General features: G+C 42.8%; 4 protein-coding genes across 4 annotated transcripts; 1 reads left to right on the top strand and 3 right to left on the bottom strand.

Moving 5' to 3' along the window:
• Nucleotides 1–26,866: 26,866 nt before the first annotated feature.
• Nucleotides 26,867–27,946, bottom strand: LOC136466452 (NDR1/HIN1-like protein 26). The gene has a single exon (XM_066464863.1). The coding sequence runs from the start codon at nucleotides 27,887–27,889 to the stop codon at nucleotides 27,200–27,202; it is 690 nt and encodes a 229-aa protein (XP_066320960.1). The 5' UTR covers nucleotides 27,890–27,946; the 3' UTR covers nucleotides 26,867–27,199.
• A 1,145-nt stretch (nucleotides 27,947–29,091) lies between these two features.
• On the bottom strand, nucleotides 29,092–32,690 carry LOC136466451 (FAM10 family protein At4g22670-like). The gene is made up of 11 exons (XM_066464862.1): nucleotides 32,557–32,690; nucleotides 32,411–32,456; nucleotides 31,929–32,093; nucleotides 31,736–31,823; nucleotides 31,548–31,628; nucleotides 31,384–31,448; nucleotides 31,089–31,229; nucleotides 30,862–30,978; nucleotides 30,538–30,765; nucleotides 30,373–30,430; nucleotides 29,092–29,705 (listed from the first exon to the last, which is right to left on the bottom strand). Exons 1-11 carry the CDS (start codon nucleotides 32,655–32,657, stop codon nucleotides 29,608–29,610), a joined length of 1,188 nt encoding a protein of 395 aa, XP_066320959.1. The 5' UTR covers nucleotides 32,658–32,690; the 3' UTR covers nucleotides 29,092–29,607.
• Nucleotides 32,691–33,115: 425 nt separating this feature from the next.
• LOC136466449 (protein disulfide isomerase-like 1-4) lies at nucleotides 33,116–41,663 on the top strand. Its single transcript, XM_066464861.1, has 11 exons — nucleotides 33,116–33,790; nucleotides 34,218–34,383; nucleotides 34,487–34,605; nucleotides 34,709–34,789; nucleotides 35,201–35,287; nucleotides 37,478–37,552; nucleotides 38,689–38,757; nucleotides 38,848–38,928; nucleotides 39,255–39,389; nucleotides 40,658–40,714; nucleotides 41,307–41,663. Exons 1-11 carry the CDS (start codon nucleotides 33,116–33,118, stop codon nucleotides 41,463–41,465), a joined length of 1,704 nt encoding a protein of 567 aa, XP_066320958.1. The 3' UTR covers nucleotides 41,466–41,663.
• Nucleotides 41,664–41,823: 160 nt separating this feature from the next.
• On the bottom strand, nucleotides 41,824–44,291 carry LOC136466448 (uncharacterized). The gene is made up of 4 exons (XM_066464860.1): nucleotides 43,888–44,291; nucleotides 42,570–43,691; nucleotides 42,310–42,480; nucleotides 41,824–42,174 (listed from the first exon to the last, which is right to left on the bottom strand). The coding sequence occupies exons 1-4, from the start codon at nucleotides 44,056–44,058 to the stop codon at nucleotides 41,911–41,913; spliced, it is 1,728 nt and encodes a 575-aa protein (XP_066320957.1). The 5' UTR covers nucleotides 44,059–44,291; the 3' UTR covers nucleotides 41,824–41,910.
• Between the last annotated feature and the right edge of the window lie 27,798 nt (nucleotides 44,292–72,089).

Here is a 72,089-nt window from a genome sequence, read left to right as displayed (position 1 = left end):
CCGATATGCCACCCTTCCACACCTCTCCAAAATTTGAAATGGTCCAATATAACGAGGTGCCAACTTGCCTTTAACACCGAAACGGGTAACTCTCTTCATTGGTGATACCTTCAGATATACAAAATCTCCTTTATTAAATGCCAAAGGTCTGCATCATTTATCTGCATAACTCTTTTGTCAGGACTAAGCTATCTTCAAATTACTTTGTATCTGCATAACCTTCTCTTCTGTTTCTTTCATAAGGTCAACTCCAAAGAACCATCTTTCCTCGGGTTTAGACCAATTTAGTGATGTTCTGCATCTACGACCATAGAGTGCTTCAAACGGAGCCATCTTAATGCTCTCTTGATAACTATTGTTGTATGAGAACTCAGCCAAAGGTAAACATTCATCCCGCTTATTGGAATAGTTAAGGACACAACACCTTAACATATCTTCAAGTACTTGATTTACTCTTTCAGTCTGACCATCAGTTTGTGGATGATAAGCTGTACTAAACAGAAGTTTGGTACCCAACGAAGCATGCAATTATTTCCAAAAGTTGGAGACAAACTGTGTACATCTATCTGACACAATGGTCTTTGGTGTACCATGTAAGATCACGATTCTCGCTAAATACATCTTGGCATATTGGATAGTAGGATATATACTCTTGACTGGAAGAAAATATGCTGACTTAGTTAGTCGATCTACAATAACCCATATTGAGTCAAAACCTTTAGATGTCTTGGGTAGACCTATGATAAAGTCCATACTGATATCCTCCCACTTCCAAGCAGGAATAGGCAATGGCTGTAACTCTCCAGCATATCTCAAATGTATTGCTTTTACCTTTTGACAAGTATCACACTTGGCTATATATCGAGCAATCTCTATCTTCATTTTGGTCCACCAAAATCTCTGTTTCAAGTCATGGTACATTTTATTACTTCCTAGATGAATAGATAACTTGGTTGTATGTGCCTCTTCAAGAATTAACTATCACAACTCAGGAACCTTTGGTACCACTAGGAAATTCTTAAACCATAGCACACCTACATCATCTATCCTAAAGCATGCTGCTTTTCCCTTCCTGACTCTTTCTTTGATCTGGGCTATACCCTTGTTTTCTTTCTAAGTGGCAATTATCTGGTCTTGAATAGTTGATTCAACAGTTATATTGGTCAAACTACCTTGTTGAATTACCTCTATATTTAACTTTTCCATCTCTTGACATAAAGTCATATCCATTGTTTTTACTGTCAGGTAATTGCAATGACTCTTACGACTGAGTGCATCTGCCACCACATTTGCCTTACCAGGATGATAATGCACCTCCAAGTCATAATCTTTAATCAATTCCAACCATCTTCTTTGCCGCATATTCAATTCCGATTGAGTAAAGATATACTTTAAACTCTTGTGATCTGTATAAATATGGAAAGTATTACCAAGCAGGTAATGCCACCAAATCTTCAAAGCATGGACAACTGCTGCTAACTCCAGATCATGAGTTGGATAATGTTCTTCATGTTGTTTAAGTTGTCTAGAAGCATACGCAATGACTCGGCCTTCTTGCACCAATATACATCCAATACCAATACCCGAAGCATCACAATAAACGTCAAACGGCTGCTCGATATCTGGCTATTCTAACACTGGTCCAGTGGTTAATAATCTCTTCAAAGTCTAGAAAGCTTCTTCACATTCATGTGACCAGACAAACTTGGCTTGGTTCTTCAACAATCCCGTGATGGACTTGGATATTCTAGAGAAATCTAGAATAAAACGATGGTAATAATCCGCCATGCCCTGAAAACTCCGAACCAGATGAACAGTGGTTGGTGGTTTCCAATCTAGTACATCCTTAACTTTGCTTGGATCTACTGCAACTCCTTCAGCTGACAAGACATGTCCTAAAAACTATACTTCCTTTAGCAAAAAGTCACACTTAGTGAACTTGGCATATAACTGATGTTCTCTTAGGTGGGTCAGAACAATTCTGAGATGTTGCGCATGTTCTTTCTTGTTCTTGGAATATACTAAGATGTCATCAATGAACACCACTACAAACTTGTCTAGCTCAGGCATGAATACTAAATTGATCAGATACATGAAATGAGCTAGGGCATTCATCAAACCAAAAGACATTACCAGGTATTCATATAATCCATATCTAGTGGTAAATGTCATTTTGGGAATATCTTCAGGCTTAATTTTAATTTGATGATAACCTGACCTCAAATCAATCTTGGAGAAAACCTTGGCTCTAGCCAGTTGATCAAAAAGTAAATCTATCTAAGGTAAAGGATATTTATTCTTAATGGTCACTTCATTCAATGGACGATAATCAACACACAATCTCAGGGTCTCATCTTTCTTTTTCACAAAAATAGTAGGACAACCCCAAGGTGATGAACTAGGTTGGATAAACCCTTTATCAATCAACTCTTGCAACTGAGTCTTCAACTCGGCTAACTCATTGGGAGGCATCCTATAAGCTCTCCGAGAGATCGGAGCTATTCCAGGTTTTAGATCTATGTTAAACTGAACATCCCTATCAGGTGGTAGACCGGGTAAATCTTCAGGAAAAACATCTAGAAATTCACCAACTATAGGGATATCTCTAATCTCCTTAACGAAAGTTGCACAAACTTTTTCCACTGATCTCTTTAAGGTTGGAAGTTGGATAAGAAGCTGAGAATTACTATCTAGCAAACTCAACCTTATTGTCCTATTCAAAGTATCTATAACAGCTTTATGCTGATACATCCAATTCATTCCCAAGATCACATCTATATCCCGATCTTTTAGAATAATCATGGTGGTGGGAAAAATGTGACCACCCAGGTTTATGGGTACCTAGTATACTATTTCTTTAGTACACAGACATCCCTCGGGCAACTGTATATAGAAATTTTCCTTTGTTGCCCTAATTGGAATTTCATGCTTTATGACAAAGGTTCTATTGATGAATGTATGAGATGCACCAGAATCAAAAAGCATTACTGTAGGATGATCGGTGATAGAAAACATACCTAGCATCATGGGTTCTCCTTCCAGAATCTCCCCAGCTTGAGTATAGAAAACCCGCCCCATCTTCTTTTCATCTTTGCCCTTCTGAGCATTTTGGTTGTTGTTCTTGTTCTGAGCTTGACTCTATTGTTGATTTCTAGGAGCCTTCTAAGAATTTGGATTATACTACTTAGGATATGAACATTCCCTAGAGAAATGACTGGACTTCCCACAATTGAAACATGGGTAATTGTGGCCTTGGGGTGTTGGAGCACGAACACTAGGAACATTTGACTGTTGGGAGTTTGGATAAGTCATGGCTGGATGAACATTTGGTTGTTGACCGGCTTGGAACTATGGCGGGCAATAAGGAGGATGATAGTGATTCACTGGATGATAGATTATCTTCTGTCTCTTTTGATTGCCACTAAAAGACCCAGATGGCACACTTTTCTTCTTCTTTATTTCCTTATGCTGCCAATATTTCTCCTCTAAAGCAATGGCAACGTTAACTGCCTCATGATACGTGACATTGGTGCAGGTAGTCATCATGGTTTGAAGTTTGGTATTAAGGCCACGCATGAACCACTTCTTCTTCTTGGCATCTGTGTTAACATGCTCAGGTGCGTACTGTGAAAGGTGATTGAACTTGCCCACATATTGCATGACTGTTTGATCACCTTGCTTTAAAGCAAGAAACTCATATAGCTTCATGGCCATAACTCCCTCTAGAATATAATGGGCATAGAAAGCAGTATGGAACTTGGCCCAAGTTAACTAAATACCTACTGGTTGCATAGCCACAAGGTTTGCCCACCAAGCACCTGCTGCACCTCTAAGTTGTTGGGCAGCAAAACAGGCTTTTGAAACTCAGTGCATGGAATGAGGTCAAACTTCTGCTCCATGGTATGAAGCCAATCATCAGCTTCAAGCAGTTCGTTAGCCTTAGTAAATACTAGTGGTCATGTATCCGTGAAATCAACATATGTAGCTTCTTGCCAATGATGATTACGACCATGGTTCCCTTGCATCATATTCTGATTGCTTTGAGCTAACTCCCAAAGCAACCGAGCATTATCTACAGTCACATTGACTAGTGCTGCGATAGCATCCACCAAATTTGGTGGAACTGGTGGTGGATCAGGAATACCATCCTCGTCTTGCGAAGAACTAGGAATAGTCGAACCCTAAGTATGACGCATCTGTTCATGACAAACCAAACTTTACTCACAAACATTTATTGAACTGTTAAAAGAGCTTGCTACAAACACATTACATAGGGCTCCCTTATTTATACACAAGTCTGCACTTAAGCAAGACTACCCAACTAGACTAGAACTCGCTATATTCCAACTCTACTCTTCTCCTCGATCACATCAAACCTCGTGATAGGTATCCATTCTAGAAACATTTCCACCTTCCTCGTCACTTTCGTTGACCATCACTACTTCTATTGGATCTTCTTCTTCTTCCTCTTCCGGTTCATCATCATCTGCTATGATGACACCTGGGTCCATTGCATCTGCCTAAGGCTCATGATTTGGATTCAGGAGATTGTTCAGCCTATGGACTTCTTCATGTAGATTGGTATAATATTCTTCAAAGTCTTCTACATAGAACTCTAACTCATGAGCTAGGGCTCTAGCTACATCTTCTCTATGCCAAGCTTCATTTCTTCCTTCCACCATACGAACTAACATACGCTCACAGTTCTTATGAGCGGTGGTGAGATACTTCAATTGATCCTATAACTTGCCCACCTAGATGGCATCCAAGGCCCTATCTCTAGTAGCTTGTGCTAATTCTGCTGAAAGCCTCTATACCTCAGCCTAGGGATTAGGCCTAAAGCTACTACTGCTAGCACCGTCACTCCTAGGGGCAAGCTGGTGACAAGGAACTCCTTTGGGTACAACAGACTTATGGGGTGTTCTTTTTTTACGAGCCATACTATAGAAAGCAAGATTTCAAAACAGTAAGACGATTTGATAAAAGTCTCAAGAGCAGCAAGGATGGATTACACAACTCAACCCAGACTCACTACTCAACCCAGACTTAGAGGGAAAGTAAGTAACAAATGGATTAATCATGATGCATGAATCGTCCTTATGAAACTTAAACATCAAAACTCATATTGTACATAAACAATAGTTCTTATTATATAGGGCATAATAAGATTACTACTCCACCAAATAAAACCTTTTTAATCAAATAAGGAATGGCAAGAATGAATTAAGATAAGTCAGAAGCAATTTGGACCAAATTAACAGTTTAAATTTATTTGTCCCAAATTGTTTTGAAGTTTTTGTAAAACAACACTACAAAAACCTTGTAATGTTGCTCTGATACCATTCTGTGGCAGAACCTCCTAAATTATAGGGCCCACATGCACCTGTCACTGTCCAATGACCTCTGACGACTATGCATATGTTCCCAGAAACTTAAGAAGATTGTCGGGTGTCCTCAGAGAACCCCGAATCATCCACGATTTTCCGAGCAGGATCCCATTACAGAGTCATTGCAATATTACAACAGTTTATTCATTAATATACATCAGAGTGAAATAGCGGAAGTCTTACAATAACTTAGTTACAAAATAGTTGTTTCACAAACTAAGTATGATTATTATTACAAACCATAGTAGTGGAGTGGCATTAGCAACATAAAACAAAACATGCAATTTAAGTACCCTGCCCAAGGGTCACACAGTTACTTATCATCATCGATTTGAACAACAGTCATGCAACATGGTCCAAGACAGACCTACGCATGAGTCTCACCTACAACAAGGGTCAACGAACCCTGAGTACAAAAGTACTCAACAATACTTAATTGGAATAAAAACTGATAAGACTCAGGAATGCAAGCTTAGGGATTCAAGGTATGGCTTTAGCAATAAACAAGGTTCTTTTGCGTAAAAGCTTTCTAACAAGATTCTTTCTTTCAACATTTGTATCTCCATATCAATCATATATAAAGCTAACATTATCCGTACTTAGATCATGAAACCTCATATTAAACTCTTTCTCAAAACTTCCTCAAGTTTCAGTTATTAACTATGATGATGAACAGTGAGTTGAGTCTTCATAACCGAGGAGCAACGATAATCCAAACCGATTAAAACCTAGCTAGGGATTCCCAACCATACGACATATGCAGGTCCCCGACCTACATATGCCAACCCACCCTCAGATCCTCTAAAACAAGAATGGGTCTGCGCCACCCGAGAATATAGTACTCCACCAATCTAGCCCATTGCCATGTGGGTACACGCTACTCTCGCCATCTCTCCACTCCTAGTGCATGAGTAGCCATTCTCATAATAGAATAGCCAAGTTAAGGCTTACCAGAGTATGTGATTGGTACTACAAATTCTCACCTCATGCAATTCAACAACAGACGTGTCTTAATCGACACAGGCGGAAAGAACCCGCTCACAAGACCTCCATGCCTTATGGCTCCCATACACCGAGTCTGCCCGGGCTAGATTTATTACTCCACATGCTCATATCTCATGATTACATAAATAACCAGTCGTATCCAAGAAACCAGTTATATCTCACAGGTGACCGGTAATCACTCGACTTTTATCGTTCTAAGCATGGCTAAGCATAAATAAGCAATCTCGGATTGAAATGGGTAACAAGGTTGATATTGAAAAACAAGGTTGGTAATGCACCAATTAGGTTTTGACTCAACTCCTAATCACTTAATGTAGTATTGAAAAGCAAAAGCGATATAAATTTGTAAAACACAAGGTAGGTTTAAATGCATCAGGGGCTTGCCTTGGTTGTCGGAATAATCAGGTTCCGGAGACGTTCCACAGGTATCAAATCCGACCTCAACAGATGGATTAACTTCCTCAACAACTTGATTGATTTCCACGTTCTTGCTTTCATTCACTACACGTAGTAACAATGCCATGTTTAATATGATATGAGATATAAAACATGATGCTTGATGATGGATACAAAAATTAATAACTTGAATACAACTTTTCTTCGCGGTATAGTTGCAAACCAACAACTAACTAAACCTTTTCATAAACTCAAACACTTACTTTAAGTATCACGAATTATTTTATAATAATGACTCAAGGTCATCACTCAATCCAAAAATCAAACAAAACCTAAGTCATTAAGGTTCACTATTTGCTTTTATTAATTAAATATTTAATTCAAAATTATGAAATAAATCAACTTCTTCCAATTGAGCTCAAACTTTTTGAGAAGGCTCATCATATGATAACAAAGTGGCAAAACAATTTTCATAATTTTTGGATAATTATATAAGCCTAGAAAAATCATGGAAACCCATTTATTAATTAATTTGAGAAATTTTTATCCCATTCAAAATGTACTGAAAAATAATATTTAATATTTTTCCTAAATAGTTTACATCTCAGAGAGGTGACACAAAACTTTTCATAATTTTTGGAGCTCTAATTAATTCTATACAAAAATAACAAATCACATCACTATTCATTTAATTATGCAAAATAGAAAAATTCATTTTCCAAATACAGAGTCACTGACAGGGTGACCCCACCCGTCAGTCTTCGCTGACCACGGCGGTGAGCCCTCTGACCGGCGACTTATCGCCGACGGTGAGGTCTCTAGCCATGGCGAAGGTACTACCATGATCCCCTACTAACGGCGGTTCGATTAGAGGTACAAGCTACACCAATTACAGCCTCGACCGAGCTCGACGCCGGCCATGGTGGACACGGCGGTGCGGCTATGGCACGCTGGTGAAAGGAGGCTAGTAGCGGTTAACCACAAAGCTTGGGAAGTCTCAGGAGCTCACCCCGAACACGCTCAAGCTGAAAGATGGACCGGAGGAGCAACGGAGAAGCGGGTCGATGATCACAGCAGACACGGCGGCGAAGCTGACGTCGACGGCGGTGCTCCGGTGGCTATGGTGGACGAACGAATCAATCAAAGGGCCACATAGCACTAGAGCAACATGGTGAAGCTAAAGGTATGCTTAGCAAGGGCAGGGACAGACCGTAGAGCGCTGGCCACGGTGAATCGAAGTCGACGATGATGCTACTGGCCGCGAGGAAGAACGATGGCGCACAGCGTGTCCTAGCGAAATCAGGCGACTAGGACTGGTCGGCTGGGTGCGCAAGAATCAGGTGAAGCTAAGACTGGCTTTGCTGTGACTGGTAAGCGCTACGGCGACAGCACGAGCTCAACGGAGCAATGACGGCATCGTCGAGAAAAACAGGGGAGAAGAATGGCGACGGCGTAGGCCTTATAGCGCGGTCAAGGCACACAAAGACGACGCGCAGCAGCTTCTCCATGCTAGCGCGACACCAAAGAGGGCCACGGGCGCGACTGGAACGCCGAGGAAGCTCACTGACGATGAGGTGTCGCCCGTAGTTACTGTTCACCATATTTACAGAATTGCCACTCGCCTAATTTCCCAAATTACTCCCAAATTTATATGGTAACTCAAAAATCTCCAAAAATAAAAGTTGTTCCAAATTCAAAGTTCTACAACTTTTCTTTAATAACTGTACCAAAATTATGTCTACATTTTGAAATGCAAGTTTAAAATCAAAAGGGGTCACTTTAAGAACATATCGCCTTTTCAAATTACTTCAAATTTTATATAACAACTTTGAAAACTCCAAAAACCAACTTTGTACACCTTGACAAGCTCTACACTTTTGCTTTTAGGCATAACCCCAAAATGTGCTTAGATTTTGAATTAGGTTTGCAGGGTAGAATTTAAATACAGAAAATTAGGGTTTTCGGAAATTCCAAATCAATACAAAGATTTTGAACTTGATTCAAACCATACAAGTCAACACATATCATCATAAAAACAAATTTGTTTTAGTGAATGCATATCAAAGTTTTCACTACTCCAAAATGATGTGCAATGCATATGATGACATGGCATATTTTAGGGTTTGAAACACCAGAGGTGTTACAATCTTTCCCCCTAAAAGAAATCTCGTCCCGAGATTTAAAGTCCGAGGGTAAGTAATGGAAAAGGAAATGTGTCAAGCAAAAACATTCCAAACTTAACCATAAAACAACTCAGGTCTTTTTACAAAACATGGTTTGTAACAACAGAGCACAACTAACATTATTCTATATTGACGCAAGAAACTCTGGAAACTTTTCTAGCAAGTAATCTTCGGATTCCCAAGTAGCTTCTTCTTCGGAATGTTGATTCCATTGTATCTTGTAGAATTTGATTGTCCTCCTTCGAGTGACACAGTCTTTCTGATCCAGAACTCAGATAGGATATTCGGAATAGGTCAAATCAGGTTCAAGTTCAACTCCTTCGACCTCAACATTCTGATCAGGCACTCGAAGACATTTCTTTAATTGAGAAACATGGAACACATCGTGTACAGCTAAGAGATGTTCTGGTAACTTCAAGCGATATGCCACCCTTCCACACCTCTCCAAAATTTGAAATGGTCCAATATAACGAGGTGCCAACTTGCCTTTAACACCGAAACGGGTAACTCTCTTCATTGGTGATACCTTCAGATATACAAAATCTCCTTTATTAAACGCCAAAGGTCTGCGTCGTTTATCCGCATAACTCTTTTGTCAGGACTAAGCTATCTTCAAATTACTTTGTATCTGCCTAACCTTCTCTTATGTTTCTTTCACATGGTCAACTCCAAAGAACCATCTTTCCCCGGGTTCAGACCAATTTAGTGATGTTCTGCATCTACGACCATAGAGTGCTTCAAATCGAGCCATCTTAATGCTCTCTTGATAACTATAGTTGTATGAGAACTCAGCCAAAGGTAAACATTCATCCCGCTTATTGGAATAGTTAAGGACACAACACCTTATCATATCTTCAAGTACATGATTTACTCTTTTAGTCTAACCATCAGTCTGTGGATGATAAGTTGTACTAAACAGAAGTTTGGTACCCAATGAAGCATGCAATTGTTTCCAAAAGTTGGAGACAAACTGTGTACCTCTATCCGACACAATGGTCTTTGGTGTACCATGTAAGCTCACGATTCTCGCTAAATACATCTTGGCATATTGGATAGTAGGATATATACTCTTGACTGGAAGAAAATGTGCTGACTTAGTTAGTCGATCTACAATAACCCATATTGAGTCAAAACCTTTAGATGTCTTGGGTAGACCTACGATAAAGTCTATACTGATATCCTCCCACTTCCAAGCTGGAATAGGCAATGGCTGTAACTCTCCAGCAGATCTCAAATGTATAGCTTTTACTTTTTGACAAGTATCACACTTGGCTATATATCGAGCAATCTCTATCTTCATTTTGGTCCACCAAAATCTCTGTTTCAAGTCATGGTACATTTTATTACTTCCTAGATGAATAGATAACTTGGTTGTATGTGCCTCTTTAAGAATTAACTGTCGCAACTCAGGAACCTTTGGTACCACTAGGCAATTCTTAAACCATAGCACACCTGCATCATCTATCCTAAAGCATGCTGCTTTTCCCTTCCTGACTCTTTCTTTGATATGGGCTATACCCTTGTTTTCTTTCTGAGCGGCAATTATCTGGTCTTGAATAGTTGATTCAACAATTATATTGGTCAAACTACCTTGTTGAATTACCTCTATATTCAACTTTTCCATCTCTTGACATAAAGTCATATCCATTGTTTTTACTATCAGGCAATTGCAATGACTCTTACGACTGAGTGCATCTGCCACCACATTTGCCTTACTAGGATGGTAATGCACCTCCAAGTCATAATCTTTAATCAATTCCAACCATCTTCTTTGCTGCATATTCAATTCCGATTAAGTAAAGATATACTTTAAACTCTTGTGATCTGTATAAATATGGAAAGTATTACCAAGTAGGTAATGCCACCAAATCTTCAAAGCATGGATAACTGCTGCTAACTCTAGATCATGAGTTGGATAATGTTCTTCATGTTGTTTAAGTTGTCTAGAAGCATACGCAATGACTCGGCCTTCTTGCATCAATACACATCCAATACCAATACTCGAAGCATCACAATAAACATCAAATGGCTTCTCGATATCTAGCTATGCTAACACTGGTGCAGTGGTTAATAATCGCTTCAAAGTCTAGAAAGCTTCTTCACATTCATGTGACTAGACAAACTTGGCTTGGTTCTTCAACAATCCCGTGATGGACTTGGATATTCTAGAGAAATCTAGAATAAAACGACGGTAATAACCCGCCATTCCCAGAAAACTCCGAACCAGAAGAACAGTGGTTGATGGTTTCTAATCTAGTACATCCTTAACTTTGCTTGGATCTACTGCAACTCCTTCAGCTGACAAGACATGTCCTAAAAACTATACTTCCTTTAGCCAAAAGTCACACTTACTGAACTTGGCATATAACTGATGTTCTCTTAGGTGGGTCAGAACAATTCTAAGATGTTCTGCATGTTCTTTCTTGTTCTTGGAATATACTAAGATGTCATAAATGAACACCACTACAAACTTGTCTAGCTTAGGCATGAATACTATCCGAGGTAAAGGATATTTATTCTTAATGGTCATTTCATTCAATGGACAATAATCAACACACAATCTCAGGGTCTCATCTTTCTTTTTCACAAAAATAGCAGGACAACCCCAAGGTGATGAACTAGGTTGGATAAACCCTTTATCAATCAACTCTTGCAACTGAGTCTTCAACTCGGCTAACTCCTTGGGAGGCAACCTATATGCTCTCCGAGAGATCGGAGCTGTTCCAGGTTTTAGATCTATGTTAAACTGAACATCCCTATCAGGTGGTAGACCAGGTAAATCTTCAGGAAAAACATCAAGAAATTCACCAACTATAGGGATATCTCTAATCTACTTAACAAAAGTTGCACAAACTTTTTCCATTGATCTCTTTAAGGTTGGAAGTTGGATAAGAAGCTGAGAATTACTATCTAGCAAACTCAACCTTATTGTCCTATTCAAAGTATCTATAATAGCTTTATACTGATACATCCAATTCATCCCCAAGATCACATCTATATCCTGATCTTTTAGAATAATCATGGTGGTGGGAAAAAGGTGCCCACCCAGGTTTATGGGTACCTGGTATACCATTTCCTTAGTACACAGACATCCCCTAGGCAACTATATATAGAAATTTTCCCTTGTTGCCCCAATTGGAATTTCATGCTTTATGACAAAGGTTCTATTGATGAATGTATGAGATGCACCAGAATAAAAAAGCATAACTGTAGGATGTTCGGTGACAGGAAACATACCCAGCATCATGGGTTCCCCTTCCAGAATCTCCCCAGCTTGAGTATAGAAAACCCGCCCCATCTTCTTTTCATCTTTGCCCTTCTGAGCATTTTGGTTGTTGTTCTTGTTCTGAGCTTGACTCTGTTATTGATTTCTAGGAGCCTTCTAAAAATTTGGATTATACTGCTTAGGATATGGACATTCCCTGGAGAAATGATCGGACTTCCCACAATTGAAACATGGGTAATTGTGGCCTTGGGGTGTTGGAGCACAAACACCAGGAACATTTGACTATTGGGAGTTTGGATAAGTCATGGCTGGATGAACATTTGGATGTTGACCGGCTTGGAACTGCGGCGGGCGATAAGGAGGACGATAGTGATTCACTGGATGATAGATTATCTTCTGTCTCTTTTGATTGCCACTGAAAGACCCAGATGGCACACTTTTCTTCTTCTTTTTTTCCTTATGTTGCCGATATTTCTCCTCTGAAGCAATGGCAACGTTAACCGCCTCATGATATGTGACATTGGTGCAGGTAGTCATCATGGTCTAAAGTTTGGTATTAAGGCCACGCATGAACCACTTCTTCTTCTTGGCATCTGTGTTAACATGCTCAGGTGCATATTGTGAAAGGTTATTAAACTTGCCTACATACTGCATGACTGTTTGATCACCTTGCTTTAAAGCAAGAAACTCATCCAGCTTCATGGCCATAACTCCCTCTGGAATATAATGGGCACAGAAAGCAGTACGGAACTCGGCCCAAGTTAACTGAATACCTACTGGTTGCAGCCACAAGGTTTGCCCACCAAGCACCTGCTGCACCTTTAAGCTATTGGGCAGCAAAATAGGCTTTTGAAACTCAGTGCATGGAATGAGGTCAAACTTCTGATCCATGGTACGAAGCCAATCATCAGCTTCAAGTAGTTCATCAGCCTTGGTAAATACTGGTGGTCGTGTATCCGTGAAGTCAACATATGTAGCTTCTTGCCTACAATGATTACGACCACGGTTCCCTTGCATCATATTCTGATTGCTTTGAGCTAACTCCCGAAGCAACCGAGCATTATCTACAGTCACATTGACTAGTACTGCGATAGCATCAACCAAATTTGGTGGAACTGGTGGTGGATCAGGAATACTATCCTCGCCTTGCGAAGAACCAGGAATAGTCGAACCCCGAGTACGACGCATCTGTTCATGACAAACCAAACTTTACTCATAAACATTTATTGAACTGTTAAAAGAGCTTGCTACAAACACATTACATAGGGCTTCCTTATTTATACACAAGTCTGCACTTAAGCAAGACTACCCAACTAGACTAGAACTCGCTATATTACAACTCTACTCTTCTCCTCGATCACATCAAACCTCGTGATAGGTATCCATTCCAGAAACATTTCCACCTTCCTCGTCACTTTCGTTGACCATCACTACTTCTTTTGGATCTTCTTCTTCTTCCTCTTCTAGTTCATCATCATCTGCTATGATGACACCTAGGTCCATTGCATCTGCCTAAGGCTCATGATTTGGATTCAGAAGATTGTTCAGCCTATGGACTTCTTCATGTAGATTGGTATAATATTCTTCAAAGTCTTCTACATAGAACTCTAACTCATGAGCTAGGGCTCTAGCTACATCTTCTCTATGCCAAGCTTCATTTCTTCCTTCCACCATACGAACTAACATACACTCATAGTTCTTATGAGCGGTGGTGAGATACTTCAATTGATCGTATAACTTGCCCACCTAGATGGTATCCAAGGCCCTATCTCTAGTAGCTTGTGCTAATTCTGCTGAAAGCCTCTATACCTCAGCCTAGGGATTAGGCCTAAAGCTACTACTGCTAGCACCGTCACTCCTAGGGGCAAGCTGGTGACAAGGAACTCCTTTGGGTCCAACGGACTTATGGGGTGTTATTTTTTTACGAGCCATACTGTAGAAAGCAAGATTTCAAAATAGTAAGACGATCTGATAAAAGTCTCAAGAGCAGCAAGGATGGATTACACAACTCAACCCAGACTCACTACTCAACCTAGACTTAGAGGAAAAGTAAGTAACAAATGGATTAATCATGATGCATGAATCGTCCTTATGAAACTTAAACATCAAAACTCATATTGTACATAAACAATAGTTCTTATTATATAGGGCATAATAAGATTACTACTCCATCAAACAAAACCTTTTTAATCAAATAAGGAATGACAAGAATGAATTAAGATAAGTCAGAAGCAATTTGGACCAAATTAACAGTTTAAATTTATTTGTCCCAAATTGTTTTGAAGTTTTTGTAAAACAACACTACAAAAACCTTGTAATGTTGCTCTGATACCATTCTGTGGCAGAACCTCCTAAATTATAGGGCCCACATGCACCTGTCACTGTCCAATGACCTCTGACGACTATGCATATGTTCCCAGAAACTTAAGAAGATTGTTGGGTGTCCTCAGAGAACCCCGAATCATCCACAATTTTCCGAGCAGGATCCCATTACAGAGTCATTGCAGTATTACAACAGTTTATTCATTAATATACATCAGAGTGAAATAGCAGAAGTCTTACAATAACTTAGTTACAAAATAGTTGTTTCACAAACTAAGTATGATTATTATTACAAACCATAGTAGTGGAGTGGCATTAGCAACATAAAACAAAACACGCAATTTAAGTACCCTGGGTCACACAGTTACTTATCATCATCGATTTGAACAACAGTCATGCAACATGGTCCAAGACAGACCTATGCATGAGTCTCACCTATAACAAGGGTCAACGAACCCTGAGTACAAAAGTACTCAACAAGACTTAATCGGAATAAAAACTGATAAGACTCAGGAATGCAAGCTTAGGGATTCAAGGTATGGCTTTAGCAATAAACAAGGTTCTTTTGCGTAAAAGCTTTCTAACAAGCTTCTTTCTTTCAACATTTGTATCTCCATATCAATCATATATAAAGCTAACATTATCCATACTTAGATCATGAAACCTCATATTAAACTCTTTCTCAAAACTTCCTCAAGTTTCAGTTATTAACTATGATGATGAACAGTGAGTTGAGTCTCCATAACCGAGGAGCAATGATGATTCAAACCGATTAAAACCCAGCTCGGGATTCCCAACCATACGATATATGCAGGTCCCTCACCTACATATACCAACCCACCCTCAAATCCTCTTAAACAAGAATGGGTCCGCGCCACCTGAGAATACAGTACTCCACCAATCCAGCCCATTGCCACGTGGGTACATGCTACTCTCGCCATCTCTCCACTCCCAATGTGCATGTAGCCATTCTCGTAATAGAATAGCCAAGCTAAGGCTTACCAAAGTATGTGATCGGTACTACAAAGTCTCACCTCATGCAATTCAACAACAGACGTGTCTTAATCAACACAAGCAGAAAGAACCCACTCACAAGACCTCCATGCCTTGTGGCTCCCATACACCGAGTCTGCCCGGTCTAGATTTATTACTCCACATGCTCATATCTCATGATTACATAAATAACCAGTCATATCCAAGAAACCATTTATATCTCGCAGGTGACCGGTAATCACCCGACTTTTATCGCTCCAAGCATGGCTAAGCATAAATAAGCATTCTCGGATTGAAACGGGTAACAAGGTTGATATTGAAAAATAAGGTTGGTAATGCACCAATTAGGTTTTCACTCAACTCCTAATCACTTAATGCAGTATTGAAAAGCAAAAGCGATATAAATTTGTAAAACACAAGGTAGGTTTAAATGCATCAGGGGCTTGCCTTGGTTATCGGAATAATCAGGTTCTGGAGACGTTCCATAGGTATCAAATCTGACCTCAACAGATGGATTAACTTCCTCAACAACTTGATTGACTACCATGTTCTCGCATTCGTTCACTACACGTAGTAACAATGCCATGTTTAATATGATGCGAGATATAAAACATGATGCTTGACGATGGATGCAAAAATTAATAACTTGAATACAACTTTCCTTCGCGGTATAGTTGCAAACCAACAACTAACTAAATCTTTTCATAAACTCAAACACTTACTTTAAGTATCATGAATTATTTTATACTAATGACTCAAGGACATCACTCAATCCAAAAATCAAACAAAACCTAAGTCATTAAGGTTCACTATTTGCTTTTATTAATTAAATATTTAATTCAAAATTATGAAATAAATCAACTTCTTCCAATTGAGCTCAAAATTTTTGTGAAGACTCATCATATGATAACTAAGTGTCAAAACAATTTTCATAATTTTTGGATAATTATATAAGCCTAGAAAAATCATGGAAACCCATTTATTAATTAATTTGAGCAATTTTTATCATATTCAAAATGTACTGAAAAATAAAATTTAATATTTTTCCTAAATAGTTTACATCTCAGAGAGGTCACACAAAAATTTTCATAATTTTTGGAGCTCTAATTAATTCTATACAAAAATAACAAATCACATCACTATTCATTTAATTATGCAAAATAGAAAAATTCATTTTCCAAATACAGAGTCACTGACAGGGTAACCCCACCCGTCAGTCTTCGCTGACCACGGTGGTGAGCCCTCTGACCAGTGACTTCTTGCCGACGGTGAGGTCTCCGGCCACGACGAAGGTACTACCATGATCCCCTACTAACGGCGGTTCGATTAGAGGTACAAGCTACACCAATTATGGCCTAGACCGAGCTCGACGCCGGCCATGGCGGACACGGTGGTGCGGCTGCGGCATGCCGGCGAAAGGAGACCGGTAGCGGTTAAACACAAAGCTTGGGAAGTCTCACGAGCTCACCCCGAACATGCTCGAGCTGAAAGATGGACCGGAGGAGCAACGGAGAAGCGGGTCGACGATCACAGCAGACACAGCGGTGAAGCTGACGTCGACGGTGGTGCTCTAGTGGCTGCGGTGGACGAACAAATCAATCAAAGGGCCACATAGCACCAGAGAAACATGGTGAAGCTAAAGGTATGCTTAGCAAGGGCAGGGACAGACCGTAGAGTGCTGGCCACGGTGAATCGAGGTCGACGACGATGCTGCCGGTCGCGAGGAAGAATGACGGCGCGCAGCGTGTCCCGGCAAAATCAGGTGACTAGGACTAGTCGGCTAGGTGTGCAAGAATCAGGTGAAGCTATGACTGGCTTTGTTGGGACTGGTATGCGCTACGGCGACAGCACGAGCTAGATGGAGCAACGGCGACATCGTCGAGAAAAACAGGGGAGAAGAAAGGGAGAAGAACGGCGATGGCGTAGGCCTTATAGCGTGGTCAAGGCACACGGAGACGATGCGCAGCAGCTTCTCCATGCCAGCGCGACTCCGAAGAGGGCCACGGGCACGACTGGAACACCGAGGAAGCTCACCGACGGTGAGGTGTCGCCTGCAGTTACTGTTCACCATATTTATAGAATTGCCACTCGCCTAATTTCCCAAATTACTCCCAAATTTATATGGTAACTCAAAAATATCCAAAATAAAAGTTGTTCCAAATTCAAAGTTCTATAGCTTTGCTTTAATACCCATACCCAAACTATGTCTACATTTTGAAATGCAAGTTTAAAATCAAAAGGGGACACTTTAAGAACATATCGCCTTTTCAAATTACTTCAAATTTTATATAACAACTTTGAAAACTCCAAAAACCAACTTTGTACACCTTGACAAGCTCTACACTTTTGCTTTTAGGCTTAACCCCAAAATGTGCTTATATTTTGAATTAGGTTTTCAGGGTAGAATTTAAATACAGAAAATTAGGGTTTTCGGAAATTCCAAAACAATACAAAGATTTTGAACTTGATTCAAACCATACAAGTCAACACATATCATCATAAAAACAAACTTGTTTTAGTGAATGCATATCAAAGTTTTCACTACTCCAAAATGATGTGCAATGCATATGATGACATGGCATATTTTAGGGTTTAAAACACCAGAGGTGTTACAATTGGTCGGCCACGGCTGCCCTATCTTGGTCGCCTTGGCTTGACTACATGGAGCCATCGTTGCTGCCGCTCGCACGGTGGGGTGGCACTGCCCTGCTCCATGCGCTGACATGCCACCACCATCTCGTGCCATGTCTCAGTCGCTGCCGTTGCCATCCCATCCATCGAGCTCGTGTCTGTCTGTTGTGCCCGCTCCTCGCCGCTGGCCTAGTTTGATGCCATGCGCATGTGGGCATGCCACTGTCGCTATGCCATTTATGGCACTACGGCCACATGGGCCACGCCAGTCGGGCATGCATGTCCGTCGGCTAGCACCAATGTCTGGGCCTCCTGGTCCCGCCGCTCGCGTCCCACCAAGGCGTGGATGAGCCGAGCTCACTGCCGCGCCGTCTCTCTCTTTTCCTCTTTCCCCCTCTATTTCTCTCTACCACCGCCGTCGCCTTGAGCCCATGAGTGCGCCAGAGCTAGGTCACCTCTATTCAATTCGTCTCGACCACACCTCTACCCTCACATCTCCTCATCATTCGACCCCTCTATAACACCCTAGGTGTTTGTCACCTGTTAAGCAATGGGTTTGAACTCAAACATGACATGTTAAGTGGTGATGAAGGTGTTAAGATCAAATCAACAAGAGTGAGCTCCAACTTAAACTTGGGCAACACACCTTTGCTTGCTTATTGGCCCTTTTCAGATATACACCTAAGTAATGTTGAAGGTGCTTCTTTCATGTTCCTCACATCAATTTCCACCCACATGGATGATTGGAAAAGTTTTGTGAAGTTTGGAATCAAGAAGTCACATGAAATGACAAGTTATGTTCTCGCCTGAATTGCTTTATTAGGTGAATGAGAACATGTGATGACAAACAAACATTGCAACCTTGATCAAACAACTCTACTTACACTCATGAACAAAAGTTATGAAGGGTTCATGTTGAGCAAGTGGCCAGAAAATGCTCCAATAGATCAAAAAGTGTAATTTAAGCTTTATCGTGATACTACTTTGACTTAGCTTGAACTATGGCTTACATTGCTTGCATGGCAGTGGAACCTAAACAAAAGTTGAAGTTTGAGTGGAGTAGAATAAACTTTTTTAGGGGTCAAGAGCTAGTTTAGTCTCTAAATTAGTCTATCATGGCCACCAAAAGTGAATGTATTGTTGTTTCTGGAGCTAATAATTTGGCTAAGTCCTTAATGGGCTGAAATTGAGGTTTTAGTTTTCGTGTACCCCGCTTTGGAGTCTTGTATCTCTCCAACCAGGCTGAATCAGACTTTGACGCTTTAAGCAAAGTTGGAGATGTCGCGTAGGTCTACAACTTTGATTACTACAGCTTGTGCCAAAACTAACTGGTTTAGAAGATATGAAGGGACGAAGATTGAGATTTCAGGCGTAGTTTTGAGGTAGAATTAGAAATTTTGAACTGTGCTGATACGTGGCTTCATGGCGGACTTTGTGCAGGAACTGAACGCCGCGTGGCTGTCCTTGCTTGTCGCATGAGCGCCACCTCGCCTTGCTCTCCTCGTCTTGGACAGTCGAGCGCCCTCCCTCCTCCCTCCTGCTCGCTCATTTACTCCCTTCTCTCTGTTGTTTGCACGCGGGGCGCGGCCGCGTCAAGCTTCCGCCATGGCTGCCCCGTTCCTCTGCTCCAGCTTTTCATCAGGCCCAACCAGCCCCGCCGCCTCCTTCCTCCATTCGCGCTACACCTCCCCATTGAATTGTTTCGCCGGCTTCGCCACTGCAGCTCGCCGCCACCGGCGCAGCCATCGCGGCTGCCGCATCCATGCATGGCCAGGCCACTGCAGACCACCGCAGGCCGTGCTGAAGCCATGCACCGGTGAGCACGGGCCCACACATGCTGCGCCGCCACTCCTCGCCACTGGCGAGCCTCCTCCGGCCGGCGCCGGTGATTCCCCATCCGCCTCCTCTGTTTTGCCCCGATGAAGGACTATGCGCAACAATTAGAGCAAGTCCAAGGGTCTAAGTGCGAAGCTGTGACTCGTTTAAATAGTGCTCTTGAGGACCTCTTCGCTGGATTTTAATTTATGTTTTCTACAGGGACCCCGATGCAAGATTTATAATTCCTTTTCTCTGGTTTTTACAGATTTGAATGATCAACTTTGAAAATTCGTAGTAATTAGTAGAAAACTCGTAAAATAACAAATGTGGACTTTTTGGAGTCCTTGCAAAATTTTCTATGCAGTAGATCTATAATATGGTAGGTTTTAGTTTAAATATTGTGCTGTAAAAAAAGATTTATGTAGTTAGTTTCTTAATACTAGTTGTGTCTTGTCTTTTTTATAACTGCAGTTTTTGTGCTCAAATAATTGTGACATTTTTGTGGAGTGCTACTAAGGTTATTCTTGATGTCTGGTAAAAATTTCAATATTTGAGGCTTCATAGTTTAAGATCTATAAAAATAATAAATTACCTATATTGCTTTGCTCCTATTCTGAATAGTCCTGTATGTTTCAATTAATTGGCTTAGTTAAGTTATGAATCATGACTTTATGATAGTACATGAGTTGTAGTAATTTTATTAAGCTTTTCAAAAAGCTAAATATCATGATTTTTGGTTAAGTAGATCTTGAGTTATACTTGCTTAAATCTCTGTGGCTGTTTCTGCCTAAACCTAGAGAGGGTTTCCTTGTTCTTATTGTGGGGCCTTCTTAATAGTAGCATTGGCTTTAGGTGTTTACAACAAAGTTGTTTAGAATTTGCTAAGATTTCTAAAAATTCTAGAACCACATTTATTGGACATGTATAACTCCATTTATAGCTATTTAAATTTACATATCAGTTTCTATCTATATTTTAGACAGAGATGCAATTATTGAATTAATTGGCCTTGTTATCTGTAGAATCATCTTAAGATGATAATAAGAAAGTTGTAGATAACTCACTTAAACATCTTGTGTTAAATTTTCATGGCATTTGTCCAAATATTTTCTGAGTTATGACTGTTCTAAGTTGGTCTTCAGAAATTATAGTTCTCTGGAATTTCTGGACCAGATTTGATAAATGTGATTGTTTGACCCTTTTAACTTGGGAATCTTGCTAGAATGATTAAATATGGATTGTAGACAATTTCATAATATTTTCATATTGTCTTGTTGCATGTATTTTGGATTAGTACAACTCCAGTTATAAGCTTGTGAAGTTGCATGGCAGAATCTGTCCAAGTCTGGACAGAGGTGCTCAATTGTGCTTGATTGACCTTGTTAATGGTGGAATCACCTTGTGATGATAATAAACATGTTTTAGATAATTTAATAAGCTTTCTATAAAGCTAAGGTTCATGCTTGTTTGATGTCTGTAACTCCAGTTATGCCAATTTGAAACTACTACTACTTTTCTGTCCTAGTTCGGTGCAGATCTGAAACATTGGCATGTTTGACCTAGTTAGCTTTGGAATAAGCTTTTGGTGATAATAACAATGTTGTAGGAAATTTCATTATATTTCTAGAAAGTCTAGGATCACCTTCTTTGGATGTTTGGATCTCCAGTTATGGGTGAAACAAGTGTTATCTGTGCTGCTGTCCAAATTCTGTGTTGTGCTTTATAAGTTGATTGCTTTCACCTTGCGTTGCCTTATGTGTTGCTAAGTGTAACTCATGCCTTTCATGGTGTTAAATTAAGTTACCTAAGATCTTAAATTGTGATAGATGTTTTCAATGGAATAGCTTAACTCAAGTTATCTGGTGTACCATGCTTGATATGCTCACTATCTTTCTATAATAGATTATGTGATGCATCTCGTATTGCCGTCCTTTCATTCATGCACTTGCATCTTGCATCTCATCTAGGTACGCTAGATGAACCACGTGAAGGATGTGATGTTAGAGCCGAACCCGAAGATGGTGTATGGTGGACCTATCCCGAAGATGGAAGGACCGGACAAGTGCTAGGATGGGAGATGCTCACCGAGCAAGTGTCATCTAACAAACACTAACCTAGTGTTGGATTCTAGGTAAGCCCCAGAGCATTCTAAGTCTCCCATGTTTTTACAAATATCTTGAGTATCTTTTATTTTTGATGATGCATTAAGTATAGGAATTGGTTGGAACCAATTGTTGCATTATATCCTTACCTTGTCCAGATAAAATCCTGTGAATCTTAATTAAGTGTAGGATCGAATGATGCTTAGCTATGCATAGACCGGTAGAAGTCGGGTGATTTCCTGTCACCTGCGAGATATAGGATGAGCTCTAGTCACGGTTGGCTATATTTGCTATCGTGGGAAAAGAACCATGTGTTAATAATGAATGGAGACCAGACGGGATGATGGTAGTGCAGCAACAAGGCATGGAGGTCTTGAGTGTGAATCTATCCCCATCTATGTCGTTTAAGGACCGATATGCTGTACGTCCTCATGTCATGTTGAACGCAGCCTAACATTTAGCTGGTCGGATAACTCATTTCGACCGTGAAGCCTAGTAGCTTGACTCAGGTCGGGAACGCGAGCAGTGGCGCGCATTCTGGAGGTAGTAAGGATGTGCGGAGAGCCATTGGCGTAAGCCCAAGGCAAGTTAGAGTCCTGATCACCCTTGGCAGAGTGGTTCTCTAAAAATGCCGATCTGTTCGGACTCGCGACTCCTGAGTTGTGCCAAAGGTGACTTGATTGCGACCCTGACGGGGGAAGCGGGGTTTGTGTTAGGAATACCCCTCCAGCTGGATAGGAATCGATTCGAATCGCTGTCTCTCCCGGATAGTGAGAACTTGACTAAACAGCGGCAACGTAGATTTACTAAATTTAAAGATATGATTAAATGATGGTGATGATGATTATGATTATAATGATAATGAGCCATGAAATACCTGATATGGTTATTATTGTTTGCAACTTAATCAAGTGATTGATTAGTACAAGTACTAATATAGATGGTAGGAAATGGCTAAAAATCACTGCTAGTACAGGTTAATAATGCTAATGATTACTCAAGCTTTTATGCAAAGAGGCTGTCCAGCAAGATCCACTGATAAAGCCTTGCATAATTCTTGGTGTCACTTTATTTCTGGTTCCTGACGGGTAAGTCTAGCTGAGTACATTCGAGTACTCAGGGTTTATCCCACCATGTTGCAGGTGAAGTTCTCGGCCTATTGAAGATGGTGGCTAACCGCCGGTGGGCTTGGTGATTCTATATTTACTTCTCATCTATATGCTTTTGTCTGAGAATGTCACTTATGCTAGCAATGTATTTGGAACATATATTAATGTAATCTTTTAAAAGCTATGTTGTTTTCACTAATTGGTTTTGAAACCCAAACTTATACTATTATTTGTGAACCCATTTGTAATATTATTTCTGCTGCAACCCTGCGTATGTGATGTGTATTTGCTTAATCACACGATCTTGGTTGTGATGTTGATTTACCGAGGTCTTTTGAGACACTCGGTGGACTACCGGGTTTATATAAGTGAAAGTATGTGCGTGTCAACATGTTAGCGGGGACAGCGGTACTTGATCTTGCATAAATTGGGCAATTCTATTACACCCTCACCGTCTTGATGATGGCCCGGCCAGGCGCCAATTTGGTGTCTTCCCGCCGGTATGCCGTTAAGGCCACGCCGTGTCCATGACCGAGCGTAGGCCTCCCATCTCTCCACCTGAGCCTAATTGCCCACGCCTGTAGGTGTGCCTTGCCTTCCTCTTCATCATGCATGCCTTGGTTTAGTCGCTACCAGCTCCACCCCGCCACTGACTCGACCGCATCGTCTCGGAGCGTCGCCGCATTCCACCACCCGCACGTGGCTAGCCCAGTTAGGGGAATCCCTGGCCAAACCATCACCATAGCCACAACCTAGGTACGATAGTGATGCTATAGCGTTAGTTGGATCTCCCCGCGGTGGTTGAGGCTGGCCGGCATGGTCACGCCACTGTCGCGCATGGCCGCGCGCCGTGGTCGCCACTTCCATGAGCTCCGCCGCTCCTGTAACCTAGGCTAGTGTAGGCGCTAGGGTTGTAGACAGGGGTCGGCCCGTTAGTAGAGTCAGCGTGGGTCTCAGCTGGCCAGCGTAGCCGTCCAATGCCATCATCGCCGCGCTGGCGCGCGCACAAGTGGCTGAGGACCACGTCGTTGTAAAGGAGGGTGTGTCCGAGGGTTTTGTTGCATAGTTTCTCTCTCTAGGAATAGTGACATGGACTACGGGTTAGTTGTCCAGAGTTTAGGGGTGTTTTTGCAAGTTGGTCGACGCGCGCGGGCTCCCCCGTCGTGGGCCGTTTGCCCGCGTGGGCCGCGTCTGCGGGTCGTGCGTGCGCGCACGCTGCGTGCGTGTGGGCCACGCGGATGGGCCGTGCGAGGATTGGTTTTCTTTTTTCTAGCAAATTAGCAAATGTTTTTCTAATTTAGTTTTGAGCTGATCTTTGGAAAATTATAGTAAATTCTATAGGTGTCCAAAAATAGTGAAACAAAATTTGTTAGGTTCATAAAAATGTGATCTATCTGTTGGTGTAGTTAGTTTATAGATATCTGTGAGAATGTTAGGTTCATTAATTCATTTAGGAAAGCTTAGCATTATTTAGATTAATATTTGTAGTAATTTTTATGGCAAATTGGTAACAGCTTTGACCATAAAAATTTTTTATAGTAGGTTCATTGTAATATTATGTGCTCACTATAATTTTTGTAGCCTTAGAATAGGTTGATAAATAGGGTAGTTAAGTACTCCTTGTTTTAGTATATATGAAATCATAAATAAAGTAAGAAATGCATTTTTTATTGCTAAGATAATACTCTAATGTTTCATACCTGTTTAGTGGAAAGGATGGGTAGCTTAGCATCTTAGTCATTAGAGTTAGCTTGGTAGATGTATTCTTATTTTAAGAGTTGCTGTTGTCGTATTACTAAGTGTTGCATCATCATTTCATGCATGTAGATAACGAGTTAGTAGAGTTTGTGACCGCGGGCGAGCAGGAGTACGAGGAAGTAATTGAAGAGTATGAGGACATTCTCGTACAGGAGGGAGCCCCGGAGCCACCAGCAACTGACTTTGCTGACACCCCACCTGCCCAAGGTAAGCCCTGGTGCATAACCCTTTTTTTGAATAATCACTGGAAATATATATATGATGTGCATTTACGTTGCAGGATTTATATTGAAACTACATGCATAGATATACCTACCTATGAGTCCTACTAGCTTAGGTCGAGTAGCTGCTATGCTTAGGTTTTTCGGTAGCGTAAGTAACCTGCCGTTACTCACAATAGGTGATTATTATTATCACTCTCATGATAAAATGGTGAAAGGAAATGAAGACCGGGCAGGGATATGGTACGGGTATTGGTGGGTGCAAGAGATTGTGTCCCGTGGCCAACGAGCATAGCTTGGTTACACTGTTTTCCTTGTCCATGTCGGTTAAGGACCAGCCGTTGTATTGGATTCTAGTCAGGTCACAGACTTATTATCCTGAGCACATACATATTTATGAGAGCAAGGAAGGCTCGTTGCTCTCTTGTCGTGGGTTCCGGCTCTTTCCGGACCGGCTGATTGGAGACGGGGATGGTGGAAGTCTAATCACCACACTGAGTCTATGACTCAAGTGTGGGGGCTTGGAGTCCAAGTTTGGATAGGGACCTAGACCCCTTGACAGGAAAGTGATGGGTTGGTCCAGCTTGTGCCTGGGGTACAAGTGGGGTATGTGTTTCGGGGTACTCAGCTAGGCACATTGATTCGCGAATCGTCGGGTAATTCGGTACGGCTTGTCTACAATCTAGCACCATAGTAAGAACTGAAAGATAAAAGGTGCTGAAATGGATCTTTTGCTCAACTCTTGCTTGAAAGTAGAACAGGTGCTTACCTAGAATGGTTAGATAATGAACTAATTATGACTGCTAATGAGAAACATACATAAGGATTCACTACTATTATTGCTTTTCGCAAAAAGTAAACCCAGCAACCCAAAAAGCTTATCATATCCTTTGGAGTCAGAAAATTATTTTCACTAGTCGGGTAAGTCTTGCGAGTACATCGTGTACTCAGGGTTTATTTACCCTTGTTGCAGGTGTAGTTTGAAGAGTAGCTGTTATATGGAGGATTCTTCTAGTGAGCACAGACGGATCCTTGTATTCTACTGTTAAATGTTTAGTGTAATTCCGCTGTTTAAATTCCACACTCTGAACTTAGTATTGTAATAATGTATTTCTGAGAATCCTTGTTGTATGAAATGGACTAAGTACTATAAACTCGTTCTCATTATTGGATCCCAGAGGAAAAATGTGGATTATTCGAGTTCTCTCTTAGGGTGTGCTCGACGGAACCCGCCCGATGTAGCTTACTTTCGGGGTGCTTAGTGTCTGGTGGAAGACGAGCGTCTCCGTAAGGGTGCTATTTCGGACGGTTCTGCCACAAGGTTTAGGGGATATTGCAAATCACAAGGATGCAAATGGATTAGAGCTAGAACTTAGAGAGATAACAGTGTTAGGGTATATATTACTAACTTTTTTTAGACCATGTCACTAGCAATAGTGCAGGAGCGCGCACAAAGCTGGCAAACGAAGGAGTGCCGTCCGTAAGGATGACAAAAAGTTAAAAATCTCCTGAGCCTAAAAATTCATAAAATGGGAGAAAAAACGGGTCAAGCAGGGGAAATAGAGCTCTAATTTTATTTTCCCCTTAATTAAAAGGGGGTGGAGCTAGCTATTTAGTCGAAAAGAGATTATCAAAGGAGAGCCAGTAGAAAGTGGTTAGTTAAGCAAAAAGAATAAATATTTTTTTATTAGCATACATATATACTCGTTGACATGTACATAACTTGATGGAATATATATTGTATTAGTATATACACCGCATCTCACAAGACACAAAACTAATTAAGGTACCTAGATCAAAGTAGATGAAAATGAGATACATACATAATTGAATTATAGTATTAATTGCAATGACTGTCGATGTTAATCAACGATCGACTATATACGGCCGCTATAGGCTAGGCTAGGTAGCTAGGACCGTATTAGGACTACTAGTGTCATTAGTCATGGATGACAACGTAACGGATTGCGCACTGCACCGTACTACTCTGTATGTACCATCATCATCATTATTGATGGATGAAGCTGAAGGTACGATGGATCTTCAGTTCACTGGACGTGGGTGGCGCACTGGGACGACTGGGAGGGGAAGGAGGACCCCTGCTCCTGCAGCTGTCCTGGTGGGAGTGGGATCGCCGGCGCTTGCAGCAGAACGGCGGCGATGCAGTCCACGGTGAGGCCGTGCGTGGCGGACACCCAGGCGGACACCTTCCAGCGGAGCTGCCCCTGGATGCGCACCCTGAGCAGCGCACGCTCAGGCGGCGACGACGGCGACCTCCAGCTCCCGGCGGCGGAGTTGGACGTGAGCATGGCCGACAGAACCACGTCGCCCTCGGGCTGCTCTAAGGGCGTGGGCATCAGCGGCGCTGCGGCGCCGAGGGGCACGCCGGCGTAGGAAGCGGTGGCCTGGAGCTGGTCGTAGAGAGCGGTTGCGCGGGCGTTGGGGTTGTGGGCGGTGAGCGCGGCGTCGACGGTGATTATAGTAGCGGCACCGGCAGAGGCGTTGGCTACCGTGGCGGTGGCGGCGAGCAGGGAGAAGCTGGGGCTGGAGGGGCGGAGGGTGAGCCACAGGATGAGGGCCAGCAACAGCAGCGACGCCACCGTGGAGCAGACGGCGACGAGAGCCCGACGACGTCGATTGCCATGGTGATGGTGGTGGTGGTGGTGCTTGTGCGGACGGGAGGAGGACCTGGAGCAGTCCCTTGGGGAATCCTCAGGATCACCCGTGATCAGAGACATCTCCCTAGCTAGCTAGCTCCTTTACTTAGTTTGGCTGCTGCGTATGCGCATGATGCATCATATAATGCTCTGCTCTTGCAGCGGCTGGATGGTGATGGATGGGGCGATTCAGGACCAGGAGATGCTAAAAAATAAGGATAAAAATAAAGTTGTAAAAGTTGGCCGAGACGTGGATCGGAGATAAAAGAAGGATGAATGAATGGACGAACGACACTCTTGCATGGCGTAAAGCTGAAGCACAAGTCACAGGGCAGGCTCCATACTACATCCGAAAATCATCAACATATAGACAAGTAGTAATTAGATTTGTCTTGATCGAAAAAAGTACTTTCAGCGGGATGTAAATTTGTTGCATGCTCATTCATATTCTAATATAAAAGTATACAGTGGCGAAAACCATATTTTGGAGTTCGTGTCCATGTCCAAAACGTCGCAGTTTGCAAACCGGAAGGACGAGGAAGCATCGGCTAACACACGGAACAGAGCTGAAACTGCAACCATCATCACCATCATCACTGTTATATCACATAAGAACAAGAGTATGTAGTCCCTGTCTTCCTTTCCCAAAAGCCCCTGCAGCTGCAGGATTCCATTTCCATGGGTATGCTGTGGTGGTGGTGGTGGTCAATCATGATTCATGCCATGCCAGACAAGAGACAAGATCATAAAGGCAAAGCACACAGACATACAACGCAAGAAAAAAAAGCTAGTGGATCAATTGGAATCCACCCAGAACATTCACACAATTTCCCATCTAGTACGTCTATCTACACCACTGTATTATTGATAACGCTGCCCTATGGTTTTTTATATAAAAAGACAAGTAATATTCAGACTATAATTGATTTCCTCGTTGCTGGATTCTACGGGTAAAACTAAAAAGCATGTTTCTCAAAGAATATGCTGTTCTACCATGTCAGTTCAGTTGAAAATATGCTCCATCGCATTGGCAGGGATTAGCCAAGGTCTCTCATCTTCTTTGCCAAACGAAAAGGATGGCTGCATTATCATCTTCTTTGCCAAACGAAAAAGATGGCAGCATTTTATTGACTGTCTTCACTTTTCACCAGCTCTTAGACTACGGGAGACAAGATGAGGTGAGATACATGCTTCTCACTTCTCAGCATCCAACTCCTGATCCTGACTCTCATTAGCATCAATTCCTGACTCCTGAGTTACCTAATTAACCACAAATAACAGTATCCATCACAATCACACCTCATTGACCCAGCCTGCGCACCATGCTCTCCCAAGCATATAAATGCACCAGAATGGCGTATGCATACGCAAAAACAAGAACAATATACATACAATAAGCTCCTAAGTAATCACCCGCAGCTTCCACCGCTGTCAGCATCAAACTTCCCCATAATACAACATAACAGGTAGGGAGACTAGCACACAAGCATTCTATAATTCAGCACAAGACACAGGTACAAGAAACTGTCGTCAAAGCATCTGTGAATTGAGAATAGTGAGTAAATATCCCCATCAACCATTCACATTCGAAAGCAACTTTCTGCATACATCCCGATCGAGCCATTTGGTGTTTTTTCATCACATGCTCAACGCACCTCCAGATGCACAAAAAAACAATCGCTCGCTCATGTTCTTCATCAAAAGCTAAACGCACCCCCAGATGCACAAAAAGGAAACACCTGTTCACTGTCCAACGAGCCTTTGCTTGCTGCTCACAAAACCTGACTGCCACACAACCATCACTGGGACCCACTGAACTTGGCCATCATCTTTGCGATGATAGGGCCCACCTTGGGATTCGCTTGGTGCTTAGCAAAGTTGGCAGGATTGTTCATCACTGGAATCAGGCATTACAACAATGGGTCAAATCAATGATGTGTACAATGATTCTATATAGCCAAGTAAAACAGGCAGGTGAAATAGTGCAGCTCTGTCTTTAACATACTGGGTCAAATCACTGTCACTGAATCTATGCGCAAATGCAAATTCCATAACCAAGAAAAACAGGTAACAAAGCACAGCTTCATATCTTAACATAAAACCACTGAATCTGCATGTAAATTCTATAACTAAGAAAAACAGGTTGCACAGCACAGCTTCATGTCTTAACAACATACTACTGTTAGCTAGGGTCTCGTGTGGAAATGCTAAGTTAACTATATCTACCTGTGCTCGAATGGGACTGTTATAGTACATGGATCATTCAAATCGCTTGATTGATCACGCAGGTTTCTGTCTCTAACTAGCACTGTTTTCTCGTACTCTTCTTAAATCACAATCAAACCATTTTAATCACACTACCAACAATCCTCACAAGCATTATTCATTCTGATGCCCAAATATAGAAATAGTATATATAACATTAATTTCAAATAACAAGTAAGAACCTATGTAGCACTGCACCAGAATTGACGAAGACATTATTCAGATACCACAGCAAATAGGAAGCCCAACTTGAAAATAAACTAGCATCACAAGATTGGTGTGCGAAACCAGAAACATACCATCTTGCAGCGCCACCATGACCTCTGGGTCACTGAATGCTGCCATCAGGTCAGGGTCCTGGCAAACAAAGAAAGCAGATCATTGTACAAAAGGGAGATTCATGTGTATAAAGTGGATAAAAAAATAACGTAACCAAGCAAGGCAGCAACCCGTTAATCACTTACATTCAGAATTTTACTCATATCAACATTTCCAGGCATGCCACCCCCAGGGAAACCTCCAGGCATGCCACCCCCAGGGAAACCCCCAGGCATCCCTCCAGGGAAACCCCCACCAGGCATGCCTCCAGGGAAACCTCCACCGGGCATCCCTCCAGGAAAGCCTCTGGGAGACGCACCTCCTGACGAGCGACTTGACGATTGCTCCTTCCTCTTGGCCTTGTCATAAGCAGCCTGGTAAAATAAAACACAAGGCATTTGGTTCAGATGTAACCGTAAGAAGCATCCTCCAGAGGGAAATGCATGGAGGCCTTCCTTAGTGTGAATTACCTGTGCCTCTGCACGTCGACGAAGCCGATCACGCTCCGCTCTCTTTTCCTCCCTCTCTTTTCTCAGCCTCTCATACTTCCTGCGATGTTCCATTATCTTGTGAGCATTAGGCTCCACCTGCAAGATTACCGAATACAGAGATAATGAGAGTAGTTATTACTGAATACAGGATAATGAGCTAATAAGCTTGCCATGCAAATTATAAAGCTAGTTCTCAAGAAATTCACCTTCTTGAGCACAGCACTGATCTCCTCATCATAATCCATGTTAGATGCTGTGTGCAGATCACGAGCAGCTTCCTCCCATTTGCCAAGCATGGCATATGCCATTCCACGAGTTTTATAGCCTTTTGCAGAGTCCGGGTTGATCTGGGGGGTAGAAACAAACAAAATGACAGGTTAGGTGCATCATGTCCAGCATTTTAGGTCTCAAGTATGCCTATTGGCATCTTCTAAGAATGTGTAACATAACATTTTTGCTCAAGGAAAACACAAGAAATACAAGATGACACAAAGCTATCACCTCTAGAGCAGCATTGGCATCACGAATGGCAGCAGCTGGTTTCTTCATTTTTATAAACACAGATGCTGTACAAACATAAGAATTCCCCAACATGATTAGTGTCTGTGACGAGTAATTCATCATGCATAGGTGGTTGCATTTGGCATGTAGTGTCTGCCGCTTACCTCTAGTACCATACATGATTGCTGAGAGTGGATTCAGCACTATTGCGTTGGTAAGGTGTTCAATAGCATCTTCGAGTTTTCCTGAGATGACAAGACCAACAGTGACACGGTCGTTCATGATCCAGATGGTGATAAGCCAAGGGCCAGAAGAGGATCAATCCCGAAGAGAGTGGGAGGCAGGAGAGTACCTTCAGAAATTGCTTCCATAGCCTTGCCTTTTGCTTCTTGAGAGGCATCACGATTTTCCTCAGTCACCTCCACCGAAGGATCTCCCATCTGCCATGGCAAAAACGGACTTAGCAGCACATCTCCCTTGCCGCTAGGATCCTCACAGAAGGGAAAGGGAACATGTTAGTGGCAAGAGGATGGAGTAGAGGCTACCTTCTGTGGTGGGTCATCATGGTCAGACTGTACAATGTCTCCTTCAAGCTCAAGATCAGACTCAACAATCTCTTCATCGACCTCGTCTGGCTCAGGAGTGGGATCTCTCATATCCAGATCGTCGTCGTCATCATCATCATCATCAATGTCGTCCATGGAAGATCTCTGCAGTGCATAATTACGTAAGAACAGACAAGGACTCAAGAAAGGACCTTGGACGGCCAGCACACGACAAGGAAGCCATAAGTGTGGTGTGAATGCTACGGAGTGGGAAAAGCAATTCAGTAATTTTTTTTTCTCTGCGCCCTAGTAATTTCATTGAAGTGCCATAAAAAATATAACATGCTTTGCAAAGAAGAAGATTCTTTGGCTGTAGGTCTTATTTACTCTCTTTTTTTTGGAAAAAAAAAAGAAGGATTCGAGCAGGTAATTAGTCTCTATTACGCGGGGTGATAGAGGAGAAGATGGATGGGTAATGTTACCTTGGGCTTGTCGAAGGAGGCGGCGGCGGGAATTTTGGCACCCAGACTGCAAAAAAGGTCCTCCGATCAGAAGGAATGAAGGATGATGGGGGCGAATCGAAAGAAATAGCGATGAGGGAGGGGAGGGGAGGGGATGGGAGATGGACCTCTCGAGGTAATCCCGGAAGAAGGCGAGGCTGGGGTCGGCGAGGAGCGAAGGGTCCTTCTTGCACGCCTCGACGAAGTCGCGGAGCTTGGAGGCATCCATGGTCTTGGTTCCGTTCCCTTCGCTAGGGTTTAGTTAGGGTCGTGTTCCTTCCTTGTGCTTTTTGATGGAGTGGAGAGGGAAGGGGGAGGTGAACAAGTCACGTGATCGGCTGGCGGCCGCTCCTTCCTTCTAGTGCCTTCTACGCTGCCCCGCCCACTGTCAGTGAGCGACACACCAGCATGGGCCGCTCATAGGTGGGTAAGTATGGGATGCCCTTCTTCCTCTCTCCTGAAGGCCAGGCCCATGAAAGGGAAGGAAAGGAAAGGGAAGTCAGCCCACGAAAGGGAAGGGAAGGGAAGTCACGTGACAAGCATGAGGAGTTGACTGATGATACTCCTCAGTCCCCGCCGGAGAAGATGGCCTGCCCACTGCTCAGCGCCCCTGCCCAGCACGGATCTCATCTCTGCATCCAATTTCTCTCGCTGGAGCACACCAGAAGCAGCATCAGGTGACAGGGAATGGGATCAACAACAATGTCCCTTCCATCTTTCCCCGTCGTCCTCCTGCTCCTCCTCCTCGCCGCCGCTGCCGCCGGAAGCAACAAGGCTGAGGAGGAGGTGGACGACCTCCAGTACCTTATTGACAACTCCGACGACATCCCCGCCAACGAACCCGACGGGTGGCCTGATGAGGGCGACGACGACGACGACGACCTTCTCTTCCAAGATCAGGACCAAGACCTCCTGGGCCACCAGCCGCAGATCGACGAGACCCACGTCGTGGTCCTCACCGCCGCCAACTTATCCTCCTTCCTCGCCGCCACCCGCCATGTCATGGTTGAGTTCTACGCCCCCTGGTGTGGCCACTGCCAGGAGCTCGCCCCGGAATACGCCGCCGCCGCCGCGCATCTCGCCGCCCACCCTCACCAGGCCGACCTCGCCCTCGCCAAGGTCGACGCCACCGAGGAAACCGACCTCGCCCAGAGGTACGACGTCCAGGGCTTCCCCACCATCCTCTTCTTCATCGACGGCGTCCCCAAGGACTACAACGGCGCCAGGACCAAGGACGCCATCGTCGACTGGATCAACAAGAAGCTCGGCCCGGCCGTGCAAAATGTCACCAGCGTCGGCGAGGCCGAGAGGATACTCACCGGGGATGACAAAGCCGTCCTTGCCTTCCTCGACACTCTATCCGTACGAACGAACCATTACCCTTCTAAATTATTTTTGGAGTATTTTCTGTTCATCACTTCATTTTAGTTCCTACACTTTGACAGGCACTAACCACCTTTCAAATCCAATTATTATTGAGTTTAACTGACAGTGTCCGTACAACACATCTTAAACCTGAAAGGCACAGCAGCTAGTATAGGATTTTTCTCGGAGGAAGAAACCAAGCCTGCTTCTTATTATATATGCTAGTTTTTTTTTTCATCACACTTGAATAATATAACCTGCAAGTGAGGTTAAATGTTCTACTTCCATGTCCTGAGGACCAAAGTTAGTGGCTGAAAATAGATCGCAACAGCAAAAATGATTAGTAGATGATGACTTGTATGTTGAGACCGTGGACCCTTTTTTAATTATTATTGGAACTTCCTTCTTTTCAAATGCTATATAGGGTGCTCACAGTGATGAGCTTGCTGCTGCTTCAAGGCTGGAAGATAGCATCAACTTTTATCAGACTACGACTCCCGATGTTGCTAAGCTTTTCCACATCGACGCAACAGCAAAGCGGCCATCCGTAGTACTGCTGAAGAAAGAGGAGGAGAAGTTGACCTTCTATGGTAGGTGTCTTCATCTCTAAGTCATTCTAGATTTCAGTATCAGCCTTCGTTTCAAATTTTTTTTGCACCTATTAACATATATAATTCAATGTGTATGATGCAGATGGGGAGTTTAAAGCATCAGCCATCGCCAATTTTGTGTCTGCTAACAAGCTTCCTTTGGTTACCACACTAACTCAAGAAACTTCCCCTTCTATTTTTGGCAATCCAATCAAGAAGCAGGCATGTCATGTTGCCTACTATCGGATCTCTTTTCTGTATTATAACATTGTTTTGTCCATATACTGTTCCTTCACTGAGATACTGTCTTTGTTTTGCTAGTCAGATTTTACTATTTGCTGTTGCAAGGGAGTCCTCCAAATTTCTGCCCATCTTTAAGGAAGCAGCAAAGCCATTTAAGGGAAAGGTAATTCTTTCTGTTTGTTAGAATTTATATTTGTAATTAGGATTGTAATCCAGTATTGTCATATGTGTCTAGGGAGGCAACTTGCCCCCAAAGTCTCTGTACTCTATATATATCGCACAAGAGGCTCAATCAATCTAATCACACGCTATTAGCCTCAGTCTGACCATTTGCGATGCTTCTGCTATGTCTGTATACCTCCCGAGAGACTCAATCAATCTAATCTCATGCGATTAAGCTCACTTACATTGTTGACCCACTGATTTTGTTTGGACCTCTATCCTTTGCTTTGTTCTATGTTCAAGTTATTCCAACTCTTTGGTTGTTTTTCCTTGTACTTTTTTTTTTGTTCTTAATACTTCTTGGTGTGAGTGTTTTGTGAATCATTGATGAGGTGTGTTCACGTATATGCAGCTATTATTTGTCTTTGTGGAGCGAGACAATGAGGAAGTTGGTGAACCAGTTGCCGACTACTTTGGTATTACTGGACAAGAGACCACAGTAATACCTTTTTTTCTTACATCATTAACCTGGTTTCATGTCTTTATATTATTGATAGGATTACGGATCCTACCGCGTAGATCACGGAGTCTGTAGGGCTGAGAGGGAGGTGGAGCAGGCTGGGAACCTCGCTGCCGGCGGCTAGACGCCGTGGTGGAAGATGGGCGGGTGCGGCTGTAGCCCTAACCCTCGCATAGCTACAGTAATGGCGGCACTGTTCACGCGTGAACAGTAGAGGCGGCTAGGGTTAGGAACTCCCGGCTCCCTGGGGAAGCCGGAAACAATAGATTTGTTTCTGCTTAATTATCCAAATGTCTTACAAGCCATATATATAGCTCTCACAAATAAGGGATATATCTAATAAATAGGCTAAATAATAGATAATATGGGCTGTTAGCCCCCTAATGCCGGCGCACCAGCTCAGCCACTAATGGGCCTCCGCCTGGTATATGTGACGCCGGTCATAACATCTCTCCCCGCCTGCGCTAACAGCTCGTCCTCGAGTTGGAAGTCGGGGAAGTGGTCGCGGAACTCGTCGAGGGTTTCCCACGTAGCGTCGTCTTCAGGGAGGGCGTGCCACTCGATCAACACCTGCCACACACCACGGCGCTGAAGCGCACGGAGAGCCCGCGCCGGAGCAGGAAGCAGCCGGCCATCCATGGCCGGAGGGAGACTGGTCGGGGTCGCTGGAGGGTCGCCGCGGTGAGGCTTCAGGAGACCAACGTGGAAGACGTCGTGGATGCGGGCGTTCTCAGGCAGCTGGAGGCGGTACGCGACACGGCCAATGCGTTCCAGCACCTGGAACGGACCAGCATAGCGAGGACCCAACTTGCGCTTAGCCCGCGGGTCGAGGGACTGTGCGGTGCGGTGGAGGAGGCGCAGCCACACCCAGTCGCCCACCTGGAACTCCACATCGCGGTGGCCTGCGTCGTAGTACTTCTTGGACAGCTGCTGCGCCTGGAGGAGTCATTGGCGCACCTCGGCCAGCAGCTCATCGTGGTCGCGGAGAAGGCTATCGACGGCGTCGGTCCTCGTGTGTCCCCTGCCTGTACGGCAGAATAGGCGGGGGAGGGCGGCCGTACACCACCTCAAAGGGAGTCATCTGAAGGGCCGTGTGGAAGGAGGTATTGTAGCAATACTCCGCCCACGACAGCCAGTCCACCCACGCCCTTGGCCGGTCACCTGTAACACAACGGAGATACGATCACCTTGTTGACCACCTCTGACTGGCCGTCGGTCTGAGGATGAAAAGCGGTGCTCATGCGAAGCTTGACGCCCGCCATCTGGAAGAGATCCCGCCAGACATGGCCAGTGAACACGGGGTCCCGATCACTGACGGTCGACGAAGGGAATCCGTGGAGCCGGACAACGTTGTCGAAGAAGACGCGAGCGACGGAGGTAGCCGTGTAGGGGTGCCCAAGCGCAATAAAATGCGCGTACTTGGAGAAGCGGTCGACGACGGTGAGGATGACAGATTTCCCGCCAACCTTGGGCAGCCCTTCGATGAAATCCATAGAGATGTCGGCCCAGACTTGGTCAGGCACCTCCAGCGGCTGGAGCAGCCCGGCCGGCTGGAATGCCTCCGTCTTGTTGCGCTGGCACATCGACATCGTCGAGCCTTCCGAGACCTCGGAGGCCGCAGATTGGAGCGGCGCGGTGGAGGTAGATGGTGGTGGTGGGAAGGAGGAGGTCGGCTGAGATTGCGACATCGTTCCTGAGCAGTCTGATACCAGGCTGATAGGATTACAGATCCTACCGCGTAGATCACGGAGTCTGTAGGGGTGATAGGGAGTTGGAGCAGGCTGGGAACCTCGCTGCCGGCGGCTGGACGCCGTGGTGGAAGATGGGCGGCTGCGGCTGTAGCCCTAACCCTCGCGTAGCTACAGTAATGGCGGCACTGTTCACGCGTGAACAGTAGAGGCGGCTAGGGTTAGGAACTCCCGGCTCCCTGGGGAAGCCGGAAACAATAGATTTGTTTCTGCTTAATTATCCAAATGTCTTACAAGCCATATATATAGCTCTCACAAATAAGGGATATATCTAATAAATAGGCTAAATAATAGATAATATGGGTTGTTAGCCCCCTAATGCCGGCGCACCAGCTCAGCCACTAATGGGCCTCCGCCTGGTATATGTGACGCCGGTCATAACAATTATTATTTTGTAAATTCCAATTGCATTCCTCTGCAGGTTCTTGCTTACACTGGTAATGAAGATGCTAAGAAATTTTTCCTTGATGGTGAGGTGTCACTTGAAGCCATTAAGGTAATTGCTGAAATATATTATGCACCGTATGAGAAATAAGAACTAATGGACTAGTGCTAATGGTTAACAGTGAGTGTTCGTCATGTTACTAATTTGAAGCTGATTTGTGAGTTTCACTAACCATTACTTGACTTGGTTTTCTGTCCATTTGTTTTTCTGTTGAGTAAAATGGATCAACGGTGTCATGTCCAGGCCCCCTAAGCACCGTAAATGCAGATTTGGTCCCAAAACTTGTTAAGTGTGCTGTGTGCCACTTGAGTGCAAATGTTCTTAGAGCGCCCCAACAATGCCACCTCAGCTCCTAAACTCTATCATTATCCTTGGCGCCTGGAGCATTTGGAAACACCGGAATGACTGTGTCTTCAATGGGGCTGCACCAAGCACGGTCTTGAGTCTAGCTAGGGATGAAGCTCATTGGTGGTGTATGGCAGGAGCAAAGGGTCTATCCTTGCTCACTGCTAGGGGCTTTTAGTTTTAGCCCGCTTGGTCGTTGTACTTCCAGAAATAGGTGATTAAGACTTAGAAAACTGGGAAGGTGCGGAGGTGTGGGTGTGGGTGTTTGGGTCTATGTATGACTCCTTTTCTTCTACTAATACAATGATATGTAGCTCTCCTGTGTGTTCGAGAAAAAAAAATGCCACCTCAGCTGGCCATATAGGATCCTTGTCATCATTTTGCATATGTGGAGGGGAGAAGGAAAGAAGAGAGAGGAAAGCTAACTACTAGTTAGTAGCTAGTCTATAACACACTTAAAGAAGCAAGTGTGATCCTCTCTCTCTCTCTCTCTCTCATAGATAGGCACACCAATCCCCTAAAAAAAAAGGGCGTACCCAGTGCAGAGAGCTCGCGCTCTGTGCGGGGTCTGGGGAAAGGTGTCAGTGGCAAGCCTTACCCTCACCTGTGCAATGCGAGAAGACTGCGACTCGAACCCGGGACCTTCCGGTCACAGGCGGTAAGACTCTACCGCTTGCACCAGGCCCGCCCTTCCGGTCACAGGCACACCAATCCCCTAGTTTCAGTATTTTGTCACTGATGTGGGATTCTGCTAGTACTAGGGAGGTTGGACTAGGGAGTTGGTGACATTTCTTTACAAAACCTCATCTATTTAATACCTACAATATTTCGGCTCTTGACAGGACTTTGCTGAAGGTTTCTTGGAAGACAAGCTTACACCATTCTACAAGTCTGAACCAGTACCTGAATCTGTGAGTCTCAACTCATGAAAATTATCTGATATATCCCCATTCTTCACTCAGTTCGCATTACTGAGACATTGTACTTGTGTTTCCACACAGAATGATGGGGATGTCAAAATTGTTGTTGGGAAGAATCTGGATCTAATAGTTTTGGATGAATCAAAAGATGTACTTCTGGAGGTCTATTCTTGGCACTTTGGCTGGCATTTAAGAAAGGACATCGGCATGGTTGCCCCCACTTTGTGGGCTAATTTTCCCTCGCTTTTTTTCTTTCACTTTGCACCGTTGCCCCAGCTGTTCTCAATATGTTTTCACCATTGCCGATACTTTGCTTACACAAACTAGGGGCAACGGTGCAAAATTTCAGGAACAGCAGGGGCAATGTTGCAAAGTGACAAAAGGAGCGCAAACTCAGCTTTAGGCACAGTGGGGGCCAGCCATGCATTTATCTCTTTATGAAAATAGGACTTGTTTGTTACTAATAATGACATGTCGTTTGGGTGTAGATATACGCACCATGGTGTGGGCACTGTCAATCGCTGGAGCCTACTTACAACAAACTAGCCAAACATCTACGTGGCGTTGACTCCCTTGTGATAGCTAAAATGGATGGTACTGCCAATGAGCATCCACGTGCAAAGGTTTGTATTACTGCCTTCGATGGTTGGTTTTGGCTGACCATCCGTTTTCTTGAAAATGGTTTGGCTTTAGGATTTATAAAAACTGTAATGCTAGAAAAAATGTGTTTTAATGACAGTATCTGTAGCCAATGCCAACTTTATAATTTTGAACATATCTATGTTCATATTTTGTAGTGTAGTGCAGCACGGATCTAAAGCTAGCATTAAAAAAAACACCATCAAGGGGAGCACTAAGTTTTCAAGGCACTGCAATGTCTAAAGTTTGCTGGCTATGCCATTAGTAGTCATGACACGTGAACATCATTTGCCTTTCTTTTTTGCTCAAAGTGTGTCTTATGATGGGCAAAAGAATATATGGATCTGTTCCTGGTCTGCTGCTTTATGCATGCCAGAGTGTATTTACTTCCCACCTCTGTGCCAGGGTAGTATGGTACTATATGTGAATCAGTATTTTGGTAAATGGTAACTTCCAAGCAATGCCAAGGGGAGCTTGTTAACTTAGATTTTTTGATCCAGTACTTGTGAGAGAACCTGGACGCACGATGACACTATGGATTAAGGCCTATGAATCCTATGATGCAGCTTATCTGCTTCACTTGCCATTCCATACATGGTGATGCTTTTGAGTGTTTATCACAAGCAAGCACTACTTTTTCTCTCTGCTGGACACACATGCACAAAACAAAACAAATAGTTTTTGTTCGATGTTGCCACACATGCCCTCATCTTTTTGTCACATATATATAGCTGATACAGGGCTATTATTCTATTAACCTGCCCATGATCAGTGGCGGATCCCAGAAATTGTCTTGGACCAGGGCTGACTCAGTTAAATTAGTCTTAATCTTTTGTGATTTTATAACCTTCTACACATTTTATTAGTAGCTCTAGTGATGTTTTCTTGTCCAAGACCAGGGCTGCAGCACGGGCAGCACGGGCCATAGATCCACTACTGCCCATGATATCCTCCTAATTAATGCAGTCAATGTCTCATATGATCTGTCCATTATTGTCGTTAACTATAAGCTGAAATCTAACTAGCACTAGTAGCAATGAACTTAGATACTAGCTGGACTTGGACACGTGATTATTTCGAACAGCTTTAAGCGTGGCTCGTATTGTAGACATAACTTGGTAGTCTGCTTAGGTTGTCTTCTTGAATTTCAATGCATGGGAAATGTGATTTAACTGTTTGCTGATATGCATTATGTTCAGTTTTACTACCATATTTGCATGATACAAATCTGACACTTGGGTTCCTGTTACAGTCTGACGGATACCCAACGATTCTCTTCTATCCAGCTGGGAAGAAAAGCTTTGAGCCTGTAAGTGCTTATAACTCTATCGTTTTACTTGTTGATGCGTGGTATCTGTTAGGCATTAATCACATTATTCTCAGCAGTGCTATCTTTATGCATTGTTGGGACTGCAGCTAAAACAGAAGCGCCCATCTTAGGTGCAATATGAAGCTAGCTCACTCCTGGCTAACATGATTCTTGCATTGACAGTCCTCCATACCTGTAAACATTTCGTGATTTTTTATGGCTGTTATGCTTATTTATGCCCTATGGACTATGGTGTAGATTACTCTCTGTGGTCGAAAATTCAGTTCACTGTTAGTATTTAGTGACGTGAGGAATTGCAGATCCAGTAGATTAGTGGTTAAGATCAAAAGAGGAGCTGAGAAATGGCCACGAAACACCATGGCTAGCCAGTAAAAGAGTTTATTAATTGTTTGTCACATAGTCTCGAGCTTCTCTGATAAAACCAATTTGTAGTTTTTGGAGAAGCTTAGCTCTCCTCAACCATGTATTAGTTGACCAGGCAACAGGAAAACGTTTGGGGTCGCATGCATCTCCTAAGGTATGAACATTGACTGATTCCATGTGTTGATTTGTTTTTGCTATACCTTTTCAGATCACTTTTGAGGGGGAGCGGACAGTGGTAGATATGTACAAGTTCATCAAGAAACATGCTAGCATCCCTTTCAAGTTGAAGCGCCAGGAGTCAAGAACCGAGAGCACTCAGACGGAGGGTGTGAAGAGCTCTGGTACGAACCTGAAGGACGAACTGTAGGGCATTGAAGTATCATACATGTAGCTGAGGGTTGGCTGTTAGTTTTGAGGTGGATGTGGATCCTCCTCTGCAATCTTCCCTTCCCTTGCTGGATGACGAGGGAGGAGGAGAAATCAGTACTAGTAGAAGAGTGGTCAGCTTGAGGATTTAGAGGAGTGAAATTGGAACAGATCGGCATATATATCTTTTTTCCTTTATCATGCGTCTGTTTTGCTGTCTTTACTTTGCTTTCAGTTTTGAAGAAAGATGGTGCTCGGATTTATACCATATAGATGGAGGTCACGGAAAACAGAAGGTGCGTGGAGCTATGAATTATTATATACACACACAAACAAACAATGCTAGCTGGAGCTGGAGCTGGAGCGAACTCCCCTGGAATGGAATGGAATATATATACAGAGAGATCTGATGACGACTGGATGATACTATAGTGAAGGGGAGCGCTCTATGCATGAGCAGGAGGCAGAGCGATCTCAATGTCTGGCTCTGCCACTGCCACTGCCACTGCCATTGCCACTGGTGGCCCCCTGTCCCTGGAACTGGAACCGTGGCCCTGAGCGTCGGCAGCTGTAGCGGTTGTGGTGGGCGATGCCACAGCGTGCCTGGCCCTCCATCTGAGAATCTGGAGGAGGGCGGAGTTGGTGCAGATGGCGACGCTGAAGCCCGCGAAGGTGGACAGGATGATGGCGATCACGGCTTGCATCCGCACCTGCTTGGATTGGTTGATTGGTTCACACACCACACCACAGCACAGCAGGATGATGACATGATCAAATGCGTGGACAGTGGTAGAGAGATGCATGGACCTAAAGTCTAAAGATGATGGATCAAGCTAGGTTCTTACGTATCTGTAGAAGATGTGCGTGAAGAGCACAATGAAGAGGAACTGCACTGCAGAGTACAACCATACATATCTCCTGGACACCATCTTTGTTGTGGTTAGGGAGGAGAAGAGGCCAAGGATGCAGGCGAAGGGCAAGGAGATGGCCAGAGCCGCCGTGCCATGGTCGCCGACCTGCATTTCCATTTTCATTCTGATCAGCCGCTGTTCCAGGAAGGAGGAAGCAGAAGTAGAGAGTAGAGAGCAGGCAGCAAGCAACTGACCAGCAGTTGTTCCAGGAAGCAGAAGTAGGCGAGCATGCTGACGATGACGAGGATTGGCGTGCCGTGCCACACCCTGTAGCTGCTGTATCTGCTGGTGGTGGTTGCGGTAGGATCACCAGCACCACCATCAGCTTGCGTAGTGCCCTGCAGCAGCTGCGCCTGTGCCTGAGCCAGAGCCACCGCGGCCTGAACGACGGATGGTGGACGGGCAGGGTCGTCAGGGTCCGGCAGGCGCCGCAGGGTGACTGGAAGGTTGAGCACCTCCTGGCTGCACACGTCGCAGGTGCCGTTGCCCTTGATGCTGAACCACTTGATGGCGCAGGCCCTGTGCGCCAGGGCCAGCTCGCCCTTGCAGCAGCACTCCAGCTTGAGCACCGCCTCCTCCGACAGGGCTACCATGCAGATGCGGCACACCGCCTCCTCGGCGGCGATATCTTGTTCCTCCTGTTGTTCTTCTTCCTCCTCTTCTCCTCCGGCTGTGGCGCTTGTGGCCTGATCTAGAGGAGGAGGAGGATGAAGAGGAACACGCAGCGGAACCACTCTGAGCCGCCTGAGAGAGCTGGAGTCTGCCACTCTCCTCGACCCTTTTCCTTTTGCGGTGCTGCTGAATCGCCTGGCGACGCTCGTAGCTGGCACGGACTGCGAGCGGCATACCTGCTTCAGCTTCTCCTCCTCGTCCTTGTTCTTATCCTTGGCAGCACCAGCACCGGCACCGGCAGCAGCAGCATGCTCAAGTTGGTGTTGATCAATAATGTAATCATCCAAGGTGGAGCTGGACAGGGATGCGCCGGCGGGCGCCCATATTCTGAAGCTGAAGATCTTGGAGAAGGACAGCGACCGGCCGCCGCCGCCGTCTGCTTGCTGGCTATGACATGCTTCATCTGTTGATCTCAGGCTGCGTGCTGGCAGAAGGCAGCTCGTCTGCTTATGCTTATTCCCGGTGGGTGAGGACGAGGACGATGACAAGGAGGAGGAGATGTCGTCGTGGTCTACTTCTTCTTCTTGATGGCCCTGCACCTGCACCTGCCCCTGATCATCTACAGCTACAACAGATAATAATAATGTGCCGCCATGTTCCAGCATGGAAAGGCCGCCATCGTCTCCCATCGGCAAAGTGGAGCCCTGCGCGCACAGGCAGCAGATCGAATCAATCGAATAATAGACTAGCCTGCTGGACGGATCGAAATTAAAGGCAGCTCTGATGAAGATGAACATGGAGAGAGCTCCAGGTCGAGCTCGAGCGAGCAACTGATGGATATGATGGGTGTTGGATCGACAAGGAACGATGGAAGCAGCCCACCCACCCCACCCAACGTACCTGTGGTTTATGATGAACCATGGCGACGCGACCTGGACCCTGGAGGAGATCGGAGGTAGCTGTGTCTGTGTGTGTGGCGAGCTCGATATCGAGGCTGGAGCACGAGCAGTGACGGCTTGCGACGACGATGATAGGATTGCAATTGCAATTGAAGAAGAAATCATGCATCATATATCATCATAGTATCATGCACCCGGCCACCTGTGGATGTGGCTGTGGTGCTGCTGCTTGCTTCCCCAATTAATCCAATCCAGAATTAATAATAATCCCTGGTACGCGTACGGTACTGCCACTCATGGATGGTATTATTGGTAGATATCTAGGTTTAATTTCCATTGAAAAGCAGGTTGGTTGGTTGGTTAACCGTGGGCCGTGGCTGGCATGTCACTCGATCACGCGGGCGGCCGGGGCGTTGCTATTATTTGGTAGCGATGGAGGGAACTGAAATACAGGAGCTAGCTAGCTCCAACCACATGAGCAAGAGCAATGCAATTAAGCGGTGGATAGAGACGACGTACGGTTCAGACGACTATTCTCTAGCTAGCTAGCTCATCTATCCAGTAAGCTAAGCTAAGCAATCAAGCAGCTTGCAGGACACGATCGACGGCGGCGTGGTTACGATTACGACTTTGGGATGATGGAGCTACATCAGCCAGCTACTAGCTCTCTAGCTAAGGGCGTGTTTAGTTGGCAAAATTTTTTGGTTTTGGCTACTGTAGCACTTTCGTTTGTATTTAGCAATTAGTGTCTAATTATGGACTAATTAGGTTCGAAAGTTTTGTCTCGTGATTTCTCACCCAACTGTGTAATTAGTTTTATTTTTCATCTACATTTAGTACTGTATGCATATGCCGCAAAATTCGATATGACATTTTGGAGTGAAAATTTTTGGAATCTAAATAGGGCCTGAGTGGGAACGGGAGAAATGTGGCTGCCTTCTGGTAGTTAGTGTGTGTTCATTTTGACATCGAGTTGGCTTCGCACGCGACGCGGCTGTTGAGCGAGACCACGACACTGACATGATTGACTAGCTAGCTAATTGCAACTACCATCTCACACTCACACTTCACTCTCTGCCTGGCCTGCTCTTTTTCTTTTGTTCAATTCGCACGCAAAATTATTTTGGGTGAATATAATCCCGACTGATTCGGGGGAACGGTCGGTCGGTCGATTTTGGAAGAAACCCGGCCACCCTCGTTCTGGGAGCCTACTTCTTCCTAAATTGGCAAAGCCGGTTTACGAAGCTTTATTCAATTGTAAAATTGGGTTTCATTGTGTTTTAGTCATTGAGATGATCGATCGAGATGCACATATATAGATATATATCCAATTTGAAGTCCTGGTGAGAAACTTAGACAATTTCCAAAATTGCATGTAGCCTAAACTGGATTATAGAATTGTATGTCGCTCTCGCTTCTCTAGGAGTCAAACACTTTCAATTTTAATAAAATATATACGAGAAAACATTAATACTTATAATACATAGTTAGTATCATTTGATAGATTATTGAATCTATTTTCATAATAAGTTTATTTGGAGATACGAGTGTTGACTATATTTTCATAATAAATTTATTTGAGATGTAAATGTTGTTAATATTTTATACAAATTTAATAAAACTTAATAAAGTTTGACCGGTACGAAATCGCATAACAACGCTTTTTATGTAGTAGAGGGAGTATAAAAATACATGTACTCCTATTCGTCATGCTATTTTATATGCTCTATCTAAGAATTTGTTTGGATGCAAGTGGTAATCACTAGCTAGCTAAAAATTAGTTACAGTGCATCTAAATAGGAGCACCAATAGGTTGTCTATTTTTTTAGCCAAAAAGTGTTCATCTAGGCATAACTAATTTGAGTTAATTTTAAGCTCAACTAGTAATTATGTTAGAAACGATAGGCAATATAAACGACGAAGAACGGTAGAGCAAGCATAGGAGACACGAGATTTTAACGTGGAAAATCCTCTCAAAGTGGAAGGAAAAAAACCACAAGCACCAGCCAGCAAATCTTTACTATATCGAGTGAGGTTACAAACGTCGGAGATTTATAACTTTTCTTATCCCAAGACGATAGCTTACATGAAGTATATATAGGAAGAAAAAATCCCACACTCTTATCTATTAGCAATACGGAACTAATAGATGGTGTAGTCCCTCTTAATGTTAATGGGCCGCTTCGCTTCGACCCAAGCTTGAATTTGGATCATAGCTCAACAAACTCCACCTTGAGACAAATTCCTTCTTATAGCATAAAATGAACCTTCATTCTGAAACAACAAATAAATACTTCCGGTGCCAAATAGCCTCTTAGGCTAAACAGTTATACCAACTAAGCTTGAGCAAAGCTCAAACTTAGCAACAGAAACTGGCTTTGTCAACATATCAGCAGGATTATCATGTGTGCTTATCTTGCATACATTTAGCTTACCTTGCGCAACCACATCATGAACATAATGGTATTTAACATCAATGTGCTTCGTTCTCTCATGGAACATCTGATCTTTAGTGAGACATATAGCACTTTGACTGTCACAAAGTAAATTAATGCAAGAATCATCTCCACAAAGCTCAGCAAACAAACCTTTCAACCAAACTGATTATTTACATGCTTCAGCAATAGCCATGTATTCTGCTTCAGTGGTAGACAGGGCAACAATGGGCTACAATATTGCCCTCCAACTCACATCACAACCACCAATAGTAAACACATAACCTGTGAGAGATCTCCTCTTATCCAAATCAGTAGCAAAATCTAAATCCACGTAGCCAGTGAGTCCCTTATCAGTCCTGCCAAACTTCAAATAAGCATTTGTTGTGCCACGAAGGTACATAAAAATCCACTGAATAGCCTTCCAATGTTCTTTACCAGGATTATCCATGTATCTACTAACCAAACTAATAGCATATGATAAATCAGGACAAGAGCAAACTATGGCATACATCAAAGAACCAACAGTGTTAGAATATGGAACTCTTGACATGTACTAAAAATCCTTATCCGTACTAGCACATTGTAAAGCTGATAATTTGAAATGAGGAGCAATAGAAGTACTAACAGACTTTGCATCATGTATGTTGAAACGATGAAGAAATTTCTTAATGTAACTTTACTGACTAAGAAATAATAAACCAGAATTTCTGTCTCTTATAATTTCCATACCTAGAATCTTCTTAGCAGCACCAAGATCCTTCATCTCAAACTCACTACTCAATAATTTCTTCAACGTAGCGATTTCTTTCTTGCTCTTGGCAGCAATCAACATATCATCAACATATAACAGCAAATATATAGGTGATCCATCAACAAATTTAATGTACACACAGCTATCAAATTCAGACCTCTTAAAACCATGTGACATCATAAAAGAATCAAACATTTTATACCATTGACGAGGAGACTGTTTTAAACCATATAAGGACCTCTTTAATTTGTAAACATGATCCTTATTACCAGGTACTATGAACCCTTCTGGCTGGTCCATGTATATCTCCTCCTCAAGCTCTCCATGTAGAAACGTAGTCTTTACATCTAACTGCTCAAGCTCAAGATCTTGCATAGCAACAATACCAAAAAATGTGTTCTCAACCTGTTCAGCACAACTAAGGCATAATGAACAATATCACATTCCTTAATTAAACGTGGACGAGGTCCACAACTGCTCTTTGTTCTACGATCTGCAATAGACTGATTTTGAGGCTGCAAAATAGGAGGTGGGTGCTGAACAATATCATAAACATTGTTATCAATAATTTCAGTTTCTTAATCATCTACGTGCTCCACTTGCACGCTAACATGTTCCTGCTCCTCATCAGAATCAACTGGTGAAACATCTATGGATAAGCTATGTGATAGAACCACTCAATTTATATAAGATCAAGTATGGTTGTCCCCGCTAACACGTTGACACGCACCTACTTTCACTTATATAAACCCAGTAGTCCGCCGAGTATCCCAAAAGACCTCGGTAAATCAACATCACAACCAAGATCGCGTGATTAAGCAAATACACATCGCATACGTAGAGTTGCAGCGGAAATAATATTACAAAAGGGTTCACAAATAATATTACAAGTTTGGGTTTCAAAACCGATTAGTGAAAACAACATAGCTTTCAAATGCTTACATTAATATAAGTTCCAAATACATTGCTAGCATAAGTGATATCCTCAGATAAAAGCATATAGATGAGAAGTAAACATAGAGTCACCGAGCCCATTGGTGGTTAGCCACCATCTTCAACAGGTCGAGAACTTCACCTGCAACATGGTGGGATAAACCCTTATTACTCGAATATACTCAGCTAGACTTACCCGTCGTAAACCAGAAATAAAGTGACACCAAGGATTATGCAAGACTTTCTTTAGTGGGCTAGCTGACTCATTTGCGAAAAGCATAAGCTATCACGAAGAAACCATTTTAAGTACTTTGCATCATCTTTATTATGACCTATCCGTCTAGGTAAGCACCTATACTATAGCAATCACTTGATTAACCAATAACATCCAGTTACCAACTTAGATTTAGCATATCCCATACCATCTAGATAACCATCAGTGTTTCATCATAATTACTACGATGTTGTAGCTCAAGTCAAGTGCTCACTATCCAGGAGCGATGGCGATTCGAATCGATTCCTAACCAGCTGGTGATTTATTCCTCATACAAACCACACTCACCGATCAAGTGAGCTACAGATCACTAATGACACTTTCCAAGTAGCCGTGGGATAACAGTCATGGACCACACTACCCAGGGACCGCCCGACAGCCAGGGCGCACCTTGGGCTCACTCTTTGTGTCCCCGTCATACCCCCTTCAGCACTAGTCTACCAATTCGAGTTTATCCCGGCTCGAATAGTGTCACTAGCTTCGCGGTCGAAAGGTACTTTATTCGGCCAGCTAAATGTGAGGCATACGTTCAACATGACAAGAGGGACGAGCAACGATCGGTCCTTAATCGACACAGACGGAAAACTAATAGCACCCCAGAACCCTGTCTGGCTGCCTCCAACTTTTCCGTCCGGTCTCCAATTATCCATCACACATGGTTAATTCCAGGATATTATTCTTTCCATAGCTAAATTCTTCCAGTAACCACCTATAAATGTAGGTGACCGGAAATCACCGATCGCTACCGGTCTAAGCAAGGCTAAGCAGTTATTCGATCCTGACCTAACAGGGTAAAAAGGTAATAAGGTAGGCAAGGATAGTAATAAATGCATCAATGGCTTCAATCAACTCCTACAACTTAATGCAAACATATATAAACTCATATATAGAAAGAATTGTTTTTATAAAGTAGGAGACTTAGAATGCTCTGGGGCTTGCCTAGGATCCGACACAAGTCAGTTCAGTTAGCTTGCACCGTCTTGGTGACATCTCTGGTCCTAGCACTTGCGTAGTCCTTCCATCTTCGGGATAGATCCACCAAACCCAATCTTCGAGTTCAGCTCCATATCACATCCTTCACGTGGTTCATCTAGCGTACCTAAATGAGATGCAAGATGCATGTGTATGAATATGATGAATGGTAACACAAGATGCATCACATAAGCATTCAAGACAAACACAAGATTATGCAAGACATGGACACCAATAGCTATTTAACTAGCATCCCACAACTAACTATAGAGAGCAAGCACATCAAGCATGGCACAAGTTTAACAAGGTCACAAGTATCATAACTTCACCAGCAACAAGGGCATAAGCCACACTTAGCAACACATGGAGTAAACAACCACAACTAGCATATGTCTATTTTTGGACTAGAAACAATAGCTTCATGTTTGGATCATAACTAGAGTTATACAAATCCAATAGCCATGCAATAGGACATTATGGAAAGCTTACGAAATTTTCTACAATTCATATTTAATTATCTTAGCATGATTCTCAAGCTAACTAAGTCAAATATACCCATTTACATAAACTGGTATAAACAAGACAGAGAGCAATCAATTCTGTAACCCAACTTTAAATAGCTATAACTCTTAAACTACTTGGCCAAATGACACCAAATTTTAATAGAAGCTAGATACATGAATTATCTACAACTTTTGTATAAACAAGTTTCACAACAAAGCACATTATCATGAAGAACTTTGCTAAGTTCCCAGATCTATCCATAAACCACATCGGCAAGAAAATAATTATTAACTTATGTTGCAAATACATAATTGGGAAAAACCAACTTTACCAACATTTCACACATGACTAAAGAACACCAGAAAGCATGGTGCTCACCTCTAAATAATTTTTTTAAAGCATTTCTTAATTTATTTAGACATCAAGGTGTATTTATGAACATATACAAAAAATGCACAATAAATACTACAAAAATTACAGTAGCTCACATATCCTCTCAATAGTCTACTGTACAAATTTCATACCATTTCAATAAGTATAGTTACTTCTATGAAAAAGACAATTTGCTATTGCAAGAAATCATGTGAGAGCGAGATAAACCAATAACTCACTCATACTTCATCCAATACTCATAACATTTTTACCACACATCAACTATCACATGAGTAGCATGCCACAAAAATTTCACTTCATTTGGAGCCCTAGATCTATAGTTATGGAAAATAACAAATTCAACTAGCATTACAACCTTACTGCACAAATCTATTTTTACCACAAAATATTTAAACTAAAACATGCCATATTATAGATCTAGTGCATAGATAATTTCACAAGAATTCCAAAAAGTCCTCATTTGCTATTTTACGATTTTTCTATGAATTACTATGAATTTCCAAAGATTCAGCAAATTTACTGCAAATAGGTCCTTATCGGCACTATTCATTTGAGTCACAGACTTTGCAATTAGACCCCTTCCCTTTGTCGAATTCTAGCACGGTGTCCCTGACGTGAACTTGAACAGTGGATGCTGGGGAATCGGCCGGTGGCGGCCGGAGAAGGGCCGGCGACGGCGGGAGAATGGTGGGGAAGCACCAGGAGCCTCGCGCGCACGCGTAGGGATGCTCAACTCAGCCCGAGGTGGCCCGTAGTCTCCCGGCCACGTGCACCGGCGCTTAGAGGCGACGGCGGCCGATGACTGCGGTGCTTCCAGCAAGGTTTTGGACGGCGAACATGAGCATGGAGTGTAGGAGAGGGAGGCGAAGCTGATGGTTGTGCTCGTGCGGAGCGAGGGGGCTGACAGAGGGGAAAACAGCCGCGGCACCGGTGAGCTCGGAGCTCGGCCATGGCGGCCACGGTGCGGTCGCTGTCAGAGAGCGAGGGCGAGTGGGAGGGCAGGGAAAGAGTGAGGGAAGCCAAGAGGGGCTCGGGCGCTTGACACCGCGGCAAGGAGAGGGTAGGGCACGTGGCAAGGACGGGGGCGCGCGGCGTCCATGCACGGTGGCCACGTTGGCATTCCGACGAACATGTGGCAGGCGCCGGAGTAGGGAAGGTGGGACGCTGTTTTGGGCTGGATCGGATACAAATTGGTCCATGGGCCTAAAATGAAGTTTGGTCTACACCTAATGCTCTCCAACTTTGCTTAAGGGTTCATGGTCATTAGGGTTATGGTTTAGCAGATAACGTGCTCCTAACTTTGGTTTGTTAGCATGAAGACGGTGATTAGGAAAAACTCAGAATTATCAACACGAAGCCAAACGGGTTCCAACTTTTTGCATGCTCTTCTCCCTAATATAACCTTCAACTTTTATTTTTGGACCAACTCAAGTTGCTTAACGAATTTCAGAGAACGCGAGACACCAATGCTGATGTCAATGAAATTCCAGACTTAGAATATTTCCAAGCGCTAAAAACTGCATTAGATTCAATCTTGTGACCTCTGTTTGACTTATTTCCAAGCTGATCTAGGTCTTAGTGCAAAAACAAAGTTTCTTCTACATAATATGAACTACAACTTTTATTTAAGGTTGAACATCAAAGCTTGTATAAAACCTACAGTTCTACTTTGACCAAAGTAGGATCACGATAAAGCTTAGATTATTCTTTTTGATTCATTGGAGCATTTTCTTGGCATTTGCCCAACATGAACCTTTCATGACTTTTGTTGTAGAGTTCATATAGAGTCATTTGGGTAAGGTTGCAAGGTTTGGTTGATGACCTACATTTCCATTCACTTAATAGTGCAATTCAAGCACTTAGTAAAGTCATTCCAATAAGGATATAACTTATCATTTCATGTGACTTTTTTATTCCAAACTTCATGAAACTTTTCCAGTGATCAATATAGATGGATATTGATGTGAGACATATGAAGATATTCCAATAACACTAGCCAAACATATATCCTGAAAAGGGCCTATATGTAAAGCAAGGGTGCAATATCCGAGTTTAGGTTGGGGCTCATTTCCAAAGGTTTGACCTTGACATCTTCATCGTCACTTAATCTGTCATGTTTGAGCTCAAACCCACAGCTTAACTGGTAATAAGCACCTAGGGTGTTACAGCCCTCCCCCCTTAAAGGAATCGTGTCCCGAGATTCGGTGCGAAAGACTTTTAAGGGAAGAGAAACATGTCATCTAGTTTCCAACATCAGTGATAGCATTAGGCTATTTAACTTCAGAGTATTAGAGAGGCTAATTTGGTCACGACACTTTCTGATACTTGCTCTTTGTCGTAAGTTGTTGTCTGAAGAATTTCCTTCATTGGCGTCCATAAAGCATTGTTACATTGGGAGGAATCCAAGATAGCACTGTCCTGGGTACTTCATCCTTGATGTCCAAAGAGTGATACAAGCATAGACTAAATACTTATAACATCTACTTCCCTAGTGGATATAGCACATATCATATGGACTTTGCACTAGATCGCAGTCGGTTGACGGATATTCCTTACAATGGTGTTATATTTGCTCCTAAGGTTTGAAAAGCAGTTCTCTACTAAAGTGGCTTGAGCATAACTTCTCATAAAGGATGTGCTCATAGGTGGGGTAAACATCCTTTGAGGGTATGAGAAGCTAGTTAACCAATATCCAAACTGGTTGTAGCGGTGCAATCACTCAGATGTCAACTGATGAAAAGCTACATAATGTTCCATGTGTGCAGTGCTCTTTCTCTGATAACAATATTGTATTATCTGAGTCTATTGAGTGAAGATGAATGTGATAGCTGACTTTGTCTACCTAGCAATTTCGATGCTCATTAGCTAAGGGAACCTTAGAATCTAAGTGGCAACAGTTATCTGAGTTGTATCTGAGGCAACCCCTTGGGTAAAACACATGGAAGACACCAAAGGCATGTCAGCATTGGAGAACTATTGATGCAGAAGGATGTTAGCGAGGCTTGGAGGGCAACACAAGTTGCAAGTAATCACAAAACTAGGGACTAATTCACTACCAAGCAGGTTAAGTACAATTTGCCTTCGTGGTGCAGCTGCACAGCAAGTTGGGTTGACTTGCATCATAGCAAAACCAGCTTTCTTAAACTATATTTGACGTCGAGGCTTCCATTCTTATGCCAATCAATATCTCAAAAACCATAATCCAAAAATCTATTGTTTGACACCTTTCCAATTACTTTCGAATTGCAAGGGCACAATTTGACTTCTAGAACACCTTGACTGCTCACGCATTGCTGATCTAAGAGGGCAAAAGCAAGGCACATAGGGGTGCAATTAGTCTTCTCAAGGGTATGGAGGGTTGTCTAACAGCAATACACCTACAAGTTGTAATTTCTTGGCATGAATTACAAACACAACCGTCTAATGCAAAGGATGATTGTAGTCACAGCGAAATTGCAGATTCCGTACCCTTTTGTTTTCTATTCATATCTCACAAACTACAGCTCCAATATGCACAAATTTTGGTGGGCATGTAGATCCATGTGTCTTCTAACTACTCACCAAAATTCAACTCAACCGGACACCGTTTGACCATCCAAACAATTCATCTACCAAAACTGCTCTATTCTAAAATGGCAGCAAACTGAGCCGACAAGATATCTCTCAAATTTGATGTTTTACTCAACCAATACTCAAACCAACTTAAGACATTGAAGGGTTCTAAGCAAGGAATGAGATCACCAAGTTTGGGGTCAATCCAACTTCGTTTGAGTCTGTAACACCCCAGGTGTTTGTCACTAGTTAAGCAATGGGTTTAAGCTCAAACATGGCATGTTAAGTGGTGATGGAGATGTTAGGTCAAACATATGAAAATGATCCACCACTTAAACTTGGACCATTCACCATTGCTTATCTGTTGCCCTTTTCTAAAAAGTATGCTTGGGAAATGCTAGGTGTACTTGTTTCATGTGTCTCGCATCAATATCCCTCTATATTGATCCATGGAAAAGTATCGTGAAGTTTGGAATCCAGAAGTCACATTAAATGACAAGTTATGTCCTTGCTTGAATTATTTTATAAAGTGAATGGAATTCTTGATCGTCAACCAAATCTTGCAACCATGCCCAAATGACTCTAGATAAACTCTACAACAAAAGTCATGAAGGGTTCATGTTGAGCGGAGGACAAGAAAATACCTCCATCGGTCTGAAACTCGGATTTAAGCTTTACCGTGATGCTAATTTGACCTGTGTTGACCAATCACTTATAGTGCTTGCATGGAGTTGCACCTTAAATCAAAGTTGAAGTTTGTGTAGAGTAGAACAAACTTTGTTTAATGGTCAAGAGCTAGATCAGCTTTGAAGCAAGTCAAACCGAGCCCTCAAGTTAGAATCCATGGCTGTTTTGGAGCTCAAAAATTTGGCTAAGTCCCTAATGGACAGAACCTAAATTTTCAGTTTCGTATACCGCACTTTAGGTCCTTCTATCTCTCTAACCAGGCCTAATTAGACTTTGAAGCTTTAATAAAAGTTGGAGCTGGTATGTAGATCTACAACTTTTATTAATAGAGTTTTTGCTAATTCGTCGTGGTTTAGGAGCTACGGAGGCACGAAGTATGAGTTTCAGTGGTACGTTCGAGGTAGTATTGGAAATTTGAATTCGCTGCAACAGTGCCGACACCGTGCACAAGAGCTGCCGTCCGCGTGTTGCGCTCGCTCGCCCTCGTTGCTTGCATGGCCGCCACCTCACCCACGCTCACGATGTAAAGAGCCTGAGCCTGCCCCTGCCCTCTCCATTCTCCTCCTCCCTATGCCTCTTCTGTTCGCCTCGTCTCTCTGCTTTCCGCCGGTGTCCGCCATGGACAGGGAGCGGAGCTCCATGTTAGATCGCCACCAAGCACCCTACTGCCCAATCGACCACCCAGGATCCTTCCCCACCTCGCACTACCTCGCCATGCCTCCTTACCCGGTGGTACCGCTGCCTATAACGCGCCGCCGTCGGAGCGCCTGTCGCGGCTACCGCCTGAACGCATGGCCGCGATGCCTCAAGCTATCGCAGAGCAAGCCGTGGCCACCAGCAGGTGCGTGCGGGCCCCCTGGCACTACACCGCCACTCCACCACCGCCGAGAAGCCTCCTCTGGCCGGCACCGTGAGCCTCCGACGGCCTCCTCTGCTTTGATTCACGTGGAGCACTTCGCGCAACAATTAGGAGAAAGGGAGGGTCCTATCTGCAATGTTATAGACTCATGTGAATAGTGCCATAAGGACTGGTTTGTAATTGTTTTGCAGGAAATTTGGAAATTCATAGTAAATCGTAGAAAATTCGTAAAATAGTAAATGATGACTTTTTGGAATCGTTGTGAAATTGTCTATGCAGTGGATCTATAATATGGCATGTTTTAGTTTAAATATTTTGCGGTAAAAATAGATTTGTGCAGTAAGGTTGTAATGCTAGTTGAATTTGTTATTTTCCATAACTGTAGATCTAGGGCTCCAAATGAAGTGAAATTTTTGTGGCATGCTACTCATGTGATAGTTGATGTGTGGTAAAAATTTCATGAGTATTGGGTGAAGTATGAGTGAGTTATTGGTTTTATCTCGCTCTCATATGATTTCTTGCTTTAGCAACTTGTTCTTTTCATAGAGGTTGCTATACATATTCAAATTGAGTAAAATTTGTACAGTAGACTATTGAGAGGATATGTGAGCCACTGTAATTTTTGTAGAATTTATTGTATACTTTTGGTATATGTTCATTAAGTCACCTTGTTATCTAAAATAAATTAAGAAATGCATTAAAAGAATTTATTTGGTCATGGACACTCGGTTTTCTGGTGTTCTTTAGTCATGTGTGACATATTGGTAAAGATGGTTTTGCCTAATTATGTGTTTGCAACATAAGTTAATATTTATTTTCTTGCAAATGTGGTTTATGGACAGATTTAGGAACTTAGCAAAGTTCTTCATGATAATGTGCTTTGTTGTGAAACTTGTTTATACAAAAGTTGTAGATAATTTATGTATCTATATGCTGTTAAAATTTGGTATCATTTGGCTGAGTAGTGTTTGAGTTACAACTGTTTAAAGTTAGAATACAGGATTTGTTGCTCTCTGTTTTGTATGAACCAGTTTCTATAAAGGTATAATTTCAACCTACTTAACTTGGGAATTATGCTGTGATGGTTATAGATAAAATGTAGATAATTTCATAAGCTTTCCAAAATGTCTTCTTGCAAGTCATTTGGATTTGTGTAACTCTAGTTATAGCTAAATCTTATAGCCGCTGCTTGCATGTCCAGAAATTGGCTGATTCCAATTATAGTGTTTGCTTGTATATTGTTAAGTGTGACTTATGCCTTGAATGATGATTGAGTTAGAGTACCTGAGATCTTAGGAAACTTATGTCATGCTTGGTGTTGTCGTCTTCTTTGCTATCTTAGCATAATTGATTGTGTGATGTTTAAGTTAGGCATCGCAAAGTACTTAAGTGTGTTAGTGTAAACTATGCTTGTCTTGCTTGCTATTTTGTGATGCGTCTCATGGTACTATTCTTCATATTTATGCACTTGCATATTGCATCTCATCTAGGTACGCTAGATGCACCACGTGAAGGATGAGATGTGGAGCCAAACCCGAAGATAGTGTTTGATGGATCTATCCTGAAGGTGGAAGGGCTAAGCAAGTGTTAGGACCTATGATGTCACCAGGATGGTGCAAGCTAACTGAATTGACTTGTGTCGGATCTCAGGCAAGCCCCGGAGCATTCTAAGTCTCCTACTTTATAAAAGCAATTCTTTCTATATATGAGTTATATATTGTTGCATTAAGTTGTAGGAGTTGATTGAAGCCGTTGATGCATTTATTACTATCCTTGCCTACCTTATTACCTTTTTACCCTGTTAGGTTAGGATCGAATAACTGCTTAGCCTTGCTTAGACCGGTAGCGATTGGTGATTTCCGGTCACCTACATTTATAGGTGGTTACTAGAAGAATTTAGCTATGGAAAGAATAATATCCTGGAATTAACCATGTGTGATGGATAATTGGAGACCGGACGAAAAAGTTGGAGGCAGCCAGACAGGGTTCTGGGGTGCTGTTAGTTTTCCGTCTGTGTCGATTAAGGACCGATCGTTGCTCGTCCCTCTTGTCATGTTGAACGTATGCCTTACATTTAGCTGTCCGAATAAAGTACCTTTCGATCGCGAAGCTAGGAGATTATTCGGGCCGAGTAGATTGGCCACAGTGCACTGTACTGGAGCAGGTGTGGTAGGACACAGGGGCGCGATGATAAGACCAAAGGGCAGTCGGTCGGCCCCGGGTACATGTGGTTCCTAGCAAACTCGAGATTCCTGGATAGTTGACTCAGTGACCGATACCTCACTTTAGCGGGTGAGTGAGGTTTGTGTAAGGAATAAATCACTAGCTGGTTAGGAATCGATTCGAATCGCCATCGCTCCTAGATAATGAGCACTTGACTCAAGTTACGGCATTGTAGTAATTATTATGGAACAAGGATGGTTATCTAGATGATATGGGATATGCTAAATCTAAATTGGTAACTGGATGTTATTGGTTAATCAAGTGATTGCTATAGTATAGGTGCTTACCTAGATGGATAGGTCATAATAAAGATGATGCAAAGTACTTAAAATGGTTTCTTCATGATAGCTTATGCTTTTCGCAAACAAGTTAGCTAGCCCAATAAAGAAAGCCATGCATAATCCTTGGTGTCGCTTTATTTTAGTTTAAGATGGGTAAGTCTGGCTGAGTACATTCGAGTACTCAGGGTTTATCCCACCTTGTTGCAGGTGATGTTCTTGACCTGTTGATGATGGTGGCTAACCACCGGTGGGCTCGGTGATTCTATACTTACTTCTCATCTATATGCTTTTGTCGGATGATGTCACTTATGCTAGCAATGTATTTGGAACTTATATTAATGTAATCATTTGAAAGCTATGTTGTTTTCAATAATTGGTTTTGAAACCCAAACTTGTACTATTATTTGTTAACCCCTTTGTAATATTATTTCCGCTACAACCCGATGTATGTGATGTGTATTTGCTTAATCACACGATCTTGGTTGTGATGTTGATTTACCGAGGTCTTTTGGGACACTCGGCGGACTACCGGGTTTATATGAGTGAAAGTATGCGCGTATCAACGTGTTAGCAGGGACAGCCATACTTGATCTTGTATAAATTGGGCGGTTCTGTCACAGCTGGTATCAGAGCGAGATTAAGCATAATACTATCAGGTACATAGTTTTAAAAGCCAAGTTTTGGTTTTAAAAAGTCTATTTTAACTAAAACTTTAGCTACAGGCAAATTTGTCAAAACTTATTTGCAAAACTATGCTAGTGACATCCTCCTTTATGCCCAGTTAAGGACTATTAGGTGGCTATCTAAGTACTAACATGGGGGTTTTTACTTTCGTCGTCCATACGGCGTGCTATAGTATGGATGCCATCCGCTTGGATGGTAATGTATGGATCAATTGCCTCTACGTCTAGGTAAGTGTGAGTTGTGAGAGCATGATCATCCAATTGTCGGTCTAGGGGAGAGTTAGCTATGGTTACTGGAATATTTACATGTTACACACATGTATATATGAAGGTACTTAATTGCGGGTATATTTATCGGGTAGCTATGGATATCAAAGTATATAAATCTGGGGATGTATATATGGAGAGTATCTTAGTTTACTACTTTCATTGTGTGCTTATTTGTCTCTTATGGGGATGGGTTGTAATGAATTTGCCTGCAGGTATGCTAACCACGAATGCGTAGATTGAATGTAGCTGACGACTAGCTATATATCAAGAGAGTACGTGTTATGCCACCATCATAGAATGTGATTGCCACCTTAGGCTGGCAATTTCATGAGGACGAATAGGACAAGCATGCATCATGATTGTGCTTGTGCATAAATATGCTTCCCTTCCTTTGTTCTAAGTACTAAGTAACTTGTGGTCGATGTATTGCACTATCTTCCTTGTGTGGAGTTAAACAAGAATGCCTTGTTCCATGTTGTTTGAATAGGAAGTGCTTGAGAAAAGTGTGTGCTTAGCCTTGCTAGAAATAATTGTGGTTACATGCTTAACCTATAATGTCCTCTAGTTTAGCCAAGTGGTGGGTATGTATGCTTGTTATCTAATTAGTGTCATAGTTATCACCCCTTTTGTCCTCGGTAAGCATACGAGTGTTGAAGAGCGCTATCCTAGAACCACGTCCAAGTTTTGGTAATCTCATGGTTGTCATTTTCAATTAAGTTCTCTCTTAGGAGCCTGAGCCTGTACATGTGGTTGCTAGCCCTTGAACGTTGCGCTACAAAGACCTTTATCCCTGCCTTTGCTTGACCTTCGACCCAAGCTTAGCCCCCTTCTTTGCTCGCATGTTTTGTGGTTGTCCCGCTCCTGTGTGGGAGGACCTTGCTCAAAAATCCTTGTTAGATCTCATTGCTCCTTCTTCTACTGATGAGCTAGTGCAATGCTAATCGCTATCTACCCTGCTTTGGAACCTTTTCCTCATAGATCATGTTGTTGCCTTATCAACTGAATCCTTAGTCAGTGCCTTGGCTCTGTCCCTTGAATCTTGTTTATTTTGTCTCCAACCTTCCCATGTCTCGGGATGTCTATCAGTCTTGGTCTCATGTTGTTGCTCAACATGACCGGATCTTATGATACTCTTTCTTCTGGTAATCACCTTGGTAGACGCGAGGCGTGCATGGAATTTAAACAAGAATCTCATACTTAGTTGTCTTTGGCAATTAAGCTATGTTCTCTTGCGCTGTGTTTTGATCTTCAAATCGCCTCCTTGTTGATTCCAAACCTTGTGACTATCCTTGTTTGCTATCCCTCTTTTGCACAATACTTGTTCTTACAATCTAATTGGCGCCACTGGAAATTTCACTTTGGTTGTCAGTTCAGTAATGGTGTTACGATTAACATTCTATGGTGCCGTGATGAAACCGAGAGCCTCCTGTGGGCGCACACACAAGGCTGTGCTGCTCGGCACGCACTGGTATCAAGGTTTCTAGTCATGATCCATTACAGAACTACACTGATATGTTATTCTCACTTGAGCTCTTCCTTGGTTATCTCTCCTTATCATGTCAAGAGATCTATATGTCGAACTAGATGCAATAGGAATTCCTTCTGGAGTAGTCCAACGATTAACCTTCGAAGAACAGGTCACTAACAGGAACATAAACAGACTGCAAGAGGGTAGACAAGTGACTCTACTCCATGTGACTGTCCCTGTAATGACGTCGATCATCTAGTGAGCAACTTATGTCATTTTCATTAGATCAGAAAGGTGCACCACACTTAAGGTTGAACAAGTTATCAGTCAGAAGGTAAATGGACTAGGATATTATGTGCTATAGTAGGTCACCTAGTGCTCATGAGCTTCCTGTCCAAGTCTTGACCTTTATGTGCAAGGTGATCAACCGACCTTCTTTGGTGTGACCCCTTTCTGCTGACTTCAATGGCGACCATCTGTAGGCTTTGACCACAATTTTTATTATCAAGAGTGAAGATTTGGAACCTTTTTAGTGTTGAGGGACAACTGATTTGTTACCAGTAAGAAAGTTAGTCTTCAGTTAGGTAACGACTATTTGGTAACTATGAAGGCCAGATCTCACAGAACAATGTTGATCAAGGAAACAGCAAACCTGGCCCCGCAATGCAAGTGCTACTTCTTCTCCAAAGGTGCTATCAAGTCAATTCCATCATGGACAGTCACGTATATAGTACAAGACGTTGTATCGGCTAGGTAGGAGCTAGCGAAAGCACGTCCCTAGTTTTAGTCAGCATCTTTATGCCCCAAGGTGCCACTAACACATGTGTCCGAACTCTATTGGATGAAGTGCCAAAGGATATATAGGAATGGTTCCTTGTCAATGTAGAAATGCCCTACATGTGGAATAATGCTTTGTGCCCTGCGAAAACATCCCACCAGTTAAATGCTTGCGCATCATCGAGTTGGTGTCTAAATCAACGGTTGAGATTGTTTCCTAAGAGAAGCATGTGAGGAAAACTCTAGCCCCCATCCTCAGCTAGGGAAAGACTGCTGCTGCTATGAGAAAGGTTAGAGAGTGCAAAACACACACCTCAATGTGTGGAGCGAAGAAAAGGGAGGACACGAAATATGTTTAGATTTTGTGGCACTAAACCGGTTATCTTCAAGCCGGCGGTTAGCGACTCAAATGAAGTTGGATTGACCCCAAACTTGGTGATCTCATTCCTTGCTTAGGGCCCTTCAATGTCTTAAGTTGGTTTGAGTATTGGTTGAGTAAAACATTAGATTTGAGAGATATCTTGTCGGCTCGGTTTGCTGCCATTTTAGAACACAACAGTTTTGGTAGATGAATTATTTGGATGGTCAAACGGTGTCCATTTGAGTTGAATTTTGGTGAGTAGTTAGAAGACCCATGAATCTACCTGTCCACCCAAATTTGTGCATATTGGAGCAGTAGTTTGTGAGATATGAATAGAAAACAAAAGGGTATAGAATCTGCAATTTCGCTGTGACTGCGATCATCATTTGCATTAGACAGTTGTGTTTGTCATTCCTACCAAGAAATTACAACTTGTAGGTGTATTGCTGTTAGACAACCCTCCATACCCTTGAGAAGACTAATTGCACCCCTATATGCCTTGCCTTTGCCCTCTTAGATCAGCAATGTGTGAGCAGTCAAGGTGTTCTAGAAGTCAAAATTGTGCCCTTGCAATTCGAAAGCAATTAGAAAGGTGTCAAACCGTAGATTTTTGGATTATGGTTTTTGAGATATTGATTGGCCTTAGAATGGAAGCCTTGATGTTAAATATAGTTCAAGAAAGCTGGTTTTGCTACGGTGCAAGTCAACCCAACTTGCTGTGCAACTGCACCACGAAGGCAAATTGTGCTCAACCTACTTGGTAGTGAACTAGTCCCTAGTTTTGTGATTACTTGCAACTTGTGTTGTCCTCCAAGCCTCACTAACATCCTTCTGCATCAATGGTTCTCTAATGCTGACATGCCTTTGGTACCTTAAGGTGTTTTTACCCAAGAGGTTGCATCAGATTCAACCTAGATCACTGTTGCAACTTGGATACGAAGGCTCCCTAAGGAATGATCATCGAGAACGTTGAGCCGACAGAGTTAGCTACTATGTTTACCACTCACTCAGCAGACTCAGACCATATAATATTGTTATCAGAGAAAGAGCACTACACACATGGAACATTATGTAGCTTTCCATCAGTTGACATCTAAGTGATTGTACCGCTACAACTAGTTTGGATATTGGTTAACTAGCTTCTCATACCCTCAAAGGCGGTTTACCCTATCTATGATCACATCCTTTACGAAAAGTTGTGCTCAAGCCATTTTTGTAGAGAACTGCTTTTCAAACCATGGGAACAAATATAGCACCATTGCAAGGAATATCCGTCAACAGGCTACGGTCTAGTGCAAAGTCCTTATGGTCTGTGCTATATCCACTTGGGAAGTAGATGCTGCAAGTATTTAGTCTATGTTTGTATCACTCTTCGTACATCAAGGATGAAGTACGTAGGACATTGCTATCCTGGATTCCTCCCAAAGTAACAATACTTCATGAAGGCCAACGAAGCAAATTCTTCAGACAAAACTAACTACAAAGGACAAGTATCAGAAAGTGTCTTGACCAAATTAGCCTCTCTTATGCTTGAAGCTATGTAGCCTAAAGCTATCGCTGATATTGGAAACTGGTAGCATGTCTCTCTTCCATAAAAGTCTTTCGTCCTGAATCTCGGGACGCGATTCTTTTAAGGGGGGAGGGCTATAACACCCTAGGTGTTTGTCACCAGTTAAGCAATGGGTTTAAGCTCAAACATGGCATGTTAAGTGGTGATGGAGATGTTAGGTCAAACATATGAAAATGAGCCACCACTTAAACTTGGACCATTCACCATTGCTTACCTGCTGCCCTTTTCTAAAAAGTATGCTTGGGAAATGCTAGGTGTACTTGTTTCATGTGTCTCACATCAATATCCCTCTATATTGATCCATAGAAAAGTTTCATGAAGTTTGGAATCCAGAAGTCACATGAAATGACAAGTTATGTCCTTGCTTGAATTATTTTATAAAGTGAATGGAATTCTCGATCATCAACCAAATCTTGCAACCATGCCCAAATGACTCTAGATAAACTCTACAACAAAAGTCATGAAGGGTTTGTGTTGAGCGGAGGACAAGAAAATACCTCCATCGGTCTAAAACTTGGATTTAAGCTTTACCGTGATGCTAATTTGACCTATGTTGACCAATCACTTATAGTGCTTGTATGGAGTTGCACCTTAAATCAAAGTTGAAGTTTGAGTAGAGTAGAACAAACTTTGTTTAATGGTCAAGAGCTAGATCAGCTTTGAAGCAAGTCAAACCGAGCCCTCAAGTTGGAATCCATGGCTGTTTTGGAGCTCAAAAATTTGGCTAAGTCCCTAATGGACAGAACCTGAATTTTCAGTTTCGTATACCGCACTTTAGGTCCTTCTATCTCTCTAACCAGGCCTAATTAGACTTTGAAGCTTTAATAAAAGTTGGAGCTGGTATATAGATCTACAACTTTTATTAATAGAGTTTTTGCTAATTCGTCGTGGTTTAGGAGCTATGGAGACACGAAGTATGAGTTTCAGTGGTACGTTCGAGGTAGTGTTGGAAATTTGAATTCGCTGCAACAGTGCCGACACCGTGCACAGGAGCTGCCGTCCGCGTGTTGCGCTCGCTCGCCCTCGCTGCTTGCATGGCTGCCACCTCACCCACGCTCGCGATGTAAAGAACCCGAGCCTGTCCCTGCCCTCTCCATTCTCCTCCTCCCGATGCCTCTTCTGTTCACCTCGTCTCTCTGCTTTCCGTCGGCATCCGCCATGGACAGGGAGCGGAGCTCCAAGTCAGACCGCCACCAGCACCCTACTGCCCAATCGACCACCTGGGATCCTTCCCCACCTCGCACTGCCTCGCCGTGCCTCCTTACCCGGCGGTACCGCTGCCTGTAACACGCCACCATCGGAGCGCCTGTCGTGGCTACCGCCTGAACGTGTGGCCGCGCTGCCTCAAGCTATCGCAGAGCAAGCCGTGGCCACCAGCAGGTGCGCGTGGGCCCCCTGGCACTGCACCGCCACTCCACCGCCGCTGAGAAGCCTCCTCTGGCCGGCACCGCGAGCCTCCGACGGCCTCCTCTGCTTTGATTCACGTGGAGGGCTTCGCGCAACAATTAGGAGAAAGGGAGGGTCCTATCTGCAATGTTATAGACTTATGTGAATAGTGCCATAAGGACTGGTTTGTAATTGTTTTGCAGGAACTTTGAAAATTCATAGTAAATCATAGAAAATTCGTAAAATAGTAAATGAGGACTTTTTGGAATCGTTGTGAAATTGTCTATGCAGTGGATCTATAATATGGCATGTTTTAGTTTAAATATTTTGCGGTAAAAATAGATTTGTGCAGTAAGGTTGTAATGCTAGTTGAATTTGTTATTTTCCATAACTGTAGATCTTGGGCTCCAAATGAAGTGAAATTTTTGTGGCATGCTACTCATGTGATAGTTGATGTGTGGTAAAAATTTCATGAGTATTGGGTGAAGTATGAGTGAGTTATTGGTTTATCTCGCTCTCATATGATTTCTTGCTTTAGCAACTTGTTCTTTTCATAGAGGTTGCTATACATATTCAAATTGAGTAAAATTTGTACAGTAGACTATTGAGAGGATATGTGAGCCACTGTAATTTTTGTAGAATTTATTGTATACTTTTGGTATATGTTCATTAAGTCACCTTGTTATCTAAAATAAATTAAGAAATGCATTAAAAGAATTTATTTGGTCATGGACACTAGGTTTTCTGGTGTTCTTTAGTCATGTGTGACATGTTGGTAAAGATGGTTTTGCCTAATTATGTGTTTGCAACATAAGTTAATATTTATTTTCTTGCAAATGTGGTTTATGGACAGATTTAGGAACTTAGCAAAGTTCTTCATGATAATATGCTTTGTTGTGAAACTTGTTTATACAAAAGTTGTAGATAATTTATGTATCTATCTGCTGTTAAAATTTGGTATCATTTGGCTGAGTAGTGTTTGAGTTACAACTATTTAAAGTTAGAATACAGGATTTGTTGCTCTCTGTTTTGTATGAACCAATTTCTATAAAGGTATAATTTCGACCTACTTAACTTGGGAATCATGCTGTGATGGTTATAGATGAAATGTAGATAATTTCATAAGCTTTCCAAAATGTCTTCTTGCAAGTCATTTGGATTTGTGTAACTCTAGTTATAGCTAAATCTTGTAGCTACTGTTTGAATGTCCAGAAATTGGCAGATTCCAATTATAGTGTTTGCTTGTATATTGTTAAGTGTGACTTATGCCTTGAATGATGACTGAGTTAGAGTACCTGAGATCTTGGGAAACTTATGTCATGCTTGGTGTTGTCGTCTTCTTTGCCATCTTAGCATGATTGATTGTGTGATGTTTAAGTTAAGCATCGCAAAGTACTTAAGTGTGTTAGTGTAAACTATGCTTGTCTTGCTTGCTATTTTGTGATGCGTCTTATGGTACTATTCTTCATATTTATGCACTTGCATATTGCATCTCATCTAGGTACGCTAGATGCACCACGTGAAGGATGAGATGTGGAGCCAAACCCGAAGACAGTGTTTGACGGATCTATCCCGAAGGTGGAAGGGCTAAGCAAGTGTTAGGACCTGTGATGTCACCAGGATGGTGCAAGCTAACTGAACTGACTTATGTCGGATCCTAGGCAAGTCCCGGAGCATTCTAAGTCTCCTACTTTATAAAAGCAATTCTTTCTATATATGAGTTATATATTGTTGCATTAAGTTGTAGGAGTTGCTTGAAACCGTTGATGCATTTACTACTATCCTTGCCTACCTTATTACCTTATTACCCTATTAGGTCAGGATCAAATAACTGCTTAGCCTTGCTTAGACCGGTAGCGATCGGTGATATCCGGTCACCTACATTTATAGGTGGTTACTGGAAGAATTTAGCTATGGAAAGAATGATATCCTAGAATTAACCATGTGTGATGGATAATTAGAGACCGGATGGAAAAAGTTGGAGGCAACCAGGCTGGGTTCTGGGGTGCTGTTAGTTTCTGTCTGTGTCGATTAAGGACCGACTGTTGTTGGGCCTCGAGTCATGTTGAACGCATGCCTTACATTTAGCTGGCCGAATAAAGTACCTTTCGACCACGAAGCTGGGAGATTATTCGGGCCGAGTAGATTGGCCGCAGCGCACTGTACTGGAGCAGGTGTGGTAGGACACAGGGGCGCAATGATAAGACCAAAGGGCAGTCGGTTGGCCCCCGGGTACATGTGGTTCCTGGCAAACTCGAGATTCCTGGATAGTTGACTCGGTGACCGATACCTCACTTTAGCAGGTGAGTGAGGTTTGTGTAAGGAATAAATCACTAGCTGGTTAGGAATCGATTCAAATCGCCATCATTCCTAGATAGTGAGCACTTGACTCGAGTTACGGCATCATAGTAATTATTATGGAACAAGGATGGTTATTTGGATGATATGGGATATGCTAAATCTAAATTGGTAACTGGATGTTATTGGTTAATCAAGTGATTGCTATAGTATAGGTGCTTACCTAGATGGATAGGTCATAATAAAGATGATGCAAAGTACTTAAAATGGTTTCTTCATGACAGCTTATGCTTTTCACAAACAAGTCAGCTAGCCCAATAAAGAAAGCCATGCATAATCCTTGGTGTCGCTTTATTTTGGTTTAAGACGGGTAAGTCTGGCTAAGTACATTCGAGTACTCAGGGTTTATCCCACCTTGTTGTAGGTGATGTTCTTGACCTGTTGATGATGGTGGCTAACCGCCGGTGGGCTCGGTGATTCTATACTTACTTCTCATCTATATGCTTTTGTCGGATAATGTCACTTATGCTAGCAATGTATTTGGAACTTATATTAACGTAATCATTTGAAAGCTATGTTGTTTTCAATAATTGGTTTTGAAACCCAAACTTGTACTATTATTTGTTAACCCCTTTGTAATATTATTTCCGCTACAACCCGATGTATGTGATGTGTATTTGCTTAATCACGCGATCTTAGTTGTGATGTTGATTTACCGAGGTCTTTTGGGACACTCGGCGGACTACCAGGTTTATATGAGTGAAAGTATGCGCGTGTCAACGTGTTAGCGGGGACAGCCGTACTTGATCTTATATAAATTGGGCGGTTCTATCACAGAGTCACTAATCGTCGGCTTGATGATAACCGGTTTAGTGCCACAAAATCTGGACAGATTTCGTGTTCTTCCTTTTCTTTGCTTCACACATTGAGGTGTGTGTTTTGCACTCTCTAACCTTTCTCGTAGCAGCAGCAGTCTTTCCCTAGCTGAGGATGGAGGCTAGAGTTTTCCTCACATGCTTCTCTGGTAACACTTCAACCATTGTTCTAGACACTAACTTGCCTATGCACAAGCATTGGACTTGTGGGCTGTTTTCGCAGGGCACAAAGCATTATTCCACATGTAGGGCATTCCTACATAGACAAGGAACCATTTCTAAATATTCTCTGGCACTTGGTCCAATAGAACCTTGAATAAATCCATTTGTGGTACCTAGGGGCACAAAGATGCTGACTGAAACTAGGGGCGTGCTTTCGCTAGCTCCTTACGTAGCCGATACAACATCTTGTACTATCTATGTGATTGTCCAAGATGGAATTGACTTGATAGCACAGGTTTTGGAAAACAAAGCAGTAGTTGCATTGCTAAACGGCTTGTTGTTTCATTGATTAACATTACTTTGTGAGACATAGCTTTCATAATTAGCAAAAAGTTGTTACCTAGCTGGAGGTTAAGCTTCCTACTAGTAACTAATCAGTTGGCTCTCAACACTAAAAAGGTTTTGAATCTTCACTCTTGACAAGAAGAATTGTGGTCATAGCATAAACCGATGGTCGCCATTGAAGTCAGCAGAAAGGGGTCACACCGAAGAAGGTCGGTTGATCACCTTACACATAAAGGTCAAGACTTGGACAAGAAGCTCATGAGCACCAGGTGACCTACTATAGCACATAATATCCTAGTCTATTTATCTTTCGACTGATAACTTATCCAACTTTAAGTGTGGTGCACCCTTTTGATCCAACGTGGATGACATAAGTTGCTCATCAGACAATCGATGTCATTACAGGGACAGTTAGGTAGAGTCATTTGTTTACCACCTCTTGCAGTCTATTAATATTTATGCTGATGATCTGTTCTTCAAAGGTTATCTTCCAGACGGCATTAGGAGGAAGCTCTACTACATATGGTCCTAATAGATTGATCTTCTGATAAGATATGGGGAGATAACCAAGAAAGGATCACAAGAAAATATCACATCGGTTGTTGTTTCATAATGGATCATGACTAGCAACCTTGATACCAGTGCGTGTCGAGCAGCACAACCTTGTGTGCGCGCCCATAGGAGGCTCTTGGTTTCGTCGCGGCACCAATGAATGTTAATCATAACACCATTATTGAACTAACAACCAAAGTGAAATTTCCAGTGGCACCAATTAGATTGTAAGAACAAGCATTGTGCAAAAGAGAGATAGCAAACAAGGTAGTCACAAGGTTAGGAATCAACAAGGAGGCGATTTGAAGATCAAAACACAACGCAAGAGAACATAGCTTAATGGCCAAAGACAACTGAGCAGGGGACTTCTTGCCTAATTTCCATATACGCCTCGTGTCCACCAAAGTGATTACCAGATAAAGATTAACATGAGATTTGGTCTTGTCGAGCAGCAACATGAGATCAAGACTGATAAACATCCAGAGACTTGAAAGAGTTGGAGACAAAATACATGAGATCCGAGGGATAGAGCCATTTCACTAACTAGGGATTCAGTTGATAAAGCAATGACATGATCTACGAGAAAAAGGTTCCAAAGCCAGGGCAGATAGCGATTAGCGTTGCACTAGCTCATCAGTAGGAGAAAGAGCAATGAGGTCTGACAAGGATTTTGAGCAGGGTCCTCCCACATAGGAGTGGGGCAACCACGACACATGCAAGCATTCAAGGGAACTAAGCTTGGGCCTACGGTTCAAGCAAGGCATAGATACACAAATGTTCAAGGGCTAGTGACCATGTCTTCAGGCTCAGGCTCCCAAGAGAGAACTAAATTGGAGATGACAACCATGAGACCATCAAAACTTGGACGCTGTTTTAGAATAGCGCTCTTCAACACTCGTATGCTTACTGAGGACAAAAGGGTGACAACTACGGCACTACCTAGATAACGAGCATCCACACCTACATCACGGTCTTAAGCGAGCATTTCAAACACTCAATCCAATTAGCTTAAATGACTATTACGAAGCACAAAGCTCGTATATAACAAGCAGTCACCTACAGCAACACCACTACACATATCATGCAAAACATGGTGGTAAGGCACTGTCATCTTTTGTTTCCTTTTTACTGAGTACATGGATATCTCTACAAAACAAGTTTTACTTATATTTAGCAATTTAGTTTTCAAAGGGGTGAACTTTTTGTTAACTATTAACTTGTCATCTATTTCCTTTGGAAGCAAACATACAAGATGAGCTAATCACACACTTTTCTCAAGCACTTCCTATTCAAGCAACATGGAACAAGGCATTCTTGTTTAACTCCACACAAGGAAGATAGTGCAACACATCGATCACAAGTTACTTAGTACTAGAACAAAGGGAGGGAAGCATATTTATGCACAAGCACAATCATGATGCATGCTCGTCCTATTCGTCCTCACGAAATTGCCAGCCTAAGGCGGCAATCACGTTCTATGTCGATGGCATAACATGTACTCTCTCGATATATAGCTAGTCGTCAACTACATTCAATCTACACATTCGTGGTTAGTGTACCTGCAGGCAAATTCATTGCAGCCCATCCCCACAAGAGATAAATAATCACACAATGAAAGCTAGAAACTAAGATACTCTCCATATATATATACTTCAGTATCCATAGCTACCCGACAGATATACCCACAATTAAGTACCTTCATATATACATGTGTGTAACATGTACATATTCCAGTAGCCACAGCTAACTCTCCCCTAGACCAACAATTGGACGGTCATGCTCTCACAACTCACACTTACCTGGACGTAGAGGCAATTGATCCATACATTACCATTCAAGCGAATGGCATCCATACAATAGCACGCCGTATAGACGACGAAAGTAAAAACCCCATGTTAGTAATTAGATAGCCACCTAATAGTCCTTAACTGGGCATAAAGGAGGATGTCGCTAGCATAGTTTTGCAAATTAATTTTTGATAAATTGGCCTATAGCTAAAGTTTCAGTCAAAATAGGCTTTTTAAAACCAAACTTTGTTTTTAAAACAACGTACATGACAGTATTATGCTTAATCTTGCTCTGATGCCAGCTGTGACAGAATCGCCCATTTTATACAAGATCAAGTATGGTTGTCCCCGCTAACACGTTGACACGCGCCTACTTTCACTTATATAAACCCGGTAGTCCGCCGAGTGTCCCAAAAGACCTCGATAAATCAACATTACAACCAAGATCGTGTGATTAAGCAAATACACATCACATACGTAGAGTTGCAGCAGAAATAATATTACAAATGGGTTCACAAATAATAGTATAAGTTTGGGTTTCAAAACCGATTAGTGAAAACAACATAGCTTTCAAATGCTTACATTAATATAAGTTCCAAAGACATTGCTAGCATAAGTGACATCCTCAGATAAAAGCATATAGATGAGAAGTAAACATAGAGTCACCGAGCCCATCGGCGGTTGGCCACCATCTTCAACAGGCCGAGAACTTCACCTGCAACATGGTGGGATAAACCCTGAGTACTCAAATGTACTCGGCTAGACTTACCCATCGTAAACCAGAAATAAAGTGACACCAAGGATTATGCAAGGCTTTCTTTAATGGGCTAGCTGACTCGTTTGCGAAAAACATAAGCTATCATGAAGAAACCATTTTAAGTACTTTGCATCATCTTTATTATGACCTATCCATCTAGGTAAGCACCTATACAATAGCAATCACTTGATTAACCAATAACATCCAGTTACCAACTTAGATTTAGCATATCCCATACCATCCAGATAACAATCAGTGTTCCATCATAATTACTATGATGCTGTAGCTTGAGTCAAGTGCTCACTATCTAGGAGCGATGGCGATTCGAATCGATTTCTAACCAGCTGGTGATTTATTCCTCACACAAACCACACTCACCGATCAAGTGAGCTACAGATCACTAATGACACTTTCCAAGTAGCCGTGGGATAACAGTCATGGACCGCACTACCCAGGGACCGCCCGACAGCCAGGGCGCACCTTGGGCTCACTCTTCGCGTCCCCATCATACCCCCTTCAGCACCAGTCTACCAATCCGAGTTTATCCCGGCTTGAATAGTGTCACTAGCTTCGCGGTCGAAAGATACTTTATTCGGCTAGCTAAATGTGAGGCATACGTTCAACATGACAAGAGAGATGAGCAACGATTGGTCCTTAATCGACATAGATAGAAAACTAACAGCACCCCAGAACCCTGTCTGGTTGCCTCCAACTTTTCCGTCCGGTCTCCAACTATCCATCACACATGGTTAATTCTAGGATATTATTCTTTCCATAGCTAAATTCTTCCAGTAACCACCTATAAATGTAGGTGACCGGAAATCACTGGTCGCTACCGGTCTAAGCAAGGCTAAGCAGTTATTCGATCCCGACCTAACAGGGTAAAAAGGTAATAAGGTAGGCAAGGATAGTAATAAATGCATCAACGGTTTTAATCAACTCCTACAACTTAATGCAACAATATATAAACTCATATATAGAAAGAATTGCTTTTATAAAGTAGGAGACTTAGAATGCTCCGGGGCTTGCCTGGGATCTGACACAA

The sequence above is a fragment of the Miscanthus floridulus genome, chromosome 7 (assembly GCF_019320115.1).
Source record: "Miscanthus floridulus cultivar M001 chromosome 7, ASM1932011v1, whole genome shotgun sequence".
NCBI lineage: Eukaryota > Viridiplantae > Streptophyta > Magnoliopsida > Poales > Poaceae > Miscanthus > Miscanthus floridulus.
Note: the sequence above shows the minus strand (reverse complement) of the source record. Positions and strands in the feature narration are given on the sequence as shown.

What these genes read in the sequence shown, in the direction of transcription:
- LOC136466448 (XM_066464860.1), bottom strand. Translation starts at nt 44,058, where the DNA reads ATGATGCATGATTTCTTCTTCAATTGCAATTGCAATCCTATCATCGTC. An exon ending in TGGTTCATCATAAACCACAG is followed by an intron (nt 43,692 to 43,887) that starts GTACGTTGGGTG and finishes CTGTGCGCGCAG; the next exon opens with GGCTCCACTTTGCCGATGGG. An exon ending in CGCACATCTTCTACAGATAC is followed by an intron (nt 42,175 to 42,309) that starts GTAAGAACCTAG and finishes CAATCCAAGCAG; the next exon opens with GTGCGGATGCAAGCCGTGAT.
- LOC136466449 (XM_066464861.1), top strand. Translation starts at nt 33,116, where the DNA reads ATGGGATCAACAACAATGTCCCTTCCATCTTTCCCCGTCGTCCTCCTG. An exon ending in TTACTGGACAAGAGACCACA is followed by an intron (nt 35,288 to 37,477) that starts GTAATACCTTTT and finishes ATTCCTCTGCAG; the next exon opens with GTTCTTGCTTACACTGGTAA. An exon ending in ATGAGCATCCACGTGCAAAG is followed by an intron (nt 39,390 to 40,657) that starts GTTTGTATTACT and finishes TTCCTGTTACAG; the next exon opens with TCTGACGGATACCCAACGAT.
- LOC136466451 (XM_066464862.1), bottom strand. Translation starts at nt 32,657, where the DNA reads ATGGATGCCTCCAAGCTCCGCGACTTCGTCGAGGCGTGCAAGAAGGAC. An exon ending in CCTCCTTCGACAAGCCCAAG is followed by an intron (nt 32,094 to 32,410) that starts GTAACATTACCC and finishes TATGCACTGCAG; the next exon opens with AGATCTTCCATGGACGACAT. An exon ending in ATATGAGTAAAATTCTGAAT is followed by an intron (nt 30,431 to 30,537) that starts GTAAGTGATTAA and finishes TTTGTTTGCCAG; the next exon opens with GACCCTGACCTGATGGCAGC.
- LOC136466452 (XM_066464863.1), bottom strand. Translation starts at nt 27,889, where the DNA reads ATGTCTCTGATCACGGGTGATCCTGAGGATTCCCCAAGGGACTGCTCC.